This window comes from Anoplophora glabripennis, unplaced genomic scaffold (genome assembly GCF_000390285.2).
Source record: "Anoplophora glabripennis isolate ALB-LARVAE unplaced genomic scaffold, Agla_2.0 scaffold114, whole genome shotgun sequence".
Lineage (NCBI taxonomy): Eukaryota > Metazoa > Arthropoda > Insecta > Coleoptera > Cerambycidae > Anoplophora > Anoplophora glabripennis.
Window position 1 is genome coordinate 1,035,508 of NW_019416319.1, and position 72,089 is coordinate 1,107,596.

Below are 72,089 nucleotides of genomic sequence, written 5' to 3' on the forward strand. Positions count from 1 at the left end.
TCGTAAATACGTCGCGTTAACAGGATCCAAACATCCAAGATCCAAGACGGCTGGACTATGCTATCAATATCGAACAGTGTCAATTACATTTTCTTTTATTTTATTTCACCCACTGTATTAAAGTTCTAATTAAACCATTGTCAGTCAACAAATCAGTAATACACAGTTAACCAGATATAAAAGGTATTTCAACAATTTTTTTTTATATTCCGTTTTTTCAATCCATAAATTATAATAAATATACTAAGTATTTTATTTTATATTTTCTATATAATTAAATTAGTGCCTTATGTTTTTAATTGAAGTATTTATGTCATGAAACTATTACGTAAGATAAAAATGAATAAAACCACTTGCAAAAAACCTAAAAGATTGTGAACACATTTTATAAAGATTATAAGTCAGCAGATTTCCTATTTCCTCTTAACACAACTTTGAAATAATGTATGTCTCACATATTTAAAGTAAGTGCTGTAGAGTTCATTACTTTTCAGGAACGAGGTATTTGATTCTTTTTGGTTGCGGATTACTGATTACCACCTCTCTCTGATACACAAACTTTATTTGAAAAAAAAAAACAGTGGTGAAACTAATGGCGATAATTATAATTATGTATTACCTAATAATAGTAATATAAGTAATAAACTATTATATAAATGTAATAACTATTAAAAACACAGTTAAGGTATTTTGCTCCCATTATTAATTTGTTTGGGCNCCCCCCCCCCCCTCTATATCTCTGAAACTATCCATGGGATCACTTTGTGCCCGTGACAACTTTTCATCAGAATATTATCTAGATAGATAAATAGATTGGCCTTATGAAAGACATTAAAAGGGAAGGTTAAATTTGTAATGTGCTGTCAATTTAATTCGACTTTGTTTGCAAAACTCCGAATACCCCACGTAGCTCGCCTCTACTCGTACATCTGTAAAGTGTTTACAGTGGTGGTCATGGTTACCGTCGCACAGCGGTGAAAGACGGAGTGAAAGTAGTGCATATTTACTATGCAGTTTGGGCTCTGTTTAGTCGTCCGACCGTAACGAAATAATAGCTATTCACCACTTTTTTTCTTAATAAACGGAATTTGTTCAGATGTGGGGTAAAATTGTATTCCTTACATATTGCTTCTTGTTTGTTTTTTTAAATTGTAAATGTTTAAATTGATTGCAGCACTTGGAATGTTGTGAGAAATATGGTGTGAGAAATACCAAACTTTAATGAAAAAGTAATCGAAAAGTTCGTTTCGGACGAAAGTAGGAGAATGGACTTTCACTACAAAAAGTAATGTTGAGTACATTTTCAAAAGAAGCCACTGCATTTTACTTCTTATTATGATCTAGTACTTCTGTTTTCACATGTCTAAAATCTTCTAAAATCAGAGAAGTTTCTTGATGTTACTGTCAAAGAAACCAATCCAGGACTGCTTCAATTAATGTCTCAGTCCACTATTTGTTTGTAACACTCTGTATTGGTTTCCTTTATTTTCTAGGCTACATTGGGTTGTACTTTGATATTCAGTGATAGTATAGTTTAATTGTAAGACATTTTTCCAAAACTGCAGCTCTTCTTCAAATTTTGACAGTGGAAAATAAAACAAGAATTGCAGTAAATATAACAATTTTTTTAAAGTTATATAGCGGATACCCGATTTTCAAGCCGATGTGTTATGAGCAGATATCTCGATTATCTTCAGAAATATAAAGTGTGACAAATAAAGACAAAGTTGCATATTTTAGTCTGGAATAAAATTTTGTCTTGTCTTTCTCATTTTGAAATTGTCCATGAAAAAATTGAAATTTTTCATTGTCGTCTCTATTTATTAATCGAAAATCACAACAGAAACAAACCAACCAAAAATAATTGAGATTGAAAAATAGCGCTTATGGAGACATACAAGAAAATTTTTTTCTTATAGGCGCCATATCACACTTTCGTATTTTTTAAATTTAGTTATTAATTTTCCACAGTGTCTGAGTTCAAAAGGTCCAAATAAAAACTTTAAAATTTCGCAATTTTGACCATATTTGACCGACCTTGTATTCATGTTATTCTACTCTATTTATAATTATTTAGGAACATTACCACTAAAACACCTGTACTTTACAATATTCTAAATTAATTATATTTTAAGTTGTACTAATTCTAACAGCTAATATACTTACATTACTAGCAACAACATTCACAGTGGGTATATTTACCTGAAACAACAAATAAAAGTAAATTCAGTGTTATTCAACCATTAATAGACATAACAATAACAAATGTCAATGATAGTAACAAATTGCAGTTTCATCATCCTGATACCGGATATAATATAAGTAATGTCCCCCACTGGAAAACTTTCGCTTATTACTTTGCAAATAACTTTTTTATGCGCTCAGTGACTGTCGTTGAATGTGCTTTCTAGTAATATAAAATATGTAAATCGGAAGAATGTTGGCAAATACGTCTCCGGAGAGATATTTTCCCTAAGTGGCATTTCATGCACAAAATTTTCAGTTCGCGAATGCTAAGGTTCATTTGTGGGGAATAAAATATTCCGTGGAAAATATTTTACTCACGAAATTAAAATAGTATGTAACTCAAATTATAGTAAAGGTTGTAATTTAAGTAATGCCAACCAAATTATGACAATTTGAGGCAACATTACAATTTCAGTTAACGAACAATGAAGTTCGAGGTTGGCATCAATGAAATTTGTTATTGTATTTGCTATCAAAATAAAAATACTTTTCTTTTTAATTAAATAGTACATTGTGTAACGAGTGGGGAAAAGTTGCCAATAGAGCCACGCGGACGCAGTTGACGCACGAGCGAAGCGAGTGCGGAAAGCGCCCAAGTGGCGCTATGGCAACTTTTCCGAACGAGTTGCACATACTGTTTTCTATCACAAGTGCGAGTCGTTATGGGACCTATAGCATAGGGGATTAGGTGCACGGAAAGTGCTAGATAGTACAACAGCGTGATATTATTTTCATAGCGCAACGCTGGAGCGTTTCGCTATGAAAATAACATCACGCTGTTGTACAATCTAGCACTTTCCATGCACCTAACCCCCTACGCTATAGGTCCCATAGCGAGCGCGCGTGATAGGAAAAAATTAAGGGCTATGTGAATTTGAAATTTACTTTATATAAGATTGATTATTATTTTTTGTTAATAGAAAGCTAGTGGTAGAAGGACAAACAGAAAAAAGGACTATGACATTAGTATTAATGGTCCCTATATACATATTCTCCTGTAATTTTTTTTATCAAAGTAGCATTCTAAAATAAAGAAAGAAGTAGCATAAAAAAAATAAGACTGTTCATATTAATGTTTAAAGTGTCAGGGTTGTGAATACTTTATTTGGAGTTTCTTTGACGGAAGCTATAAATAGCAATAGGACTTTATATGTTCCTTCTTCAGACATATTCATCTTGCAGTTTAGAACATGCATATACAGGGTGATCCATTAATGGTACGGGGCGGCTGTATATAGGAAACTAACTAAGTAAAGAAATTGATTTAAAATATTTTCAAGTTTGTAACTTCACCGCTAGAGGGAGCAACAGCTATAGTATTACAGAAAATTGTCGTTTTTTTTTCAATTTCTCTTATATAACCCAAGTTGAAAATACACTTTTTAGATACAACCCTTCATACGTTTTGTTTGAACCTTTTTTTTTGTTATTACCATAGCAACGCCAGTATAAAGGACGCCATCTTGAAACTTTTAAATTGTAGTAAATTCTAAATGCTTTAATCGATTTCAAGAAACGACGGCTCATTTTAAAGAACTATTAATAACATTTATTTTTATGATATGGAAATAAACATATGAGGAGTTGATTTTCAAAACACAGTTTTTGAAACATAACACATTTTGAGATAATTACGTAATAGTCATATGTGAAAAATTGTTGGTGCTATAAAGATAATAATAAAGTGTATTAATCACTTGACATTAGAAAATATTTTTTGTGGTATTTTGTGTAAAACTTTTTTGAATACGAAAAAAATGCGATTTGAGGATCAAAATCGAAAACTATTATTTTCCTGCGCAATGGTAGACGACGCTAATTAGAAAAGTTTTGTAATTGTCTCCGTTTACTAAAAAAATTAAATGCAACGATATAGGTTTTTTTCATGACTTGATAGACCATTTATTAAGAAAAACAAATACACAAACCGGAGGTAGATATCTTTTTTCGTGATAATTATTGTTAAAATGGTGAAGTTGTGCTAGAACATTCTCCTATATTTAGTTCTCTAAATAACATTGACATAGTCCAAACCAAAAATAAATTGTAAAACTAACTTTAAAAAGGTACTTGCTATATTTAGTTTTTTTTTTATAACTGCAATGTTTCATTTATTTATTAATTCCAAATATCTGAGTAGTTATTAAGATTATTGTTTCCATAACGAGGCAGGCTATGTCCTATGAATATAGACAAATGAAAAATTACGTTAAACGATATGTAACAGCTCTTGCTTCGTACAAAATTAGTATCATTTGTGTGAGAAAAGTATTTGTGTTCCGTATGAAATTTCTAGGTCTCTAAATAATTCCCTAACACTTATTTGGGGATTTACATGGGCACAAGCCAACACATTAATAATAATATTATCTTCCGTTCTTGCACGGCGATGTCTGCTTACAGAATGTAGTGGCATCTGGCTAAACGCTGAAATACTTCTTTGGCGGCGCGTATTCTACGAGGGTAACGCAAAACGTATTTTTTGAAGTTATAACGGCATTTTGCAAACATTGAAAATAAACTGCGAACATATCATATAGTTCCACATTCATAAAAATCATTTTCCTTGTTCACAAATACTTTTCCAATACAAATAACACTAATTTTGCACGTATCGTTAACGGATCACCCTGTATATAAACTATACTGACGATGCAAGTATAGGAAATGTCACTGAACCAAGTCGTAATGGCACTGATGTTAAATTATAATAAATAGCAAAATCTTTTTTTTTTCTTGTTATTGATGGAGAAACATCCCATCTTTAAAATATAAAGACAAGCAAGGTAACTAAATCTCTTAGTTGGCGTCTGCGCATTTATCTACATAAAATCTTGCCTGAACATGTATCTTGTTAAATATATTTAAACCTAACTAAATTTTGGTACTGTTCTCTTTTGTCTTAGGGAAATACACCTGTACGAATATCATTTTTGACACATCTGTTATTTTATCAGAATGTCTCCGTTATTTTTCGCCAAATTTCAGTAAATTATACAAAATACATATCATCTAGCAGTATATTTTGCAAATAGGCGAAATCTTAACATCAACACCTTTATTCTATCCTCTATCTACAAAAATATAACTATTTCATAGTTCCTGAACTGACCGAGATTTGATTAAAACAGTCTGGAGAACATATATGCATGCGTAATATATTTTATAACGTCTGCTACACTCCGTGATACAACTTTATGTGGTTTTCAGAAATTAATTCATTAAAAAGTTTGTAGCGAATATGAACGCATTTTGTAATGTATGTTTTCATAATAGTTCGCCAAATGTTGGTGTAAAATCCATGTTCGCTTCGCGAGAATTATACTAGAAGTTTATTGAAAGCTGTTTTTCGGAAATGCATATACTAATGGTGTAGCTGAGAGCTTCTGCAAAATTACTCTAACAGCGGGATTCATTATGTATTTTATGGATATAAGTGGAATTTCAGAAGATAATTCGAAGCGGAAATATCCCGAAATGCGAGAGATGTATACTCTTATTTTACCCGAAATTATATCCCTAAGATATTTCGCTAAAATGAAAATGCTATGCAAACGATAAAACAAAGACCTAAATGGACAGTTTCTCTCAAGTAGCCTTCGAATTTAAGAAATAATTGTATGGTGACTATACTTCAATTGCGATTAAAAATGTAAAATATTTGGAATTATATGTATAGCTATACTCAGTTTTTGCAAAAAATAAAATTACAAAAATGTTGAGAAACGAATTATGACAAACAATTTTTGACTCTATTCAATATATTCCAAGAATGATTTCTAAGTAATAATTACTCTCTTAAAACAACAAATTAAGAAGATCTTACGATATATTAAATGTGTATTGGAAATGCGAAATTGATAATTAAATTTTCAAAACGTTGTTATATCTTAACTACTCATCAATTTATTATTTTTTTATGAAGCCTAAAATTTCAGCCATCGTTATTGTGAAATTTCAAATTTTATATAAAACAAATATAGGAACGCGAATTAATGAAGCATGGGCAATTCTTTCTGCATTATTAGAAACAACAAAAAGCGACAAATAATGTTATTCGTATTTTGAGCTACGAAAAAAACCGATCTAAACAATGACTCAAAAGTCACTTAATCTTTATTGTTTTTTTTTAGAGTTTTTAACAATGTAAAAATAATTGCGTGTAACGGTATTTAATAAAATAACAGTTTTTGTGTTACTGTTATTTTCACTTATTTGTTCTATTTTTCAAATTTCAGACTGGTTTTACCTATTTTTAGGTGAAAATGCTTAGGGAAACTTAAATTATGCCTCTCTTTTATAAAACATTAAAACAATATTAATTAATGCTAATCCTAGTTACTGATCGGTTTACCTATGAGAAAGAAGCTAAAAATATGTAATCCCAAAATCAAACTAACACGGCCCTGTATCATTTTCCAGTACTACATTGTAAAAAGTAATTCCTGTTCGGATAATTGGAAATTTTGAATTTCAGATAATTTATTAATGGTAAATTTAATTTAGTGCTGAATTTTCTTTAGTAAAATTTTGAAATTAAGTAATTTTAACTAATATACCAACGACGTGATATTTTAGTCACCATACATTTTTTATGTCAATGTGAATGATTCGCCAAACATTAAAAAAATGTTTTTTAATATTTACATGATATATTACATATTAATCAATATTGGTATGTGGATACACTACTAATTGTAAGTAAAATTAATTTTTGTTTTAAAATAATTATTTTTTCTGTTTTAAAAAACTGACAATGAAAAATAAATGAAAATCTGATTAATATGAAAACATTTTTTAATAATTTTAAATTTTTACAAACATTTAAGTGTTACTTTTTTTTAAGCAGCGCATATTTTACTTTTGAATGTCAGTGTCAATGACTTTTTCTTTAAATTATGAAATTTGGCAACAATGCATAGCCCAGTTATCAATTGTGCATGCGCTACGAATACACGCGCCGTTGTTTGAGATCACATCAGCTTGTTCAGAAACGGCGTGGGAAAATTATTAATAAAAGGTTTAAAAAAATTAAGTTTTCACTTTGAAAAAATTAACTATCGATACGTGTTTCTAATGGTCAAATGTAGTTTCTGTGTAAATATGACCCGCACTCAAAGTTACACCCTGTATTGTATAGGCAATATTTAATATCTGTATTCGATATTTCGTTCCGTGTAATAAGTATAGTGTACTAGTGGGTAGAGTTTTATTCAATTGAACTGAAACAACCTGTATGAATATAAATTAGAGTAAGAAATCACAACAATATAACAAATTATGTGGTCAAGTTTTGTCATGAAGCAAGTTTGTCTTTCCTGAGAGTTTGATCACATTAATTTTCATAGTCATGTAAGGACCGAAAATGAAGACACATAATGTGAAATACAACCGATCCCTATGAAAGGAAGTAAAGGTCTTATTAAACGAAACTTACACTGTGTGGGCTTCAGAAGTCATTTACACAATAGGCCCCTACAGTCAACAGCTAACATTCCGTGGCTTTTATTAGCCTGCCTCCTTTGTAATTTACCCTAAGTTCTGCGAAGAGCTGTCCCATAGTAATGGAGCGATATTTTTTATTTTAACTTACCTTTCCTTTGGAGACGTCTTCACCCCTGGTATAATTACCGTTTCCCAAATAGAGGAAAAAATTGGAACGTGTTTCATTCACAGGAAAGTGAAGGGTCATTAAATATTCTCTTTAAAAGGGGTTTTCGGAAATAGTATATAGGGTGTTCCATTTAAAACTTCCCATCCCGTGTAATCTTTTCTTATTATAAAAAATAATAATAATTTTCAAGTTCTTATTGTTGTTAGCAGGAAACGCCACTAATACGACAGTCTACGCAATCGAAAGCGGGGTGGATTCGACTTGTAATTTTATTTTATACCTTTTTACTTCCAGGATCCTGGGCTCTAGTCGTTTCAAATGAAAACGGCAAAATGTGAAGAAAATACATATTATAAGTACAAATAAAAAAATATTTGTTAATAAATTTTAATATAGGTAGCTTATAGTAATGAACAAATCAGATATTGAAAACCCTATTTGTATGAAGTTGATTTGTGTTTCAAATATTACACAAAATTGTAAAAAAATTTAAGAGTAAAAGAAAACCTTATTTAACTAAAAATCTTTTGTGAGTACGAAATTAATTCCTCTAAAGCAAAAAAACTGGAGCGTAAATTCTTAAAATAATTAGCTTAACTAATTATTTTTTACTCTATTTTAAAAGTATATATTAATTCACGCAAATTCAAAAATTATTTTTGTCAAACAATGGTCTTCGATACCAAAAATCTAGGTATGCAATATCAGCAGTTAAGAATCTTCACTGAATGATTAAATATCTTTGCATATACACTGCATATATATGTACATTGAAATATATCTTTTAAGACTGGTCAATAATAATAGTTAGTTATTTTTTAAATATTTAGGTCGTTTAGATTGTGTTAGATTGATAGATTGTTGGTAGAAAGTATGTTTTTTATTCTGCCAATTCTGTTTGTAGTAAAATTGATAAATAAACAAAATTTAAAATTGTAATTGCACCGTTTCCGTTAAATATGTCTTGCTAATAAACCATTGCTCCGAATTTCGTTTATCAATGCGGAAAATAACTTTTAAACAAATTTTTTATGCATTTACAAATTTAAATGCCGTTTTGTTTTAATCAGAAAAGTTGGGGCAAAGATTTTTCCAAACCAAAGTGACATACACACAGTAGCACAAAGAAGTGTTGGCAGTTTAAATGCGTCTAATGATTGTAATTTTTGCAGAAAGTAATAGTAAAACAGTATGTGCATAAGAATGACACTAAATATAATTCAAATATTAAGTCAAATATTGTATCTTCAATGATTTGGGCAACGCTGATAATCTGCCATGACTCTTAAATTTGCTGCCAGTATTCAAAACGATATATCAGTTACTTGTAGATATCTGTTACGTCAGACCCCTGAAGCCTTTGGTAACGTTTACCCACAACAGACTTACTCTGAAACTTCCCTCAGGATATACTTGAACTGAAAATACATCCTCAACTATATACTTAACAATATAATCTCAATCTGGACAATGCTCTTACACGTGGTGTTTCATCGGGTGCCTAAAATATCGGTCTGTCTAACCGTTCTTTAAAACTACATATTATGCAAAGTATAAGAATTATTTAACTATAAGATATTTACCTCAACATACAGGGATGGCCAGAAGTACGGAATAAAATTCATATCTTCTGAATGGGTTAATTTTTTTTAAAACGCCGAAACACGTTAACTGATTTTGATTTTTTCCCATCTTTCGGTTATATAATAGTTAATTTTTCTTCAACCCACTAACCCCCAACTACCCCCACTTTTTTTTCAAATGGAAACATAAGGCATGAGGGGGCTCGTTGAAAAGCTTGTAGAAAACTGAATCCAGCCATACCAAATAAACAAGTTTTATTTTTTCAATAGCAAGTTTTTTTTCATTTAGCAATTGAAATAACTAGATATTTTACAAAAATAAATGTCCTCCATTCGCTATTTGGCATTCTCCAAGATGATAGTAAAAGCTGTCCACAGCATTCTTAATGACCTCAGCTGGTAAATTATGCATCTCCGACCTAATCTTGTTCTTTAAATTCTCAATATTATCCGGTCTGTCCTGGTAGACTCCTTATTTCAAATATCCTCAAAGAAAATAATCCAGGGGTGTTAAGTCGGGGGATCTTGGCGGCCATTCAACTGTACCCCGTCTACCAATCCAGCGATGTGGAAACATTTCATCTAAATATCTTCGAACATCAATACCAAAATGTGGGGGAGCGCCATCTTGTTGGAACCAAATTTTTTCATTCGGTATATCTGGATCAATTTCATGAGGGAAAATCACAGCTAGAGCAGGTATCAGGTCAAATGTTAGGAAATTCAGGTAGCGTGCGGCAGTAAGATTTTCTTCAAAAAAGAATGGGCCCAAGATTCTGTTGTTGATAGTGTCCGAACGAACTTTCGGTTTCGGCCTAGTTTCGGCAAAAAAACGGGTTTCGGTTTAGTTTCAGTTTCGACTGCCATCCAGCCGAAACTACGGCCGAAACCGAAACTGAATTTGAGAGATTTCGCGCTGCGATCGGACATGTTCGATGCACTGAGCTGAGAACGACGAATAGTCATTTTGCCGCGTCCACGCTCATAGTCGTGTCATAATAAACTTGTTTTGTTTGTGTCTGTGCATCGCGAAATTTGCATTTAAAATATCTAATTGTTGTACTTAATAGGTAGGTACTTTTTAATTTTAATTTTATTGTAGTTGATTAACAAGAGTGCCATATAAAATGACCAAAGTTTAGAGGAAGTTATTTTGTTCTTAAGATGAAAGATATTTTTTTGTTTTCTGTAAATACCTAAACATATTAGGTAAAAAGTAATTTTGTTTTGTACCCTTTATTTTATGTTATGCGTAAGTAATATTAAAAATAAATAGTAGGTAGTAGGTTCAAATTATTTATTTTTTATTTATTTCAAAAAGTACAAATAATTTATTTGAAATAAGGTGTGATAATATGTTATATTAATGATTAGTTTAAATATCAGAGATTNAATTCTGTTATTTATACAAAAAATATCCTGTCCTGCGTGCAGCAAGGGGACATTTTTATAGAATATCGAGTTGAATTGATTTTACTGTCTATATTTTCAAAAACTCTCAATAAGTTGCCCTGGTGTTGACTTTGTATCAGTACATTTTTATAAACTTCAATTCATTGTTACAAATTTAACAATAACCATTAAATTGAATTAAGAAATAGAAATAATATACTGCCCCTTCTAGACGTTTTAAATAACGAAAATCAAAATTCTTTTGGAACAAGTATTTATAGCAAAACACAAACGGATATCTAAAAAATTTAAAAAAGATTATTATCAGCTGTTGTATTTTTTATTCTATTATAAAGACATTAATTTTCTCCTGTTCATATTTATTGATTGTTGAAACAATTGTAAGTAAATGTGGAAATAAACAAATCTCTTTGTAGTAGCCGTTTTCTTACGTGATCAAACTTTGACAAGGGTGATAATAGAACAATAAGAATAGAGCATATGTCCTTGATATATTTAAAAATTCCAATATATCAGGTATGTTTTTTTAATTACATTTAAATATATCATTTTTGGTTTTTATTTTTCTTATAATTTAAAAAAAAATACGATTTCTTTTTAAACTTTAACATCCTGTGTCTCGAAACCGGAGAATCTGTTTTGTTTGTTAATTTCTTACGTAGAATATGTCGCTAAAGTTGGGACGAGGATTTTAATACACCCTGTATAAAAGTAATACGTGCGGGCGTTTAATAATATTTTCCTAGCAAACTAATAAAATGCATTTTTCTCGTAAAATCTATTGTTTACTTCCTTGTATGTACAACATTGCTTAACCTACTTCAAAATTTTAAGATGCTACTTGTAAATGTGCTATGGAAATGCTAATAAAAATATAGGGACTATGTGGAACTATATACTAAATATTATTTAAATTTTTTCGCTTATTAATTACTACGAACCTTTTGACAATCACTTTGAACACAATGGTCAAGTCATTGAATTGCTGGATCAGAATTTTTTAATGTTATCTTGAAAAACTTAATTCGATAAGTTTTTTAGAAATAGTTTATAAAAAAATTTCTTAAAAAAAGAAATAAAAAAGTATTTTAAGATTTTTTAATTTGTTTTAATTATCTACCTTTAAAATATATTTTAAAATACTAGAGATGATAATATATGTATTGGGTGTTCCAAAATTCACGCAAGATTAGAATTTTGCGCCATTTTTGCGGTAAAGTGTTGCCAACAAAAATAAAAGACAGCGCTATCTTGAAAACGATTAAGTTTAGGTACATGATGTGCTATATGAATTTTGTTTAGAATTTCGAGAAGAATTGAAATATGAAATAATATACAGGGTATTCCATTAAAGAAACAACAACTTTATTTCGTTATGAGTTTTTAACTGATAATACCTTGAAATGTTTTTGTCTTGTGATTTTTCGATAGCTATCTTATTTTAGGAGATAACACAGCCACACAAAAAATAGACTCAGGCCCACAGGTCAGATCATGTTTATGATACATTTTTAGGGTCGCTGAATCCCAATCCATTTAACCCCATCACCTCAGGATTTTTCATAACCTCAAAAAAAAAAACCGATATTCTGAACAATGAAACCATATAACCTTAAGACTCAAGCTTCCAACGCTATAACCTAAGGGGTTATTTCTTTATTTGACCATCTACCGTTATGACCAGTATCATAACGATATTAGCTTGCAAAAGAGTTTACCATTTACTTCTCGAAAGGAAGTTTATAATGATCATTACACTTTAATTAATACGTGGGAACTTAGAAATGTTGTACGCTCAAAGAATGAATTCCAAACACTTACCATCATATGTCGCTCATGAATAATATAACCCAATGGTTGGTTGTAGAGGGTTTCACTTAAAGTTGGAAGAACATGAAAACACCAAAACTTTCCAGGAACGATTTTAATAACAATAAAAACAAAACAAACAAAACAACGGTAACACAACAGACTTGAACAAACATTATTGATTCATTTACACGCGATAGAGTACCGAGATTCAAGGAATTGGGTTACTGGGGTTTGGGTTCATGGGCTTGTTAGGTTGGGATATCATTGGGTTAAATGTTTATGGGATTTGGTTAATTGGATTTAGCGCTAGAAGCTTGAATCTTAATGTTATATGATTTAATTGTTCAGAATATCGGTTTTTTTGAGGTTACGAAAAATTTTGAGGTGATGGAGTTAAATAGACCTCGGATTCGGATTCAGCGACCCAAAAAACGTATAATACACATGGTCTGACCTCTGGCCCCGAAAGTCAATTTTTTGTGTGGCTGTGATTGGTCCTTCAAAGTACTCCCCTCTCCTATTCACATAATTCTTCCAGCGGTGATTTCTATTTAGCGAAGCAGTATTTGAAATTTAAAATATGTGACGAATTTATTTTGATGTCATAAATAGTCTGAAAATGGCGCTGATTTTAGTTTCGGAAATAAGAAAAAATCGCAAGGAGCCAGATCTGGTGAGTAAGGAGGGTGAGAGAGGATAATAATCTGCTTTTGGCACTGACGTATTGTCAAAGCTGAGTGTACGGGCCCATTGTCATGATCAATGAACCATGAATTGTCTCGCCACAACTCGCTTTTTGCGGATTTTTTGACGTAACCGCTGTAAAATGTATACGGATCACTGTTTCACCTTGATGCAAGAATTCAAAGTTCTTGGGGCATGAAAATCCTTCTCCAATTCACTATGGTGATGATGATTGATTTTTTGTCTCAATGACGTAGCCGTAAACCAGGATTTCGTCACCCGTTATGTTTCATCTTCATTGGATTATTCAAGAAATTGCCGATAAACGTCCACACGATTTTATTTCTGTTGTTAGATCATCAAAAGAGGAATAAATATTGCTGCAACTCGATGCATGTTCAATTTTCAGTCAAAATTTCATGGCATGACCCAATTGAGATGCTAACCTCTTCTGCAATTTCTCTGACAGTCAATCAGCGATTTTCACGTACCATATCTTTGACAATCTGGATCATCTTCAATTGACTGAGGACTTTTAAATCGTGAATACCATTCGTAACATTGCGTACGACCCAGAGCATCATCTCCGTAAGTTTGTTTCAAAAGTTTCTGTGAAAGTTTTCCCGTTTCGCGCAAAATTTTACGTTGCATCGGTGCTCCAAAAAATCACACATAAAAAAAATCGTCACTAACACTTAAACAAATTACAGTCAAATAACGATATCACGGAAACTAAATGAGATATCAACAATCCAAGAACATGTGGTTACAGAGTAGGTTAAGAGCAACGCAATGCTGCATATCACTAAATATCACCATTAGCGCGTAGTTCAAAAAGCTCGGTTATTTTCTGAGCAGACCTCGTATATACGAATATTATTTAAAGTGGGACATTCTAATTAGATACAGAACGTATTGAGAACAGCACTCACGTACAAATCCCGCTAACGCAATAAGGGATAATTTGATGTGGAAAATACAAGATGTAATGATTCTGACAGCCTCTGTTGTGTATTTGTTTAGGCTCAAAACAGATAATCCTGAATTTATCATGTTATTATTCACAATAGATTAAGCATTATCACTTCACCTTCCAAATCAGCAAGTATTGATTAATTTATCAAAACCTGATGACACTACGGCATAATACGTGTTAGTCAATTAAAATGAAAATCACAAACAATTTGACAACAAAAAACACAGAATTATTGGATAACAATAAAATTAAGCATATTTTGATGGTATGAAAATTCTTTCTTATGCTAGGGTCACACTAACGTCTAATGCCGTTAATTATCGCACGATCTTGCATTAAACGTAGGTGTAACCACGACTTAACGTCATAATTTATCATCGGCATTATTAATAACGTTAGATGTTAGGCGATAATGCTGGGGCAAACTAACGCCTAATGCCGTTAATTATCGCACGATCTTGCATTAAACGTAGGTGTAACCACGACTTAGCGCCCAAATTTATCATCGTCATTATTAATGGCGTTAGACGTTAGGCGATAATGCTGGGCCACACTAACGCCTAATGCCGTTAATTATTGCACGATCTTGCATTAAACGTAGGTGTAACCACGACTTAACGTCCTAATTTATCATCGGCATTATTAATAACGTTAGATGTTAGGCGATAATGCTGGGGCAAACTAACGCCTAATGCCGTTAATTATCGCACGATCTTGCATTAAACGTAGTTGTAACCACGACTTAGCGCCCAAATTTATCATCGTCATTATTAATGGCGTTAGACGTTAGGCGATAATGCTGGGCCACACTAACGCCTAATGCCGTTAATTATTGCACGATCTTGCATTAAACGTAGGTGTAACCACGACTTAACGTCCTAATTTATCATCGGCATTATTAATAACGTTAGATGTTAGGCGATAATGCTGGAGCACACTAACGCCTAATGCCGTTAATTATCGCACGATCTTGCATTAAACGTAGGTGTAACCACGACTTAGCGCCCAAATTTATCATCGTCATTATTAAGGGTGTTAGACGTTAGGCGATAATGCTGGGCCACACTAACGCCTAATGCCGTTAATTATCGCACGATCTTGCATTAAACGTAGGTGTAACCACAAATTAACGCCCTAATTTATCATCGGCATTATTAATAACGTTAGACGTTAGGCGATAATGCTGGGGCATACTATCGCCTAATGCCGTTAATTATCGAATGATCTTGCATTAAACGTAGGTGTAACCACGACTTAACGTCCTAATTTATCATCGGCATTATTAATAACGTTAGACGTTAGGCGATGATGCTGGGACACACTAACGCCTAATGCCGTTAATTATCGCACGATCTTGCATTAAACGTAGGTGTAACCACAAATTAACGCCCTAATTTATCATCGGCATTATTAATAACGTTAGACGTTAGGCGATAATGCTGGGGCATACTAACGCCTAATGCCGTTAATTATCGAACGATCTTGCATTAAACGTAGGTGTAACCACGACTTAACGTCCTAATTTATCATCGGCATTATTAATAACGTTAGACGTTAGGCGATGATGCTGGGACACACTAACGCCTAATGCCGTTAATTATCGCACGATCTTGCATTAAACGTAGGTGTAATCATGACTTAGCCGCTAATTTATCATCGTCATTATTAATGGCGTTAGACGTTAGGCGATAATACGAGTGTCGGTCATTTTTGGCATATCAAAGCGACTTGCGCGTCATTTATCGCATTGATGTGGCTACACTAGCACTGTCTATTGCAATGCATTAAAGCTTCGAGCATGGTTGCATAAAAATGGAGTGATCTAACAAAAAAATAATATTGTTTTTAAAAGTGTTTCAAACAGATTCTAGACAAAAAAGCATAAAATAATAATTGCCGATCATATAATACAACTGTAAAGCGGCCTCAATTTCCATGATGAAATTATTTTATCAAACAACGCATTATTTGTTGAATAGACATCAAACACAAGTGTAGCTATTCAGTTTAACCGCGTAATTTAGGTAATATATTATTTTTAACGCAATAATCATCGCGATAATGGACGTTACACGTTAACGTAAGTGTGACCCCAGCTTTAGTAAAAGACATTATAATTTCAATTGATTATATCAGGATCTAATAAATGTATGAAAATTATCTTAACAAAATAATTTTTGATTAGTTAGAAATTGAGATTCCTTGATAACCTGTTTTTCTCTTTTTCTTATGGCAAGAAGATATTTTCAATATATGATATTTAAGTTTGTTTTTGTGTTTTAGAGTTGACATCCTATCCCACCCATTTTGTACTTAGGTATGAGACTTTATACCTTATTTTTACTAACACACTAGGGGATAATTCTCATTCCATGCTAAGCTTGAAGAAAATGTCAATGAAAAAGTGATGGCAATGAATAAAAATAATGTCTTGAAATATTTGTACAAAGGTTGCGATTTCTGAGTAAAATTGGAAAATATGTATATGATGTCCCAAAAATAAGAGCCAATATAATAATAAAACACAGAGTGGGAATTAATTAGTGCCAGTTTTTAGTATTTAATCTAACAAAAAAGCTATAACATTTTGCAACCAATATAATTTTTCACGCTAGATTGTGAAAATTTGCATTTTCCAACAGGCAAAAAAATTTTCACATATTCTTTATGTTTATGTTTCTTCACCTATGAAAAATAATGTTCCTCCCATTTTTTTTCATTTTTAAGTCAATATAAAATGTCTAACGAATAATAAAAAACCTGGACCTAATTTAGGGTAAAAATTTAGTAAACAAATTTTTCCGATGTGTTTCCTAAATGGAAAATATTAGACCATAATACCAATTTTGTTAACACTTAGGACAAAACATCCAAAAATGTTTAATGTTGTCGCTAAATGTCATTAATTTGAGTTTGGTTTCTCTAGAAATGAAATAAATTGAACTGCTTATATAGATTATATATAAATTTCTACAATAGGTTTTCTTATGCATTACTAACAAAAACTTAACTTAAACCTAATCTAACTTTGTGTTATATATTACATAAAAGACTCTTAACCTAACCTAATTGTATACTGAAATCTATTTCTATATGTAAAGTTATGTTAGGTCAGGTTAATCCTCAAAGGTCACACTATTTTGTCAACTTTGAACCTTTCTGTCTTCTTTATTTGTTGACGAAAATATGACGTATTTATATCAAAACTGGAGTAAAATTTTCTGAGAAATCAATTGATGTAATTAGGTTTGAAAAAAATAATAATTTGTTAATATTGAAAATAAAACATTTTTTGAAAAATTACTTTTTTTAAATTCATATTTTCAACGGATTTTGAAGTTCAAAGTCTATATTTATAAGAAAAAATACCCCATATTTATAAAATGATATAAGCGATTTTTTCGCTATCTCGAATATATGCATTTTTTGAAGTCATCATTTTTGCCTCCTATTCTTTAAATGTTAATTTTGCACTTTTTTGTATAAAAATATTAATTTACATGTTTTAATTAAACCATTAATGAAAAAATATATATTTGACAAATTATTAACAATAACTAAATAAAAAATGTTCTGGTTCTAGTCTATTCGAAACATAAAATGAGGTAAAAAAATCGGAAATTTTCATTTCAATTGACTTTATTTATAGATTATAAGATATAAATTCAGCCACACTTTTGCCCACACTAAAGTCACACTAGTGCGAATTCGCACCGATCGGACTTTTCAGACTGTCTAGTTTGATCGGCAATTAACAGACTGAGGCCAGCTGTGATACGGCGCGACTGTTTGGGCTATAGAAGGAATTAACGTTGGTGCGAATTCGCACTAGTGTGATCTTTGAGGGTTAAGAATTCCTTTTATATAAATATAAGGCATTCTAACCTTACTTTATATATGTCTTATATCATACAGACGCCACCCGCCTTTATCTAGAGATTTATGAAGTTCAGTAAAGTTTTTCTTTATACGACTTAAAAACTTAATCTAATCTAACCTAACTTTAAGTAGAAATACACTGAGATAATGTAGGTAAATTATGTTGGTCCTAGGTCTTGAAAATTATTTATTTTCTGTGTTGCTGATCAAAATAAACACTTAGTTTATAAAAGTATTATTCATGTGTACATTATTTATTACGATCGTTTCGGGTTTTATCTCATCTTCAGACAACAGCATGGGATAAAACCCGAAACTATCGTTATAAATAATGTATAAATGAATAATAGTTTTATAAACTAAGTGTTTATTTTGAGCAGAAACCCAGAAAACAAATAATTTTCAAGAATTAATTATATGGTCACTTTATTTAAGTTGATCCTTTTTTTATATAAAACGTGGTATTTTTGTAGCAGACATATTGTAGAATCGTATGTATAGGTTCTCAGTAGGAGAAATCGATCTATTATGAATCAAATAAAATGTTTCAGACAAATCCTAAGTAATTTTACAAAGTTAATTTTGGCACAAATGTTTTTCTCCCGCGGAATTATTAAATTTTGTTTATTGACATTTTTTCCGTAGGGTGCTTATTTCTCGTGATATTTTAAAGTTTCAGGTTAAAAAATGACCCTTTATATCAAGTTAAAGAAATCATTCAAATGGTTTACAAGTTATTTAAGATCCGTTGCCGATAGGTCACCCTCAAGCTGCTATATCTTCGCAGGGGGTCAAAATTGACCTCTAATTTATTCATTATGTTTTGAACAAGAAACATTCTGTATAATAATTGCCTATCTTATTAATCCATGACTTTTTTTATTGAACTTTTCACTTTCTCCCACTAAAAACCAATTAAGTTGACCTCATGACACACCTACAACGTAACTTACTACGTATATGCGTAGAAGAGACATTCTTAACAGGAAAATTTTTCCGATAAAGCAGTCGGTTAATCCTCGATTAATCTTAACCTAGAGGGGGAACTAGAACATAAGATTTAATGATATAATGTGAAAGACGAACTAATTAATGATGAAACAGTCGTGTACCGTGAAGTGACTTGATATAGATAATAATAGTTAATAACGCGAAAACGAATAAAGAAATAGTATCCAGTCATTGTGAAGAAATGATAGGTGGTCTACTATTATTGGAAGGAGTTAATTAAAAATTAGTGGTAATTATTTATTGATTTAAAAATACCCCTTTTTGTATTTGGATAGTTCTATTTAGGTATTTTGTATTTTACTAACTCTGACAATTGTTACAGGATATCCATCAGTTGTAAAGAATTTGAGTAAGATGCCCAACACTCAACAGAAGGCTTTGAGGAAAGTTAGCATCAATGAAGATATAGGTCACGATAACCTGGGCTTTGAAAATCATCATTTTCGGAAAATCTCTTCGATTTCCCATGGTACCCCCGAAGAAAGAATCAGGAAAAAAAATATCATACATGAATCGAACGGTCCGAATAGTTCATCGAATTTAAATGGTAAGTTAAAATTATAATGATAATGAGTTTGTTTGTACATCACACAAAACAGTAGGTAGTGAGTTAATATTATACTAGCATTTGGCCAAATTTTCCTTAGTTTAAAAGATTTGAAATATAAATTAGATATTCAATTCAGGCATCTACATTATCTGTCAAACGCCGATTTATTTGTAAATTTTCTGTCAAATATTATAGCTGTTTTACATTGACAATTTATTCAATAAATTGACGAAGTTCTTCATCAATTAATTCACGAATTTATTGCAAAACAGTGTGGTTTTACACTGCTACAGACTTTGTCAAGTTTTTTGACGTATAAATCAGTTCCACCAATGAATCAAAGAAGCAAATAAATTTCAAAAATGTCACCTTTCCACTCATAATTGTAGTGATACAACAGTGGTACCGTTCTGACACATATTATATAAATATTAGTTTTTGTAAATAACAAATCAGTAAAAACAATGCAAAACTAGTACGACGCCAGACAATTATTTACATATTCCAATAACATAACCTCATTACTGATCTGAGGCTGGAAATCTGTTGGGTTGGTACTTCCGAACTTCACGAAGAAATTGACGAAAATTAGAACATGCTTTAATTCGTCAAGAACTTGATGAATAAATTGATGAAGTTATTTGACAACTGATTTGGTGCATTACACTTGTCCAATTTCTTGATTAAGCGACTTCATCAATTAATTGATCAATAAATTGTCAATGTAAAACAGCTTTTAGACAGGTTTACGTTTTACAATAATTATTATTCACACAAGAATATTTGACGATGTAGTCAAAGTGTCGTCATAAAAAGGTACATTGGTGGCTATTAATACGTCCTTTATATCTAATGATTAATATTTATTCAGTAGTACCAGTTATATTTATATTATTATTTGCCATAGACTTTATAGTTCACTACTAGCAATATAAATTAGATTAATTAATAGATCCCTGACTTTGGAAACCGACATTAAGAAAACGTAGGGGCAAAAAAAAAATTAAATTTGGACCATATCTAGCCTCACTATTACTCTATTGTGTGCTAAAATTTCAGTTAGTTTGGTTATCCCATATTTTAGTTATTAATGAAAATCACGGTTTTTTGCCTATAAAATTGATACTTCTCACTTTAACTCGTCGTAGTTTTGTTGTTAATTTGTAAAAAAATTCCAAATTTTTACTGACGATAAGTAGAACTATTATCTTTAGGTCATTTGTCTCAAGAGCTCCTCTTTTTTTATGTTTATGCAAAACAGAAGGGAGTGCTATCTCCGTAAATATTGCATTTCTAAAAAAAATTAAAAAACTGACTCAAGTAGTAAATAATTGTAAATAACAAACTGAAAAAATTTGTTACAATAATACAGTTATAAAGGCTATACTGTATATCCTGCATCGGACCGTGAACGTAATTGACCATTCCGACCCTGTTTTTAAGAATATCATATTTATAAGGGAACGATAATATCAAAAAATAAGTGGCAAATTTAAGTGTTATTTTACTTTTTTACTGCCAATGAAAATCTAGAAAATTAGTTATTTTATGTTGTAGGTAATTAAATTACCTACAATTTAAAGTATCTAAAGTCATATTTCACCAATTTGTTAACTGTAAAATCAAGATCAAACGCGGCAAAATCAGTTTTCGAAAATTGCGCATTATTATTGCAAAAAGTGATGGATGTTCATGAAATTTATGGAACAGACGATCAATCCAATTACCGACATGTGTGCCAAAGGTCGATTCAATTGACCGTGAAATTGTTGCTCCAGGTATTTGTTAATTAATTAATTGTTAATATAGTAGTTGCAGGTTCTCATTGATCCAAAGAAAAAGAAAAATTTCAGGAAGTTGCCCTTTACAACTAACTAAGTAGGACGTGCAAAACACAGTTATCAACAAATTGTCCCAGGGTCAGGCAAAGGCCGCTCGGGAACTCGCTCTTTTTGCATTAAATTAAGCTTATTTTTACAGTAATTTTAAATAAAAGGAAATCACCTGTGACTCTTTGTTCCCAATATAGCTTTTTTGTAACGTTAATTTATTGTTAATCAACTATTGGACGTATCGAACCGGGATTTTACAGAAAATTAAAGAAAGGGTTAAACTTTTATTCCCAAAAAGTTTTATATTGACAGTTGATGTAATAAACGCGCTAACAGCAGTAGTAAAATTAACGTTAATGGCGGTTTGAACATGGAAGGAGCGCGGGGTTCGCGCATGCACATTAACGTTGCCCTCGTCGCGCGCGAGATTTTTTACTTGAACGTTTCAAATTCGGTTCAAGCACAAAACGGTGAGCAATTATGATATATTCAGTACTTTTAGTTTTGAATGTCATTTGAGGATTTACACAAAAGTAGACACCTGCCTTTTTTTCGCGGGAATTACTTATTAATTCTTTGTATAAATATTTTCCAATCTTCAGTCTGTAGAAGGAACAAAAAAACTAGCACCACTACAAGTAAATACTTTCAAATAATAAGCAAAGTTTTACTAACTTTGTAATCTTGTTACAGACAACAGAGATTCGAAAATTCACAAAGTGTCAGTAACAAATTCAGTATTTTCAAGGACGGATACTATTAAGGAAGAAGATGAAGATGGCGACAAGTAAGTTGAAATTATACCATCATATTAATAGTTACATCATGATGATTTGTACTAGACCTAGCTGACATCATTTTTATTAATATTTTTTTACTTTGCCAGGGGTTGGTTCTACAACTTTTGCCTCAAATGCCACACCAAAGATGACGTACCTTCGTGGGAGCCAAACTTCTGGCCCAAATTATGTCCCCATCCGTACTTCCTCAGATACCGCAAGTTTTCCAGGATCGTTTCTCTAACCCTAATATGCGTACTGGCTTATATCATACTCTACGCCATCGTCGGCGATATTGCTGCACCCCCAGATGGCATGTTGTACCAGCTGATTTTGCTGACAATTTGCTCATATTTTGGGGGTTGGTTGATGAGCCTGACCACTTTTCCTCCGCTGGTCGGGATGTTGTTTACTGGCATGCTTCTTCAAAACGTCAACATAGTGGATATTGACGAAGATTTTGCTGAGATTAAAAGCGAAGTCGGGTATTAATTTGCTTTTTATTATTACTTTAAAGGGATCATTGCAATAAATCAATATTAATATTGGTAGATCATATTATCAAGATTTATTGCAGAGAATAAAAAATCAGACTTGAATATGAGGTGTTAAAGGAATATCTCTTTATCTCTCACAATGCGTTCTAAATGACATGTTATTTAAGTTAATTTAATCCATGTTTCTTCCTTTTTTGTAATGAACCAGAGCTATATCTCATTAGATTATTAGAATTTGGAAGATGTCAGTTTGGTGAACAAAAATAGCAGTGCAATGGTCAGCAGTATACCCAGATTTTAATCCTGTTGAGTTATTTAAAAGTCACTAAAACTTTAACAGAATAATTTTGCTTCTTTTTTCTTTATTAATCATATATCTTGGTAAGATTCCTTTTTTTGGCAAAAACTGATATTAATGTTTTCGATGAGGAACTCCTAATGAAATAAAGATAAATTGATATTTCATTATTTGGGTTAGAAAACTTTGAGTCTATTATTTCCGGAACTGATAAAAGGATTAAACATAGGATTAAAATTATTTAATCTATATCTTAATTATTTGGTACTATAAATTTTTGTACAATACAGCTACTAATATCAAATTAACAGATTGTGGTTACATTACAAGTATAATTATTTCAATTTTTGTATAGAGTGCCCGTATTTTTAGGCTGCACCAACAGGGTCTCGGTTATCTTAAGAGATATAAGATCGGTCATCGGTTATTATGACATTATTAGTATTAGCCTACCACCTTTTTTTATGGGGCCATATAAGATTTCTGCATTTTCCTGATTAAGATATGAAATGTTTTGCCTCTTTTTTTTGTCAAAACATCATAGAAATGCTTTGGAAATAAATCATATAACAATTACTTTTTACAACTCAGTTAAATTTTAATTCACAATATCAAGATTTAGATAACAAAAATGCAATTGACCTTTGACATTGCTGTTGAGAACAGAACTGTCAAAATTTCGTATAACACAGCCACACACAAAAAAAAGTTGGGTATACTTTTTATGCGACATATATTTTTCGTAGTAATTTGGCCTCCTGAACACGAATCTGGGGTCAGAATTGGCCCATCACGTCACAATTTTTTCCTAACCTCAAAAAACTTGTGAAAAATAGTGAAAATTGATGAAAATTTACTGGGAAAATTTGGAAAAAAATTTATTTCCACATCAAATAGTACATTTTTATGTAAAAGACTCTGCTGAATTCAAATCCACTGTCAGAATTGAGCTAGAACGTGTGGTTTTTTTTCTAACCTCAAAAAACCGAGCAGGAATCGCTATTTTCAAATTCTGAGCGGATTTTGACCAGATTTTGTATAAAGGGGTTTTTTGGGTCGCTGATTACGAATATGAATTCACATTGTAAAAATTCAAGATGGCTGATCCAATATGGCGGGTGTACTTTTTTGAAATCCACCGATTTCAGTAAAATTTGGCATCATAAGGATTGCTGGTTGATCTCACCTTCATTAATCACACATCTGGAGCCAGATTTTCATAAATCAAGGTAAAATTTGTAGGCAGAGTCATAATTTTAGGCCGAGTAGGCGGCATTTTTTCGGCAAAGTCACATTTTTAGATTGAAGGCATAAGCAGATGCAGTGATGTGCTGTGTGGCAGTAATGTGTCCTTTTCCTTGAACTTTAAAATTATTAAGAAATAAAAGCATCTAAATGCCATAGGAAAACTGCATAGTAGTTAAAAAAATCTGATTGGAAAACCATAAGCCCATGCACGACTAAATAAATGAAAGAATAAAGTAGAAACTTTTTTGTCTTGTCCCATGGAAACAAGCACATCACACTACACATCATTACATGTGTAGAGTCCTTAAGTCATTTTTTTAAGCGAAGTCACATTTTTAGACGGAGTGGAATCTTTTACCTTGATTTATGAAAATCTGGCTCCAGATGTGTGATTAATGAAGGTGAGATCAACCAGCAATCCTTATGATGCCAAATTTTACTGAAATCGGTGGATTTCAAAAAAGTACACCCGCCATATTGGATCAGCCATCTTGAATTTTAACAATGTGAATTCATATTCGTAATCAGCGACCCAAAAAACACCTTTATACAAAATCTGGTCAAAATCCGCTCAGAATTTGAAAATAGCGATTCCTGCTCGGTTTTTTGAGGTTAGAAAGAAAAACCACACGTTCTAGCTCAATTCTTACAGCGGATTTGAATTCAGTAGAGTCTTTTACATAAAAATGTACTATTTGATGTGGAAATAAAATTTTTTCCAAATTTTCCCAGTAAATTTTCATCAATTTTCACTATTTTTCACAAGTTTTTTGAGGTTAGGAAAAAATTGTGACGTGATGGGCCAATTCTGACCCTAGATTCGTGTTCAGGAGGCCAACTTACTACGAAAAATATATATCGCATAAAAAGTATACCCAACTTTTTTTTTTGTGTGTGGCTATGTAATCATTGGATGTTTTGTTTTCAAAGCACGCTTCGTTAAAATGGATAATTTGTAATTTGGACGTAAATAAAAAATAAATCACATCATGTTATGACATTTCAAAAAGTGTTTCTGGACACATATTGATAGGAATTTTCTTATAGATTTTTTATGTAGACCACTAAAGTTTGACAGAGCATATCATTAACGTCCTATACATTCGATAAAACCGAAAGTTTTTTAGTAAACAAATTAGATGCGTCATCGTTTATTTAAATTACTAAAGGGGTAATTGCGAAAAATTTTAAAAATAAAGTAGGCGGATGTCATAATAAATGAATTGTTAATTAACATATTAATAAATTAACACTTTCTGTCAATCAATAATTAGTACCAATTGATTAATTTATTATCAGAATAATTATAGCAAATAATATTTATACCAATGACGAATATGTCGACATGCTCCAAGTGTCTTTCGAATCCAGAAAAAATAACAACGCTGCAGTAAGATTGTACCACCAAAGATATCCAAACCAACCGATTCCTCATAGACAAACATTGGCTTCGGTGGACAGAAGGCTTCGCGAAACTGGTAAAATTCAGCCCAATGAATATACTTTTCACCGATGAAGCAAATTTTCCTAGAGTAGGTACATTAAACCTTCATAAAGTTCATTCATGGTTGGAAGAAAATACTCATGAAATATTTGTTTCAAGATGTTAACATAATTTCAGTTTAAACGTTTGGATGGGAATTGTAGGAGCGGCCGAGTATCTTAGATTTTTGAACGAAAATCTTCCAACATTACTTGAGGATGTACCCCTCGCTATACGTCAGGTGATGTGGTATATGCACGATGGGGCGCCTGCACATAGTACACTTGCCGTTAGAGAATGGTTAAATTTAACCTAACGCCTATGGATTCCTTTTTATGGGGACACATAAAAAGTATTGTTTATGCCACTCCTGTTGCTTCCTACGCTTAAGAATATTTCAGGCAGCAGATGACCTTCGCAATAACCAAGAATTGTTTGTGCGAGTGCGTTATAACTTCAACAGACGTATTAGGTAGGTTATGCTTGCAGCAAAATGGAAATTATTTCGAGAATATTCTTTAAATTTAATTTTGCATTTCTTGTTTTTCGTTTGTATTAAATTTTATTTCAGATGAATAACTTTACCTAATACATGTCCCATAGTCATATTTTTCATCAACTAATAGCAAATTATTCTTAATGTTATTATTAAATAACGAGCTTATTGTCAGAAAGTGTCAATTTATTAATATGATAAATAACAATTTATTTGTTATGACATTCGCTTAGTTTGTTTTTACAAATTTTCGCAATTACCCCTTTGGTGAACGATGACGCATCTAACTTTTTTACTAGAAAACTATCGGTTTTCTCGAAAAATTACAGGTGGTAAAAAAGTTGCACAATAAATCAGCCCTCCCAATAAATATTTTTAAATAAATAATTTGCTTCATATTAGAAATTTCTAATAAAATATTGCAATGGGGCTGACTGTTTCACTGCTTTATAAAATATGAAAATAATCGAAAAAAAATTGAAAAGTTGTCTCTTTATTAGTAGGATGCTCATACCAAGTTTTGTGTCTCTAGCATTCCCCATGTTAAAAAAAAAAAATAAAATGTGAATTTCAATCCCCTCCTTTAAGAGGATATATCGCCTCAGGAGTGCAACTTTCATATAAGTTATTTTTACTTCAATTCTCTTATTTTTGGCTCTACATTCACTGGTACCATTTTTGCTACTTCATTTAAAAACACCCTGTATAACAAAATTGAAGCTTGTTTTACAATTTTTTATCTTTCACAGCCACCTTGCACTAGTGATTATCCTTACCCGAGCAGGGTTAGATGTAGACCCTGTGGNTGGTACAAGCACAAGACAAGTGTCCAAACAACTGCAAGTGGAATGTAGCTCATGAAAATCTTTTATACCCTTTTTACCATCAATCCGTGCAAGAATTGAATGACCCTGATTTACCTAACCGCGTGGATTTTTGTCAATGGTACATTAATATTTCCAGGCATGACTTAAATTTCCTAATGAATATACTTTTCACCGATAAAGTAAATTTTCCTAGAGTAGGTGCAGTAAACCTTCATAAGGTTCATTCACGGTTGGAAGAAAATAGTCATGAAATATCTGTTTCAAGATGTTAACATAATTTCAGTTTAAACGTTTGGATGGGAATTGTAGGAAATACTGTAGTAGGTTCTTTTATTCTTCCACACGGGCTCGGAGCGGCCGAGTATCTTAGATTTTTTAACGAAAATCTTCCAACATTACTTGAGGATGTACCCCTCGCTACACGTCAGGTGATGTGATATATGCACGATGGGGCACACAGTACACTTGCCGTTAGGGAATGGTTAAATTTAACCTAACGCCTATGGATTTCTTTTTTGGGGACACATAAAAAGTATTGTTTATGCAACTCCTGTTGCTTCCTTAGAAGAACTACGCTTAAGAATATTTCAGGCAGCAGATAACCTTCGTAATAACCAAGAACTGTTTGTGCGAGTGCGTTATAACTTCAACAGACGTATTAGGTTATGCTTGCAGCAAAATGGAAATTATTGTTTTTCGTTTGTATTAAATTTTATTTCAGATGAATAACTTTACCTAATACATGTCCCATAGTCATATTTTTCATTAACTAATGGCAAATTATTCTTAATGTTATTATTAAATTACGAGCTTATTGTCAGAAAGTGTCAATTTATTAATATGATAAATAATAATTTATGTGTTATGACATTGGCTTACTTTGTTTTTACAAATTTTCGCAATTACCCCTTTAGTGAACGATGACGCATCTAACTTTTTTACTAGAAAACTATCGGTTTTCTCAAAAAATTACAGGAGGTAAAAAAGTTGCGCAATAAATCAGCCTTCCCAAAAAATATTTTTAAATAAATAATTTGCTTCATATTAGAAATTTCTAATAAAATATTGCAATGGGGTTGACTGTTTCACTCCTTTATAAAATACGTCAATGATCGAAAAAAATTTGAAAAGTTGTCTCTTTATTAGTAGGATGCTCATACTAAGTTTTGTGTCTCTAGCATTCCTCATGTTAAAGAAAAAAATTAAAATGTGAATTTCAATCCCCTCCTTTAAGAGGATATATCGCCGCAGGAGTGCAACTTTCATATAAGTTATTTTTACTTCAATTCTCTTATTTTTTGGCTCTACATTCACTGGTACCATTTTTGCTACTTCATTTAAAAACACCCTGTATAACAAAATTGAAGCTTGTTTTACAATTTTTTATTTTTTACAGCCACCTTGCACTAGTGATTATCCTTACCCGAGCAGGGTTAGATGTAGACCCTGTGGCTTTAAAAAGACTGACCATCCCTGTGCTTAAGTTGTCCCTGATACCATTTACCGTGGAAATGTGTTCCATAATGGTTTTATCGAAATTTTTCCTAGATCTATCGTGGACCTACGCACTACTTCTAGGTAAGAATTGTTTATTCGATGAACAATTATTATACTTGCATTATTTTTACAATTAGATATTAGATATTAGATATTCCACTAAAATACCAATATATCATTTCTCTCACACAGTCAATTTGTAAAGTTAAAGTAGAATCAACAGATTCTTAAAAAATAATGGAACTTTCCTTATCCCATTTTTCATTTACGTATCTATTTTTCATGATACGGGCCGTCAAAATTACAATTTAAAGAAGATTGCTTGTTCACACCTTTTGTGTAATTTTGGGCAAAATAGTCGTTTAGCGAACGGAGGAAAGGGGAGCAGTAGTTCCCATTGACCCCCAACTCTTTCCAGCGCATGCTTATGAATAATGGTTCATCAGGTACCTAGTGTTGTTTCTTTGGGTATGTTGTTCTTTTGTTTTAGACAATGACCTTTGCATTCTACAAAGAATTCAGTATTTTGAAATATTGACTTTAATGGGGACAAGGTCTTTGTTGAATCGTAATCCCAATTCACTTAATCTACCTTGAGAATATTGAATAGCTTTAAGATTTTAAGTTAACTTAATTCCAGTTCAAACAAGAGAGAAATAATAAATGAATGTTGAAATTAATAATTTATACCAGATATGTTAAACAAATAAAAATGTAAATTAGAAGGATACTATTGATTGATACTATCCGCGAACATTTAGTCCGTTAAGTTTTTAACAACAGAAGGTGGATCAATATCAAAACTTTTACAAAATCTTGTATACCAAAACCTAAATTAAAATTTTGCAAGTGCTAAAAATAGAGTAAGGAAGTTTCTGATTTAAAAATCGAACTTTGAATTACAACCGAGGGATACAATAGGTATTACGACCCCCCCCCCCTTTCCTCTGTTGAGGATTTTTTTACCAAAACTACACAAAAGATGTGTCTTCATAAAGTACAAGTCAGTGTAAAATTTCATCTGAATATTTTTGAAAACAACGGAGTTATTAATAAAAATCTCTTTTTTAATTGCAATTTTGACACTTTTTATATTCGAAATGAAGCACCTAAATAAGAAATGGTATAAGGAAAGTCAAATTTTTTTCTGCCAAACAATTCGTTATTTGTAACACTCTGTATTATTTGTAATGACATTCTTGCCAAGTATGTGTATCTACATCTTTTTTGAAAATATTTTCATTTGATTACAGATTGTGATTTGTTTATATTTAAAGAGATACACACTTCATATTTCATATATTTTCCTTGATAAAATTCTTTAATTCATATCTGACAATTAGCATATCGTTCTTGTAATCCCAGACCAAAGTTCTACAATAAAATGTTACGCATTTTTATTTTTTTATTGGCATTTAACTAGCCAACAAAATCAATCACATCGGCTTCACTATTAATCTCCGCTGTAAGATTAAAAGGTAATTTGCAACCTCAGTATCTAACATCTGATTTGATACACATCTTTTTGGGATTAAGGATAATTTATATTTTCTACGCAATATGTCTCGTCATAAAGCAGTAGTAAATTAATATTTTCTGTCAATATTCATAACTTAAACCATTTACCAATAAACTGTTAACAATAAATTGGGCCATATATTTATCAAATATGGAGATATCAACTTTAGGAATAAAGACACTAATGTAATAATAATAACAATTAGAATATAATAATAAACACATAATTGCAGTACTAAAATTAATACAATTTTATAGATTTAATAATATACAATTTACCTAATCTGTAATATACATAATAATATATGTATCGAAATAAAAACGAAACAGAGCCATTTTCAGGATATGCGTCAAGATTGTAGAAAAACGCTCAGACCCGTCGATTTTAGATTAAAGGGAGACATTCTTTGCTGGTATTTTTGACTCCGCCACTTTCACCCCCAAGCAAGGGTAAGCGTCACTCCAAAATATTTAAATGACATTGGGGGTTGAGTAATATTTCTTTTGAAAGCTCTTACAATTCTCTTTACAACAGACTTTAAATTTTATAATTACAACCAATACTTTGAAAAATATTTACATTTCAAAATTTAAATTATGTTTAGTTGCTTACTTACTACTTATTTGATTAAATGTTCAAACTGATGACCGCCCGCTTCCATACAAGAATAAAGATTTTGTTCGAAACGTTCACGCACATTCCGAAGCATTTCCGAAGTTATTCGACGGCATATACTTTGACGCAAATCTTCCAGCGACGCTGAAAAAGAAATCAAGGGGTGATAAATCCGGTAATCGCGGAATTCCGTAGAAAACGTAGGTCCAAATATTGACGGACAATTAACGCATAATGCAGAGAAGCACCGTCCTGTTGAAAAATCAAATGATCTTCATCATACTCTAGAACATTTTCAATAATATCAGTAATGTCAGGGTCAATAGCATTTTCCAGTAATTGCAAATACATTTGTCCAGTCAAATTACCAGGTAGAAAAAAAGGACCCACCAACCGGTCACCGAAAATTCCAGCCCATACATTTAATTATTCCGGTTGCTGTGGTATGCACCTCGTGAAAAACTCTTGGGTTTGAATCGGACCAATAGCGGCAATTTTGACGATTTACCCTCCCGTTCAAGAAAAAACTACATTCATCAGAAAAACAGATGTTCAAAAGGAACTGTGGATCGTTCCTTGTTCGCTCACTCATTAATCCGCAAAATTGCAAACGGCGATCATAATCATCCTCATGAAGTTCCTGGACTAAATGTATTTTGTATAGATGGAATTTATTCTTCTTCAAAATGGTTTGTATGCTAGATCGATTGATAACAGATACAGATGCTAGCTGCCTCGTACTTAATATAGGATCAAGATGAACTTGCCCCAAAACTGCAACTTCACTAGCCTCATTAACTATAGGTTTTTCAATTTCTCGTTTTTTATTGGATACGTTCCCTGTCTCTTGAAATTATTTTACTAACTCTAGAACATACTTCCTCCTGACATGTCGCTCTTGATATTGTTCATTAAATAGCTGAGCTGTTCTATTCGCACATTTATTGTTCATAAAGTAAAGCGAAATGACATCTACCCTTTCCGGAATGGAATAAACCATAGTGTAATTTTCAAAAACACAATTAAATAAACTACCAAACAACGCTTGCAAATAATACTAGAAAATACTTTGGAATCCACTAATTTTACGATCATTTTGTGTGTATAGTGTATAAGTGATAACAAATCACCAAAAGTCAATGTAACGCAAGAAATACTAAATTTATACCATTGGCGTACTTAACTCGAAAGACTGATATTTTGACCGTAACTAATTGTTTGTACATAAGTTTCACCTTTAAAATCAAAATTCTTAATAAGTATTGGGAGGAATTATAAAATTTAAAGTCTGTTGTAAAGAGAAAAAAGAAATATTACAAATGAAATATTACTCAACCCCCAATGCCATTTAAATATTTTGGGGTGATGCTTACACTTGCTTGGGGGTGAAAGTGTCAGAGTAAAAAATACCAGCAAATAATGTCCCCCTTTAAACTAAAATCGACGGCGACGGGTCTGAGCGTTTTTCTACAATCTTGACGCAGTTCCTGAAAATGGCTCCGTTTCGTTTTCATTTGGCCACCCTGTGTACCTAATAATAGCAATCATATAACTATATTTTATACAATGTTAGAAAGGTCAAATATGCCAATATATTTAGACTAATTTCTTGGTAAGTTTATTGAGTCGAAAGTTGGTAAATGTAAAACAGGATTAAAATATTTAAAATGTATATAAAATTAATACTATACAGGGTTGAAAATTGAGACCTTTCATGTATAAAATTTCTTTCTTTCTCGTGTATCAATAGCTCTTCAAACGGGGAGAGAAAAATTTAGTTTTATTTTTTCTCCTCAAATATTGAGTTAAATTAGGTACACTTTTCCTATATTCGAAAAGGCATTAATTTATTGATCTTTCCTTTCGGTTGCAAGGGGTAGAAGTGACCACCATTATAAGCAATTTCTTGTGTAACTTTTTTATCGCCAATTCGCTCATTCCAAGTTTTGTACAGAGCCTTTATAAATGATTACAAGTCTGCTGACCGTAGCTTAGACAACCAACACTGCAGAATTGGCACTCCCAAATAAATCCCTAAATTTTTAGCTTAATTAATATTAATGATTCGTTTATAGTGAACAACGACAAACCATTGAGCAATAAATTACTTTTAGGCATGAGCGGAGGGAGGTTATTTTAAATGAAAGATTACGTTTAATTTACAAGGTATCCACTTCTTAATTTTTTGTACTTATCTATTTACACCTTGAACAATTGGGTATGTTTCTGGAAAAAATATAATTTATGACGTCATTAGTCGTTTCTATCAAATCCCAAAGATAATACTTTCCATTGAAAATGGAGCTTACCTCATCCCATTTAACACCACGTGTCCCAAATTTTATTTAAATTTTTTGTATCCTCGCAATAGGCCCATACTGTCGAGTATAATAATAACAATAATAATTAAGCTCTTGCAATCAGAAGTCAGTCAAGGATTGATATGAAGTTATTTGTACAACAAAAAAGTCTCTATCTTTACAAAATGTAGATAAAGAAAAAACAAACGACAGCTTTACTGAGGTTTTATTTAAAAAAAAATATCCTATACCTGTACCATTTAGTATTGTCTACGGTCCATGTCAGACTATCAATTTTTCGTCAAATTTATTTGATCAAAATAGTTTGAAAACGTCATCATTGATTATACAGGGTATGAAATATGTACGTTCTTTGAAAAGGATGTTAGAAGGCACGAGAAAATTAATCAACAATATTAACTATAAATGTAAGCCAACTCTGTGCATCTTGTGCACATGCGTTGTGTTTTGCAGTGTTACTTAGTTGGCGTATAAAACAAACAGTACCGTATGACGTGTACTACGGGAACAATTATTACACCCCTATCATGGACAAAGAGTGCAGGCATTAAATCATTTTGTTGTTACAACGGCTTTGATAAAATCGTGAAACTAGCCAAAAATTTTTTGTTAATGTTTCCCTATATTCTAAGTAAATGGAAGGTGGGTACAAAACAAAGTACTCCAGACATAAACTTATAGCTTTTAAGTTCGTTCTTAGAACAACTTTTATGTACAGTTTTTATTTATTTATATTCTTAATGGTTAGTTTTAATATGACATCAAATTCAATCAAATCAACAAATTTGATGGAAATTTAATAATCAAAGTTCATGCACAGCGTTGTATTTACATACTAGACCTCATACATAAACTTTTAGTGTATGGAATCCTTTACCCTATTTATGTTCGGCTGACGAAATGTTCGTTATTCATAATAAAATTAAACCTTCAAATACAAATTAATTAAAATACGGTTGTAATTTAAATTACAATTTAATATTACTGTCGCTTTATTATTTACTCTATATTAACAGGGTTGCTTCTTGTAAAGGTGGAATTTTGCCGGCACATCTCCGTTTATTAATGGAGGAATATTCAAAATATGATTATTTAATAATTTCTTCTTATTACAGGTTCCATAATAGCCGCCGTTTCCCCGGCAGTGGTGGTGCCGTGCCTTATGAGACTTCGCGAAAAGAGCTACGGCGTTGCCAAAGGTATCCCCACCTTAATCATCGCCGTTGCCAGCATAGACGATGCCGCTTCTGTGGCTGTTTTCGGGGTGATTAAGAGCATACTTTTCTCCGATGCTTCATTTGCTACCAACATCATTTTCGGATTGTTGTCAATTGCAGGAGGTAATTCCTTTTTTTAAAGTATATACTATACCTTACATCACTGTATTCATAAGAGAAAGCTTTATCATCACGCTGTATATTCTTACACGACACAGTATTCACAACACCTGCCATACATCTTAATAGATTTTTTTTAATAATAAAAATATCTGAAAATAAGGTTGATCCACCCCATAGGCACAAATCATACCTAAACCTAGACTCGATACACCATAGTATATAGGGTGTTGCTGAAATAAGTGCGTTCCTTGAAAAGGGTATGTGTATTCTAACTCATTATAAGATTTCAGTGAAATAATAACACATAGTAAGAAATATTTCGGGTAATATAGTATCCAATTCATTAGTATATAAAATAAACGGTATCAGGCCCAAAATAGATTCTTGAGGAACTTCTATAAGAACTCCGAGATAAAAATTTTATTTAATCCACCGTGGTTATCACTATGATCAGCTAGAAGGTAAAATACGTTTTACTCGTATTAGAAACAAAGGAGTATCATCAGATCGAGCTATTTTTTAAATTCTTTAATGTTTGTGTATTTTTAATAGTTCTTCTTCGATGAAAGGAATACTATTAACAAGGTATACCTTTTTTAAGAAGAAAACTTGCGGGAAAAGATTTTTCCAAACCAAAGTGACCTACACAGTATCACAAAAAAGTTTAGGCAATTTATATGTGTCTTAATGGTCACTTGTGGTGCTAGCTAGAAGATTGAATGAAATCGTCGATAGACTCGAATTTCTCCCAAAAAAAAAAACCCTGATACGAAATATCACGAAATTATCTCGAAGTAGTCGGAAGATGTTAAAGAAACTGTCACTTGTTTGTTCAACTTTCACACCCTGTAGGTTCATTATTATCAATTTTTGAACTAAGGCAAGTTAAATTGACTATATCTGGTGGAGCGTTGTACAGACTCTTTAGAGACACCTTGTATAATTTTGTTCATTCAAAATGTTATCACTCAACGGTATAATCAAACCGACGAATTTTATTTGTAATACTCATTGGAGCATCTATGAAGTAACTATTAAAAGTTAGCAATAAGATGAATGAAGCAATTAGAATACCTATGACTGAATATGTTTACTTTAATAACTATTAATTATTTCTACAACGTTCTCAATATTTATTTTCGTTAATCTAAGAAATAGAAAAAAAATATGTTACGAAAACTTTTTGACGGTCACTATACAGGGTGATTCAGTCATAATGCCATTAATTGTAAGAGCAGATAGAGAAAAATGAGTATAATACGATGGCGTGATTAAAAAAAAATTTAAATGCATATTTAAGCTGAAAAAAAATATTTTCAAATCATTATTTAACCCCCTTTTCAGGCTGTTACTGACCGGCTGACGTCACAATATTATGCACGGCTACGATATGAACCTATGAACAACGCGCCCTAGATGCAACGTTGCCATATTTATATATTTTCGCTCATATAAAGACAATAAATAAACGGTTTTGCTCACGTCAGCCAATAATAATTTAAAATGCTATAAATTATTTTTTATTTATGCAATCAACATATTAAATTGTTATTGTTGCCCAGCAAGAACCTCGAGGTCTGAGCATGCCTTGCCAAAAATCAGTTTTTATTAGCATCATAATTTTAATATTTTAACAACATTTGCTGTAAGCCCGAAGGGGAAGGTTTTCAAACAATTCTACTAAAAATTAGTAACGCGGCCCATTCAGATGTTCAGGTAGAAAATGCGGCCCAATTAAACGATCGCCATTGACATTGACACCGAATCTCCTCTGAAAGCTATACCACCGACGAGTAGTGTGCGGGTAGTAGTGTGTTTCATCTGACCAAATGTGACTATTATGGCTGCAAAGAAATTAGCTGTTTCACTTTAAATAAGATTTAATATTGAAGTTACAAAACCCCAAAAGTTCAAATAATTTAAATTTCATTTCATAACCATTTCAATTTCGTTACAGAAATAATGTCATAAAAAACCAACACTCACTAGATAAATTATAAAGAGAGGATAAATTGTATGCAGTATTTAAATATTGACTGCAATTAGAAGAGAGACTTGTATATTCCATAAAAAAACAATGGGACGGAGACAAATAAACAACTCGGTACGTCGTGTTTCCGACCTAGGGTAACCTGTGGTTCAGTAACCTTTTAACCCAGTTTTAATTTGCACACGTGCACCATATAGTCCAGGAGCCAGATGTGCAAACAACTTATTCTTAAATATTTGACCTCTTGAATCCAAAGAAACTTGGTCGCAAAGCCTGAAAGTGGTCAGTTTAATTGTTATCAACAAATTAAATGTTTAAATGGCTGTAAAAAGTTTATTTTTATAGCTAGTACAATTTATTCGCTAATAGTTACGTTTTCTCATAACAAATATGTATTTTTTTGGAAATTAAAAAAAATTAACTTTAACCAAAGTTATTGCAAATTTAGTGCAAATTTCTTACATTTTCCGTCTCCGTGCGCACTAATTTTACCATATCTGGTTCTAAGTTCCATTTATTTATTAATTTATTTAATAATTAATGGCATCTTAGAAAGTTGTGAAATTTCAACGAAAATGCCGGTTTTAATTGTTTATAAGGTTTTTTTTATTATTCAACTTCGACGAAAAGCCAAAAAAGTTACCGGATATTGTTCTTTGCATTCTAACAATCAAGCAAGGCATGAAATCATTGTTAGGATGCGAGGAACAATAACCGGTAACTTTTTTGGCTTTTCATAAAAATTGAATAACAAAAAAAGTTTTATAAACCAATAAAGCCAACATTTTCGTTGAAATTCCACAACTTTCTAAGCTGCCATTAATTTTTAAATAAATTAATTAATCAATGGAACTTACCTATCTTGTAAAATAAAGTTTAAGTTTTAAAATGAGATGTGCGTCTCAATCCGTCCAATTGAACCAGAGATATGGTAAAATTGGTGCGCGCAGAGACGGAAAATGTAATATATTTGCACTAAATTTGCAATAACTTTGGTTAAAGTTAATCTTTTTTTAATTTTCAAAAAAATATATGTTTGTTGTGAGAAAACGTAATAATTAACAGATAAAAAATTGTACTAGCTATAAAAATAAACTTTTTACAGCCATTTAAACATTCAATTTGTTAACAACAATTAAACTGACCACTTTCAGGCTTTGCCACCAAGTTTTTTGGTTTCGAGAAGTCAAAATACTTAAAAATAAGTTATTTGCAGCCGTGGAATTCTGTTTGGCTACGGAAACCTATCTGGCCCCTAGCCCCTAGACTAATACGAGTGTAGTAGCAAAAAGTTGTCGGTCTTTTATCAAAGGAAAATCGTATCAACAAATTTAATTTAAAATCTAAAATACCGGCTGTTTTCGTAGTAGCTGTAGTCGCCCAGGTGCATCGAGTGTACGAAGTGGTCGGTTATATGTCAAATACTAACCTGGCGAGCTTGAACCTGAACTTGGCAACGCTGTTCCTTTAGCCGACAACTGTTCGTGACATTACGTTACAAAATTTTCCGAGCATCCGGGCATCGGCAGGGCAGCCCTCGTAGCGGGAGTTATGGGTTGATTTCCTTCATTTTTAAAAGTCGAGTAAAAAATTTTTTTTTCCGATTTTCTGTCTTTATTAAGCCTTCCGAATACGTGGTTAAAATTAATGACATTATGACTGAATCACCCTGTATAACGAGGATCCTCTTTTTCATTTCAGGAATCGCTTTCGGAGTGGCATGGGGCGTGATATGTAACTACTTCCCGGAAAGGCACGATCCCTTCATGGCCCCCTTGAGGATCCTCCTCCTACTAGCCGGCGGAACTGCATCAGTTCTGGGCAGCGAACTCATAGGCTACGGCGGCGCCGGACCCCTCGCTTGCGTCACAGCAGCCTTCGTGGCCATAGCGTTCTGGTCCAGGCAGAACTGGGAGGTGGACGAGAACCCCGCGGCGACGGCCTTTGAAATCTTCTGGCTCGTGATCCAGCCCATCCTGTTCGGCATCACCGGCTCCAGGATCAAGTTCAACGAGCTGGACATGAGTGTGGTGGGAGCGAGTGTGGGTATTATAGTAGCCTCCGTGTGTTTGAAAATTCTGTCTACGGTGTTAGCAGGTTTTGGGTGCAACTTGAACTTGAAAGAGAAGGTGTTCGTTTCCATACCTTGGATGTGTAAAGCTATCGTTCAGGTAAGAAAATAAATACTTCTGTCAACTTCAAAGTAAAGAGTTTGGTATCTAATTTTTGCCTAAATATATTGTTTTCGTAGTATTTTAAGGTATTGAATACGATGTCATTAGTAAAATTTACCTATGATCTCTATATTTCCGTCAGTTCATGAATACTGTAATAAATTGTAAATATACTTTCGTGAGTAGTTCTCTTTTCGTCAAGCTTCTTTTGGTCTTAACTGAGTGTATTCTCAAAGCACCTATTCCTAATATTATGCAGATTAAGACTGCAATTCCAAAACTATATGGGTCTGCTCTTGCTGAATACAGTGAAATTACTATGATCATGACCTCTCTTAAAGTCGTCGGTCCCGTTGCATCGTGGTTCGTTCTGGGCTCAGCTGATCACGGTCTTTTACAAAATCAGTCGAATTTGGCAATTGCACACAATCCTGCTCGCGCTCTCCTTTAAATAGTTGCGGTATTGTTTTAGTAGTTAAAAAAAATAGTTCTATGGAAGAGGAAGCTCGTCTCGATCACATCGCGTTCTCCTAAGATTCTTTGCAAAAGGTCGAAGGAGCAAGCGATGTGAGCGAGACGAGCTCGGGAATGTCTAGTGCGAATGCATCACTACATATTATAAAACAAAGTCCTCCGCCGCGTCTGTCTGTCTGTCTGTTCGCGATAAACTCAAAAACTACTGCACCGATTTTCATGTTGTTTTCACCAATGGATAGAGTGGTTCTCGAGGAAGGTTTTAGTATATAATTTGTTAAGTTTTTGTATACATTAACGATATTTGTTGGAGGTGTCGGAAAAAAATAAGCCGTCTGGGAGCTTTCAACGAAAACGCTGCCTAAACCCTTTGAGATATAACAAAATAATGTATGGTGGAATTGTGTATCTTATATAGGTCTACAGAAAAGTCCGCGATGGCATATGTCTATCTCTTAAGGATAACATACTATATCCATTTTAATACTTTAAAAAATGGGCAATTATAAAGCGGTAATTGGAAAGCTATTTACACAAATACGGTATTAATCCTTATCATTTTAAATACGTTAGTTGGCTTGAGCATTTCATGAAGATTATTTTTTCCCTTTACACCATGCAAATTAAATGAATACCTTAGGAGATATAGCAAAATCAAAATAATGCGCAACGAAATTAATTTCGTGTCGCCGTGATTCGACCGGGCCGCGCGGGCGCCCCGTGACCCCGCGCCTCGCGTCCGAGCCGGGGGGGTCCGAAAGTTTATGTAGTGTATCAATGTATGGTGGAATTGTGTATCTTATATATGCCTACAGAAAAGTCCGCGATGGCATATGTCTATATGTTAAAGATAACATACTACCTATATCCATTTTAATACTTTAAAAAATTGGCAATTATAAAGCGGTAATGTAAAAGCTATTTACACAAATACGGTATTAATCCTTATCATTTTAAATAAGTTAGAGGCTTTAAGCATTTCATGCACATTATTTTACTCTTTTACACCATATAATTTAAATGAATATCTTAGGAGTAATCGCAAAAAAATTACGGACGCGAGAATAAAATTCAAGCGCCTCGCTTCGCTTGATGCGATCGCCGACCCTCCCCCCGCACCGTCTTGCCTACTGTTTAGCTAATAAGCCGAACGATAACGCGCGCGTGATCCTTTAATAAACTGACTTGGAGCGAATGGAGGTGACGACTGACGACTGTGTTTTCTTTCTGGGTGTTGTTGGAAAGTTATAATTGCGTTCGATATTTTAAGGTCACATTTTTGTTTTGTATTTGTTGTCTTTAGGTAGTCGGAACATACATAGATACTTGCAAACATACTTTTATTTCATTGAGTTTTAATAATTTGTTTGTTTTTTTCTTATTGTGAATCATTTAAAACTTCATAGTCGCATTTTTGTTTCGTGTTTGTTTTCTTTAGGTAGTTAGATACCTAACTACTTACTTATTAATTAAAATTGATAGTCCTGAACATAGGTACTTTAATTTAATTCGTTTTGTTTTCACATTGTTGGTAGTTACCTATATTGTTTTAAATTTAAAGGTTTTGCATTTTTTAATTATTTTAAAATTAATATTAGGGTCGCATTAGATGAAAGATGATTGATTTTTTGTTTGTTACGATTTAACTCAAAAACTACTCAACCAATTTTACCGAAAGCTACATCTCCTGGGAGTAACATAGGCTATTTTATATTTGCCCGTGCGAAGCCGCGGCGGGTTGCTAGTACATTATAAAACATTGGAAGGAACTCCACCGCGTGCGATCGAGACTAGCATGGTCCACCATGCGACGGGACTGTGATCTCCTAATGCGTTATCTCCTTTAATCTTGCAAGTAACACTAAGAAATTAAACTTATGAGAGTGCTTATTTCAAACATTATATGCGAAGATGCATCAGATGATACACCTGTATATATAAAATAAATGACATATTCTCATGCAGATGTTACAAATTAGGTTTAGTAAAGACAAAATGGAAGTAAAACGACCAATCAAACATCTCCTGGTCAATATAGGAAAGATTGAAATTTGAGATAGGCTTTACCTCAACATTCAATACATGTCAAGAGATAGACATCTAAATAGCTGAACTGTTTGTCGGTTTTTTCATCAATGTATTTAGAACCACGCTTATACTTTTCATTTTTCATAATTACAAACTGATTTTAATTCCAGTGTAAGATTTTCAAATTCAAGATGTGGATTTTGCGATCCCATTAACATTGTAATATCGGTAGTATTTTTAGTTGCATAAATGATAAAAGCTAATAATAACAGTCACCTGACAACATAACTTTCATTCAAAGGCGAGCTTTCAAAGAATTTGTCTTCTATCAATTTTAGCCGTTTCACCAACATTCATAATAACGTCATAAATTAGGTAGGTATTCGGTATAATCAAACGATTATAAATTGAATATTATACGGCAAATGAGTTTATCAAATTTGCTATTAGTTTGGGCTTACTGCTTCACTAGCTACGTAGGGCCCTTGAACCCAAATCAACTTATCCATTAATTGAATATTGTGTATCAAGAACGTAAAATTATGTTCCTCTCATTAAAAATAAATCTACTAACCTCCTATATAGAATGGAATAAAATGATATTCTACGTTAAAGAAAAAATAATAATTACAAAATAATCACAAAGTCAATCTAGGGAAAAACTATTGATACTCCATAGTCGAATTATATAATAAAAGCTGAAAACTTTAAAAAATTATTAGTAGATATTTTATTGCATTTTATGACGAAAACATAGACGTTATAAAAGCTACAGAAAAATATCTTTAACAGACTTTGAACGTCTATAAACTTAATTGGATCAAAGCTGCTCATCAGAATTCCTATTCTAGAAAGAATATTGAGTAACCAAAACAATATTTTTAAGATTATTGGTGATTCTTTTCAAAATCCGTATAGAATTTCAAAACAAATATTTCAAAAATAATTTTAATCGACAGTTTAAAGACAACAAACATGACTTTTTCATTGATATTACTTTTGGATTTATTTTGTTAAAGTTTAATTTTACGTTACTTTAAACATGTTCAACTACTTCATATTAATTCTAAAAACATTAACAAATTAGATTACTTCCTGACATTTTCTAATGTTTTTCTCTAGGCTACATTACCAGAAAAGACTTCATTTCTTTTAAACTTTTTCAGCAATTACCAATTAGCTTCAAATTCCTTGCTCATACCAAAAGTCTTTTTTCTTTACTGCATTTTTATAATTTTATTACAATGTTTTACAAGCAGTCGTGGTTTTTCAAATAATTTAGTTACTTCCAATTTTTCTCTCCACATAACCACTGCATTTTCTTGTATACTACAAATATTCTTTTAGGAAATGATCCAAAAAAATACCTACTTAGCAGAGATTGTGGTAACATTCAGAAGTTTAACATCTACATATGAAACATTGAATTTTCTTAGTTGCTTGGGCACAAAATTAGTACGAATCACAGGGCAACAAAATTTTACGAAAGGTCACACCCAAAACCAGACCTCACTTGCCCGAAGGTTTTTGGTGCGTAGAATCCGAATCTGGCGTCAGAATTGCTCCTATACATCACGTTTCTGAGATATCCTAACCTAAAAGTGCAAAAAACACGTTTTTCTGCTGTATTTGAGTTTATATCACAAAGTGAAAAATTTTTTTTTCTAAAAACGAATCACGCCCTCTAAAACTACTACTCTTACCCTTCAAAACGCTTTTTTCAGATATGAAAAATCTTTTTTTATTCGCGGAGATATCATTGAATGAAGTTAGGTACTTTAGCGTTTTTATAACAGTGGTACTAAAATCGAAAAAAGTTCTTCAGAAAACGGATATTTACATGTTCTTTGGGTCGCTCAATCCGAATCTGACCTCCAAATTATTACTATTAGGAATCTGAGATTTCCTAACCTAAAACTGCAAAATCAACCTGTCTGGTTCATACCGATAGTTCATCCTAAAATCGTTGATTTTGCACTTTTAGGTTAAGAAATCTCAGAATCATAAACGATAGAATAATTTGGAGATCAGATTTGGATTGGACGATCCAAAAAACATGTAAATAAATTACTTCCGCTTTCCGAAAAACCACTGTTACAAAAACGCTAAAGTACCTAACTTCATTCAATATATCTCGGATACGTGACGTATAGGAGCAATTCTGACGCCAGATTCGGATTCTACGCACCAAAAACCTTCGGCCACGTGAGGTCTGGTTTTTGGGTGTGAAAATTGTTGATGTGATTAGTAAACATTGAAACTTTGCTAACGTGTTCGTAAATATTGTTGACGAACATAGTTAGCAGCTAACTCTGTTCGCGTCAGTGTAAACCCGGCTTAAAACAAAGGTTTAATTATTCATACCAAAGTTTTCTGTAGTATATTTTACATAAGCGAACATACATGATTACATTAAATTAAATAAAACAGGCGTCTTATATTTTTCTTTTAATAACATTATCATAAAACGAAAACCGTTCAATTTTATATTATTTACATGTACCCATCCAGACATTCCACTCTCAGCGGAAGGAATGTATATTACATTTTTCTCCTGACCTTTCCATGTATCATGTACGCAATAAAAGGAAGAAAATATTGGCTTCCAGAGACGACAAGGGCTCTATCTGGCTCCGGACTTATATTTTATTACAGTGTACCCTACCGCGCGCAACATTTAAATTCCGCAATATGTTTCCTTCAAAATGTTGAACCAAATACGGTTACCTCTGTAGCAATGCCGTAAATTACAATCACCACAAGAAAAACTAGAAAAAAAAGCAGTTCAAAATGATTTTTATTTTTGCTGTTCTCATTCATTACATATCATCTCTATCCTTAAAATTGTAAAAACTGTTAATTGATATTAAATCAGGAGACTTCGGTGGCTACTTATCACTTTACTAATCACGAATCTGTTTTTAATGGAATTACAGCGTGAGGAATTGTCGTAACAACAATCAAAATCTGTTATTTATCAACAGCTATTCATGACAACCTATATTTGATTGCTTTACTATTCAAAATACACTCAACTCTTCAACTTTGTTTTTCGTTAAAAAACTGCAAGTGTTGGACAAAAGGTCATATATCACAAGTGAGAGTGAAATGCCAAAGTACGTCGGAACTTGCCACCCCGCCGTCAAACGTTTTACTTGGTTAATAGTTTATTTCACTTGCTTGTAATAATAATTCAGTCACGACAGTTTACAGCGACTCAATTTTTTTTTATTTCAATTTGTTAACGCATCAACAGCGATGGACACATCTACTACGGAGGATGTGAACTCATAAAGATAATAACCCTATTTGTAAGCATTCACAGAATAATATGTCAAAATCTTCCTTTTCTCCAATAACAATGCAGCGTTTCCGTGATGTAATAATTAAAATTGTATGTTCCAAGCCGTAAAATTCTAGACAAACAATTTATAATTCAGCAAAACGGTGTGGATTAGAGGGTTTATGCAACTGTTGGCATTAGTATTAACGCAGCTGCGGTTTTAAATGAGTTGCAGCTTTTTATATTACAACAGATATAAAGTCATATGTCAGTTAATTCTAAAACCGAGTCAGTTTGTTTTATGAACTTGGTTGGAGCAAGTCACGAAGCATTATTTTAATTTCATGCTTGTCATAACAGTAGAAATTTATCATTTTTTTTTGTCGACTTTATCTAATGTTTACCGAGTAAATAAAAAAAAAAGATCTTGTTAGCAATTGGTTGCGTCCTCAAAACATATCCTTCCTATGACTACTTTAGCGACTCAAATAAGAATAGCCACACGGATATAAATCCGGACTACAAAGCGGCTAAGATATTCGATTGCTTCAACTTATGCTTTGTTGTAACAGCTGTAAGAAGTTTGGAGTTGTCTTGTAGGACAAAACATTGGAGACCAGTTGGTAAGCTGTTTCAGGGAATGTAACCATTACTGCTGAGGTTTATTTTCAACAAATCCGTGTTCACGAGGTAGCAATTTCGAAGAAAATACTCGAAATGACTTCTTTGAGTTATAACATCACAAAAGTGGCTATTTAGAAGCTCAGTCGGAAGGTTACTCCACATCTGCCTCATTATGAGCTTGCTCCATTGGGTTTCCATCTTCTTCCTTCATAACTGGATTGGTGACCTTATCACTTCCAAGACATATTTCTTTTGAAAGCTCTTACAATTCTATTTACAACAGACTTTAAATTCTATAATTCCGCCCAATACTTATTAAGAATTTTGATTTTAAAGTTGAAACTTATGTACAAACAATTAGTAACGGTAAAAATGTCAGTCATTCGAGTTAAGTACGTCAATGGTATAAATTTAGTATTTCTTGCGTTACATTGGTTTTTGGCGATTTGTTATCACTTTCGTAAAAAAACACAATTGTAAAAAACAGAAATGAATGCTACACACACAATGAACGTAAAATTAGTGGATTCCAAATTATTTTCTACTATTATTTGGAAGCGTTGGTTGGTAGTTTATTTGTGTTTTTGAAAATTAAACACTATGATTTACTCCACTGCGGAAAGGGTAGATATCATTTCGCTTTACTTTATGAACAATGAATGTGCGAATAGAACAGCTCAGCTATTTAATGAACAACATCAAGATCGACATGTCATGAGGAAGTATGTTCTAGAATTAGTAAAAAAAATTCAAGAGACAGGGAACGTAGCCAATAAAAAACGAGAAATTGAAAAACCTATAGTTAATGAAGCTAGTGCAGTTTTGGGACAAGTTCGTTTTGATCCTACATTAAATACGAGGCAGCTGACATCTGTGTCTGGGATCAACCGAACTGGCATACAAACCAATTTGAAGAAGAATAAATTCCATCCATACCAAATATATTTAGTCCAGGAACTTCATGAAGATGATAATGACCGCCGTTTGCAATTTTGCGAAATAATGAGTGAGCGAGCAAGGAACGATCCGCAGTTCCTTTTTAACTTGTGTTTTCCTGATGAATGCAGTTTTTTCTTGAATGGGACGGTAAATCGTCACAATTGCCACATTCAAGCCCAATAGTGTTTCACGAGGTGCATACACAGCAACCGAAAAAACTAAATGTATGGGCGGGAATTTTCGGTGACCGGCTGGTGGGTCCTTTTATTCTACCTGGTAATTTGACTGGCCAAATGTATTTGCAATTACTGGAAGACGCTACTGGCCCTGCCTTGACTGATATTATTGAAAATGTTCCACAGTATGATGAAGATTATTTGATTTTTCAACAGGACGGTGCTCCTCCGCATTACGCGTTAATTGTCCGTCACTATTTGGACCAACATTTTCTACGAAATTGGATTGGGAGAAGAGGCAGCATTAAGTGGCCTCCACGATCACTGGATTTATCGTCCCTTGATTTCTTTTTGTGGGGATACCTAAAAAGTAAAATCTATAAAACACAGCCAGCGTCGCTGGAAGATTTGCGTCAAAAAATCGTCGAGACGATGCCGTCGAATCGCTCCGGAAATGCTTCGGAATGTGCGCGAACGTTTCGAACAAAATCTTTATTCTTGTATGGAAGCGGGCGGTCATCAGTTTGATCATTTAATTAATAAAGTAGTAAGTAAGCAACTAAACATAATTTAAATTTTAAAATGTATTTTTTTCAATGTATTGGGTGGAATTATAAAATTTAAAGTCGGTTGTAAAGAGAATTGTAAGAGCTTTCAAAAGAAATTTTACTCAATCCCCAATGCCAATTAAATATTTTGGGGTGATGCTTACCCTTACTTGGGGGTGAAAGTGGCGGAGTCAAAAATATCAGCAAAGAATGTCCCCCTTTAATCTAAAGTCGACGGGTCTGAGCGTTTTTCTACAATCTTGACGCAGTTCCTGAAAATGGCTCTGTTTCGTTTTCATTTGGCCACCCTGTATATAAATATACCTATATATATATCCTCACCAAAGGCTTCAGTTCCGATATTAAGAATTATTCTAACGACTTGATCTACTTCTTCGAAATTAAATAATTTTTTCAAAATTTGTCCAAATGTGATTATTTAGGTGAACATTTTAAATTTCCAAATCCCAACCATAAACACCACCATTTACTCTTAGAAACGCTTACTAATTATTATTACTTTCAGGCTGCACTGGGTCCAATTGCTTTGGAGTACGTGGAACCAGGCACCGAAGAATACACCTACGCGGAAAAAATTGTAACCACCTGTATCTTATCCATTGTGGTGACCGCACCTATAGGGGCTCTACTGACGACGTTCCTAGGACCTCACCTACTGACTAAGGCCAAGATGCCTCCTCTAGCAGAAGTGAGAAAGCGAAAGAAGAGTCGCTTGTCTATCAGGGACCTCAGCATTGCCGATGACAGTGAATTTTCTCAGGCCTATGAGCGTCACGTGAACCATGGACTAAATGAATCTAACAAAAATGATATTCATGTTTAATGTCAGTACGTGAGGATGTTAAGTGAAGTTTCGCAGGTTGTGTGATGTTTGGTGAAGCGAATTTGAAGGATGATTTACAATACTTAAAAGTTTTTAGGAAATAAAAGTAAATAAGAATGTGTGTAATATATTTTTAAGCCACAAAGAATGTTTGTCAAGACCTGGAATTATTTAATGTATTGAAAATTTCAATAAATAGATATAAATATAAAAATTTCTCTATTTTACCTTTCAGTTAATCATTTTATTTAATATGGTTATTAGATAATTCAACCAACGGTAAAGGCTATTAAAGGTTAAGACAATATAATGGAGTAAAATGTCACAAAGATAAAAAATGCATCTATACAAGATAACTAAATAGTTGAAATCAGACTTACACTGAAATTCTGAATCGAGCATTGAAGTATCTTAGAAAAACTAAAAAAAAAACAATTTTCTAATACCTTTTTCATTTCATCCTTGTCAAAGATTGGAGATGATTTTCATTAAGATTCAGATAATCTCTGGATAATCTTATTTATTGTCAATAATTATATTGTATTGAAATAATAGAGATTATTTCTTACGACAATCCTCTAAGTTAAGTAATGAAAATCTTCTGAGAAGATTATTTTGAGTTATTCCAATAGAGGGTAACTGCTATCTAGTTTTAATATGCTCAGTAAATGTCAATTTTTGATCAAAGGTCATACCCAGGTCACACAATTCAGGACAAGTAAGAGTAGATCCTATTAGTTTATGGTCATATTCCAAGGGCATGATTATTTCAATGGCTGGACACAATATAACACTTATTCAGCCGATACTCAGCTTAAGCTTGTTTTTGAGATGCCATTCTTGCATTTGAGTCAATTATTCTGAAACAACCATTTCTAGATTCTATAGGCCAATAAAGTTTCATATCATTAGCAACCGCAATGTCATTAACAAAACTTATAAATGAAAGGGGGTTCAGTATGGAGCCCTGTAGAACTCCGGAAGTTGCCGAAATTTCTTTCTTATAGATAAGAAATCAAAATTACAGGAAGGTAGATGATATTTTGAATTGATTTAATTGGTTTAATGATCTAGCTTATTAAACGCCTTTGAAGAATCAGTGTAGTCGACGTCAACCTATAGGTTGACATAATTTATGTCTAGTTAATTTTATATCTCCCCGTTCAGTCTACAGTGGCAATTCGTTATCGACTGTAATAAAATCAGCTTTTTTGATTTATTAAGCATTACTTTTTGCCACTTGCCACACTGATCATTGAAATTTTTGTAACGAGGGCTGATACTTGATTTAAAGAGATTAATACTGAGCTATCAAATATATGCAACGTTGCTTAAATAATAATAAAAAATATATATAAATTAATACGTTTTACAGTGTATTACTTTTTACACCAAGCATATAATAATCTCGTTCCAATAAGAGACATTGTATATAAAATAAAACCTATTCTTTTTTCAAGTTCTCAATAAAATTTTGGCTTGTCAAAATATCGTCTCACCATAGAAAAATTTAGATTTTGATACACAATGTGTTCAAAGTGTAGAAAAATGTAAAACGGTTGATGAACAAAAGCAAAATCAATGACATCACAATCGAGACAGTGTTTATGAAAAACTAATTCCCTTGCGATAAATGTTTCACCACAAAGTTATTCCATTTGAATAGACTTTAATATCTACATCGAATACATATATTGGATGTTTTAACAATATACAGATAACAGAAATCGTGATAAACAATAGGACAGACATTTAATGAGCAAACAGATTAGAGAGATAATTATCATCCTTGTTTGGCTCACAAAATACATTTTCTTCGTTTTTACCGCATCCGTTGTTATTGATTCCGTCTAAAGAAAAAAACCAGATAGTATTGAAACCATCACTTATTTATCAGGCTACTTTAAAATATGAAATTATATTTTTTTAAATGTTTGAAACTTCTAAACAAAAAGGAATGAGACCTATGTTCATATAAGAAAAAATGTTTGAAATTAACCCATCTACCATCTGTCAAAGTTTATCAGAGAGCTTGTCACCCTTATTTGTTTGGGTACATCTGAAAAACAAATTTGGTATTTCTTTTTTCTAAATATGAAAATATTGAAATACAGGGTTCTGCAGTATTGATGATACGCCCAATTAGTCCACCCGGGTGTTCACTCTTTGTACACTTCATTTTTGAACCAGACCCATAAACAGTAATCTAGTGCTTTGAGGTCTGGAGATCTTGGATGCTAACTAATAGGACTACTGTGGCCAATCCAACGCAATGCTCCAGAAACCTCTCGTTGAAATGTAGCTTGACTGGACGGGTGAACTGTGCAGGAGCTCCATCATGCTGGTATTACATTCGCTTTCTCATGTAATACCTACTTGTAATTCATTTTGTAAAAGATTTTAGTAGTGGTCTCTTGTGAGTCGATTCTCTAAAATATAAATAACTGTCGATCATACCACACCACGCGTTTACCGAAAACTATGCTGAAAATTACGAGTATTCAGCGATTTTCTGAAAAATTGAAGGATGATGGAGCAAAACAGACTATGGATTCGTGCTCAGGAGACAAAAATACACAGGAAATCATATGCCGCATGTAAAGTTCACATAACTTTTTTTTTGTTGGCCGGTGTTATTATTGATCCAAAACTCAGCATAACCGGTTGTTATAGGTGTTGTATTCTCTGTACTTGGTATGGATATAAGCCTTGCTCGTGGAGAGTTTTTATTACTATTTTTTGTGGAGTGCCCAATTGAATAGCAATTGTTCGTGAGCTGGTAGGTGCATTATTTTTTGCTAGACCCAGAATATTTCTACTTCTTCCAAACCTTGTCCTTGTGCTCATTCAGATGATTGTACTAGCACTGGGAAGTTTTCCGGTTTCGCACAGTTTGTTGAAAACTCTGAAAAATATATTTTTATCAGTGCATCTGTACTGTGGAAACCGTTGACCATATTTATTTACACACTCTAAATTTGAACAAGTTCTAGGCATTTTGTAACACTTTGATGGTACAAATGTGTGATCCTACTTTTGAATTTGGGACATGTCATACCCTGATTTCAAATTGAGATCAAATGAAAATCACACAACAACACGAGTTTTTCTTATTATTTTGACCATTCATGAAATTTAGTTTGATTCTCCCTACTCACCTAGTATATTTACCGCCTTAATCGCCTTTTAGTAGTGATTTTTTTCTCAAGATGCAGTCCTAAAGCCCATTTCCTCTGTTTTCGGTACTTTTTTCAAAAGCGAATAATTTTGCAGGGAACACATTCCTCAGTTCTGTAGCGGATATGTTAAAGGGAGAGATTTTACAAGAAAACTAAAGATCACAGTGGCTGCCCTTTTGTTAATTTTTTAGTCCAAGCATTATAGAGAAATGCTTACAGAAATTATTACCTGGACAAAAAAATATGACCGTATAGAAAATTTAATTTTAAATTGAATTTCTTGTTCTTTAAACTCAATCCAAAATGGCGAACATGGTTAAAAACGGTTTTTCTAAAATAACTAAAAAAATATAGCACCGATTGAAAAATTTTAAATGAGAAAGTTGTAGGTTTTAAAAAGATCTATCGACTGATTTTTTGTAAGTATCGATGCTTTGTTACTTTTCGAGATATATCGAAAAGACCGTTAAAAATATTCTCTTTTCTCTTCTTCTATAACTTGTTTACATCTACGTTCCCATACTTGCTATTTACTGCAAGCATAGCCCGCGGCAAGCCAAAAAGTACATTTTTGAAAAATTTAAAAATAGTAATTATTTTTCGAGATATATCGATTTTTTGAAAAAAAGGTGCTCTCGAAAATTGGCTAGATCTTCTCAGCGGATAGCCCTACAGTGACGATTTTCGGTTTATTTTCTTCGTAAAGAGTCATATTATCATGCTGTTAAAAAATGTTGAGGATTTTATTAATTTTAAGGATCAAGAAATGACTTTGAAAAAGTTGCAATTTGTTTTTGGTATGTTTTTTTCAAATAACTATTTCAATTTTTATTTTACGAAGAAAATAAACCGAAAATCGTCACTGTAGGATTATCCGCTGAGGAGATCTAGCAAATTTTCGAGAGCGCTTTTTTTTCAAAAAATCGATATATTTCGAAAAATAATTAATATTTTTAAATTTTTCAAAAATTTACTTTTTTGGCTTGCCGTGGGCTATGATTGCAGTAAATAGCAAGTATGGTAGCGTAGATGTAAACGAGTTATAGCAGAAGACAAAAGAGAAGATTTTTAACGGTTTTTTCGATTTATCTCGAAAAGTAACAAAGCAATCGATAACTTTCAAAAAATCTGTACATAGATCTTTTTAAAACCTACAACTTTATCATTTAAATTTTTCAATCGGTGCTATATTTTTTTAGTTATTTTAGAAAAACCGTTTCTTGCAACTGCGATATTTTTTTAACCATGTTCGCCATTTTGGATCGAGTTTAAAGAACAAGAAACTCAATTTAAAATTTTATTTTCTATACGGTCATATTTTTTTTGTCCAGGTAATCATTTCTGCAAATTTAACATTAATCCGTGACAGAATGCTTGGACTATTTTGTATAGTGAAGCATTAGCAGGGTTAAATGTCCACTAATGTTTTATCGATCATTTTATAGATAAGATGTAACAGTGATAAATCTATGAATATTATATGTGTCTACCATTTTATGTCGTTTTTAATTTATGACAATATATTAAAACGTGTACATACGAACGTATTTCCCACAAGGTATTATTCCATTATTTGCAAAAAATGTGTTCAAATCTCAGCTAATACAAAATTATAACGTATATGTCGACGGGATTTATAGTAGTGGTTTTATTTGTTTTAATCAAAGACTAGTTCGGTAAATTCATCATTTTTACTGTCAGTTGGATTTCTGATTAGATATCCCAGTCGCGGAAATTTTTCGAAATAACAAACTAATAATTATTATTAAGATAAACAAATTTGACATTTCTATCGATTTTGAAATGATTCAAGTTAAACCCTTAGTCCCCACTTAGCCAGATTTTTTTCTGATTTGGAATTATAATCGTAAATCATACGAAACGAAATAATTAGTTAATAAATATAATAATAATAAAAAGTATTATAAATATTTTAGGATATATTATAATATTTTGATATAATTTCTCGCGCTCTAAATCTAGTACTGGTTTAAATATTACAAAAACAGGATTTTGGGTATTAACATTAATTTTATTTGAAAATTTATGGTAATTAGTTATTTCAATAAATATACAACAATTTATGTAAATGTCTAAAGTTATTCAATTGTAAAATATGTTAACATGTGACTCTGAACACGTCCATTAATTTTGAATTTTCTTTCAGAATTGTGCGGGGCAATTTACGGAACATTCAACCCCTTTTATCTTTTTACTTTTCTATCTAAGGAAAAATGGTAAAGAATAAATTGTAGGAAATTCTATTGCGATATCAAAGAAAATATTAAAAAAAAAAACAATTGACTATTGGGTTTATTTATTTTAAGTGGGCACCCTGTACACTTATCGCTTATTCCTCACTTCTTTTCTTTTAAACGCAGTTTATTTACTGACCCTCCACAATGGATATGAAATCAAGATTTTCATGGAAACAGTGCATATAAGCAAAAATTTACTAAAGAGATCTTTAATAATTTATTATGAAAATAGTAATATACTGTAAGAGGTGTTTTATAATAACCCCATTGTGTCTAAGACAAAGGACATTTTTTTAAGCAAATCTTTCTTATGAAGGAAACGTATCGCAGTCTTAGTACTAAAGAGGCACAATCCAAAAAATACGGTTTTGAGATAAATGGCAAAAACTGTTGATGAATGGTGAAAGATTCAACATTTTCCTTTTTTATGAAAAGCATTTGTGTGGTATTGTCATATAAATATCTTTTAATCGTGGTTAATGATTGAGATAGGAGATTATTAAGTTTTTTTTGCAATCAAAGTTGTGTTGTAGATTTTATTGCTCTAGAAATTAGAAAAAAGTAATTTGTGCCTGTTTAGGTTTAAATATTTCAAAATAAAAAAGACGTTTTTAGGAATGTGCCTCTTTTCAATTAATTTCAGACTTTTAATGAGATGATTATTTTGAAATGATACTGTTTAACATTAAAAGTTTACGAAGAAGATCTTACATTATTTTTTATTGTGTCTCCGTAGATTTAAATTGTAAAAAGGTGCTGGGTACTATTTACAATACTAAATTATTTTTTTTTATTTAGGAAAACAACAATATAGAAAGAACAGAAATATTATTTAATCTTAAACTATTTTACAGTTTCACGAATGCTACTTTTAAGAAATAGGAAGCGCATTATGCTACTAAATGTAATACAAAAATAAAATTTTATAATAAAAATATAAAAACTAAATTATAATATTGAGTTAAAAAAATCTGCGTAAAATCAAGGTATTAAGTTTTTTGAAATTAGGACTCTTAGGTCTTTTTTCTTATTTTCGCCAAGTTCAATTTTTCTTGGATAAGCTGATACTAATTGTAATTGTTCGATTCCTATCATCTTTCTTCTTTGAGTTCTCACAACTACTTCAACGTAATCAGATGTGTGAGTATAGGATGTCCTATAAAAAAAGCTGTACGGTTTGTCTTTAACGAATTTCAGACTTTTTATTTCGTTCCATGAAACAATGTTGCCTTGTATATCTGTCCTGAAATTATGTCCTATATGCTCTTGAAGTTTTTTGATATCAACGAAACTCTCGTGTGCGAGTTCATGAACAGCGAAAGGCGGTTTTGATTTTCTTGCATTTTTTATAATAGTTACATATTGATGGGGGGTGTATATGGGTCCGGATTTTAAGTTTTTCTTTACTTCTTTTTCTATTAGAGAGTGCACATTGTCTCCCTCGTTTTGTGAGTGACCCTTGATTAGAAATTTGTGCGTTAGACTTTGGATGTTGTAACGATTGATCGCATATAAATATAGACTTGTAATAAATTTATTCTTATTTTGACCACAGCAGTTGTCAGAATAGAATATTATATCTAAGCCAGTCTCGGATAAATCTGCATTACTGCTAAATAGCGCGTCAAAATATTTGAGAATGCATGTACCTATTTCAATAGCCCCGCGTTTACCTTCTGTTTCGTTCCAATAAAAACAATGCACGTCTTTGTAGGCACGGTGTTTTTCGGCACTGTCTTCATTTATTTTTTCTAATTCCACAAGGGTTAAGTTATAGCTGTTTAATTTTGATTTATAATAAAAGGCGGAAGTCTCACCTCTTGGACACTGTAGGACCGCTTGAAGATCGTAAACAACAACTTTTTTATTTGTTGATATCTCAAAACGATCTTTTTTCTTTTCTGTGCGGCATAAATCCTTCTGTATTAAATGATTTCTATATTCCCCTTCCAATTTTTCTTTGGCATTTCCGTCCGCATTGAGATAAGATAGGCATTGATCGCACTGATCCTTTTTAGGTTGGTGAAATCCGATGTTGAAGTCCCTTGTGAAAATGTTATAATAAATCCAATATTTTCCAGCGTTTTTATTCTTTGATTTTTGATCTTCTTCAAAATCTTTGTAGAGTTGAGTAATAGTTTTACTGCCATCTATATATTCACGTTGAGTAGTCGATCTCACATAGTGTGATTCAATCCTCGGTATCGAGTTAATGTGGGTTTTGATGTCCTCTTTGAGGTTTTGATCAAGCTGTGGATGGTTGTTGTGTCTACCTCGTTTGTCGACTTGTATAAATCCATTTTCGGCCATCTTAAGTCTTACAGTCCGAATCATCTTGTCGGATATATCTAAGGTGTTTTTGTAAAATGTTTTGCACACTCGTACTGCTAAACCATTTACCGTGAAATAAAAAGCCTGATTCGCATTTCTCGGTCTTGCGGCATTCGTGTATTTGTATCGAGGTACTATGTTTTTCATGCATGAATATACAAATGCACGTTGCTTATCGATATCACCAAGTTTCCAAAAATTGTTGAAAATTGATTGTCGATTATCTGTATCAATATTATCACCACATTTCAATCGGCAATTCTCAGGACAAGTTGCTTTCATTGTTCTTCCTGAAATTTGCTTTCTAGACTTAGAAACTGACTTATAAGCTTTTCCACAATTTCGAAGTATTTTGGCCTTATTTTGCTTCCATTTTTCGGGATTCCTAGAACGTTTTCTTCCTTTCTGAACGTTCTCTTCATCTGAAGACGACTCTGAAGAATCTTCTGAAGATGAACTTGAAGACGAACTACTTTCAGACGGTGCGCAACTTGTTGATGGTATATCTTTTAAAAAAGTATGCCTACTTTTACAATTATCCTGAGAACAATAAGTCGGATCAGAATCGGTGTGATCAACATCACTTTCATTTGAGTGGATCGGAGAAATGTGGTAATTGTTTGTTACATCTGTGCAGCACTTTCGTTTAATGTGTAATTTTGTGGAATGCTCTTTGTCTATTTCAACAGTAAATTTTTCAGTCGCCTGAAAGGCAAGTAATACCGTGAAATATTTAAATATTTCTAAAATAGTCTGAACTTACCGCATCCAAACCTTCCTTTATAATATTTTCATTGAAATTATCTAAATTGGCATAATCTGATTTTTCTTTATAGTTCTCTTTTTCTACCTCAACATCATAATCATAAGTCTGTTCGATGCCCTGATCCAAAATGACATGTTCTGTTTTTTCTTGAAGAAAACCTTTATCTATTTCCGCAACACTATCATTTTTGGACTACAACAAACACCATCAAATTCTATAATTGTATTTTTTTTTTAATTAATGAAACTCACCAGTACCAAATCTTCACTATTTTTGTATCCTGAAGTAGGATTGTCATTTTTTTCTGCCATACGCTTTTCTGCCTCAACAAAATCGTTTGAGGTCTGAAAAATACAGATTTTGTAAATTTTAAATATGAAACTTCCTGAAAGTAAACGTCGCGTTGATTAAAAATAAAAATGATACAATAAATGGAGGGGGAAATACAGATACAAAACAAAAAGGAATAGGCTTTACCTTCTGCAACGCAGATCTAGCCGCATCTACCATTCTGCGAGCTCTTTCAGACATCCCGGCAGAGTGTTCTAACAGAAAAAGAAACATCAGAACCTAATGTTCAGCATGTTCAAATATTTCGTGGTAAAAATTTCCAAAATTTAAAACTAAAAAGCACTAAGATGTAATAACCCATGAAAATTTGCAGAGCCTACTAAAAAAAAGGCACATTTCCAGATAGTTATACGAACTTATTCGCAATTTCAATAATAAAGGGACAAATTAAGAAATAATTCTTTATAATTCCATCACTATTAAATACAAAAAAGCACTAATTCAAAATAAGCCTCTTTCATGCTAAAAATTAAATATATATTTACCTCACGATTTAGTCAAACAAAGGCACAATCACAAATCAGCCGGCTAAAAAGCAACCTATTCTAGTCAGCGTTGGCACGATACTAAATGATGACGCTTTAGATCTAAAAAAGCGCGCGAATTCGTGCAGAATTAAAAAGGCACATGAAGGTGCCTACACTTCAAATCGGCGGATTTATGCGTAAGTCGGGCTCCACTAGATAGAGGGCACTATTTTAGGCCTTTTTATGTATGAAATTAAAAATGCCTAATTTTTTAGTTATGCCCCTTTAGTACTAAGGGTGCGGTATGTTTTTTAAATCAAATATGTACATCTAGGAAACGGTAAGAGATACAGGTCGGCTTAAATTAGAAAAAAAGTTGTGTTTTTATACCTAACAATATGGCGTTTAGAAAGTTTTAAAATAACGGGTAGTTCCGGAGGCATTCGGAAAAAAACGAAATTTGGCAAAATCGTTTTATTTCTTTTCTGGCATTATTTGAAAACGAATTTTAAAATAAATTGCATATTTATATTGCCACTTTTTTCGTTCTATTCAGTAGCGTCAAAATTTTTGCATTCCGACGTTTCGTTTTCGAGAGACCATCAACAGGTTAATTTTTTTAAATACGCCGATGTTATTTTTATGACAAAATCTAGTCATTTTTATTTCTTAACTAGATGATATTACTATTGTAATAAAATTGTAAAAAGGTTTTTGGCTTGTTTTAGCCATCATTTAAGATTTTTCCTAAGTACGGCCCTGAACGCTTTCAAAATATCTATTGGAGGAAGTCATAACAGTATAAAAGTCAATACAATTTTTTTTAATCAATAATTTAAAAAAGTTGTACCAAATAAAAAATAACCGAATTTATGAAATGTTTTATTATTTCTAATTAGTATTGAATTAGTATTAAACGGCATATTGTTATGTATAAAAATCTTTTTTATAATTTGAGCCACCCCGTTTCCTAAATTCTAATGCTATCCCATTCTTATCTTGGACACACTGTATATCTGTAATTAGAACAAAAAGGCAGATAAATAGGAAAAAACGACAAATATACAGTGTTCCTTTTAAAAAAACAAAAGTTTGTGGAAAATGCAACAGTCAATTGTTTTTTATGGCTATTGCTTTAAAATTACAAGAAATGAATTTGAAAAGTCCAAAATGTCTAAGTACTAACAATTTTTTCAAGTTTTCAGGTTTTATGATCTAATTCGAGTAGAGTATAAAAAGCCATTTTAAAGACAAGCCATAATCATCTCAATATAAAACTTCCCTGTCCAAGTTTTAAACCTTGAAAAAAATTACCAACTTCTATTCTTGTGATCACTTTAAACTTTAGACTTTCTATTTTTCATATAATTTCTGTTGTTTCTTCTTCTCCTTCCTTTACTTCTAACTCTTTTGTGACCTCTTTCTTTTTATGATAGTTTTGCCACTGTTTTAATGATGCCATTGCAGGAATATTTTTTTCTTACATGGTTTTGGAATATTGCACATATTATCTTTATTTGAAAAACTGTCGTTCATTGTAATGATTTCATTTTACTTTAAACCAGTTTTTGTCATATTTTATAAGATATTTACAACTTTTCATAAAAAATAACTCATCAAGACACAAACAAATACATACGTATTAGTTATAAACTAATATTGTTATTGGGTGACTTTAAACAAATTGCTAGAGCTTATTTCATATTAACTTAATAAACACACTAGCATTAGCGAAAATAGTAGTATGCCACCCCTTCTCCCGCACAAGTCGCTCATATCCGGGTTAATCCTTGCGATTTGAGTAAAGAGTACAGATGCTACTATTTTCAGTAAATTTTTCATAAATTTCTTATTTACCTTAAAAAAAAATTGACAGGTCAGAAATGAAGTTTTCTGGAAACTCTAACAGTGTGCAAAATTTGAATAAACCAACTTTCCCGGTTTCTGTTAAACAGGTAAAAATAATTTTTTTGTCCTCAATTTATCACCCTCTTGGAAGCTAGGCTGCTTTGGGCATATACAGGATGTTGGTAAATAAGTGCGAACTAATTTAGGGGATGCCGAAGTTATTTTATGAAAAAAAGTTCATATAAACGTAGGTCGAAATATGCTTCGTTCCAGTGTTTAAAATTTTTAATTTATTTTTATTAATTATTTCAGTTTTGAAGTGAAGTTTTGATTGACTCGAAATTTGAAAAACCCTTTGGAGGGATAAATATGGATTTTTTAGAGTGGTCCGAATATTTCTACTTGCACCTTTAAATAAAAGATTAATAAAATCTACAATAAAATATGTTTTATATTTTTCCTCAAAAACGCTGGATCCTACGAAAAAAATGAAGCGACCAATTTCACTCAAAATTGATGGCCGATTTCTAAAACAATATTAAAACGGGAAAAAGCCAGCGGCGTACCATTTTTTTTTTATTAAAAAAGGCTGTGGCATTCTCGCACGGATACCACTAGTGCAAGTAGAAATATTCGGATCACCCCAAAAAATGCACATTTATCCTTCCAAAGCGTTTTTCAAATTTCGAGGCAATATCTTTAAAAGTTTTTGAAATAATTTAAAAAAATAAATAATTCTGTATCTCAGAAACGAAGCATATTTCAACCTTATATGAACTTTTTTTCACAAAATATCTTCGGCAACTACCCCCTAAACTATTTCGCACTTATTTACAAACACCCATATAGGAACTTTTTCCTTAGAAACAGCTAAAGAATCATATATTTCAGAACGTACTTCAGAACCACCCTGTATATGCGTAGGAAAAAAAATATTTTAATTACGATGAACCATTTTTATTATAATTTTTTACGAACTACTTAACTACGGTGCTGAAAATGAAACGTCCTACAATTACTTTTTGTGTTCACTTTGCAATGTCAGTGGAGACTCCGACATCCCCTTAAATTACCTCAAACCCTTTGAGAAGGCTGGTGTAAAACAAATCCGAGATCCGACAAAGCAGGGTCTTATCTCGCAATAATCTCTATAATCTCGATTAGCCTTGTGAATGCCGCGCAATTTTTGTCTCGTGATTAATGTAACTGTTAATTCACGGATTCGATAATATTATTTACGACTCAGGTCACAATATAACACTATATCCATTTTACATAAATTAAAGAACTGGAAAAATCCAGCTGACTTAATAGGTGGGTACTATAGATACGTACTTAATAGTTTCCACAAGGAAAGTTTGAAGCTACGCGATAAAATTCACGTAAACCAAAAGGTACAAGGTACTTTTGTAAAGATTGTCCAGTATTCAATTTGTTTGTTTTCAATAAAAGGAATTTAATTTCATTATTTAGCTGTTGTACTAGGTGTTGCGAGTATAATTCAAAGCCGGTCGGGGCATATAGCCCGCCAATTAGTTGTTTCTCGCAACACTGGCAATTTAAAACATTTTGTTTTCGTCCACTTGGCGACGGTCGTGCAAATAAGTACCTGGCAAATTTTACTAAGTCGCTTCCTACTAGTGTAGCCATTAGAATGGCGTAGTTATTATCTATATGAATTTTTTAAATCTGTAATTATATCTTCTTAAAGGTAAATTTTTGCTTCGATTTTGGGATTCCGAAAAACTATCATTATTTCGTTTGCAATTTTTTTTCGGCATGTTGTTGATTTTTTTTGTATGTGATAGTTTATTGTTAACAAAATTCGTTCAGCATACAATTTAATAATATGGGGCTCATGAGAAGAAATAAATGGTTTCTCGAAACGTTAAAATTTGGCTCCACAGTGAAGTTCTTCGCAAAAAGGAATAAAATTCCTACAAATTTGGAAATTTCATAAAAATTAAGTTTCCGTTTTTTCAAAATATCTCTAATACTTGAACAGCTACAGCTGATATAAAGCGCTATTAAGTAAGTAACAGACAGTAAACAAATTTTCTATCTCCTATAGTTTCCAAGCGTCACCAAAATGGCCCAAATTATGTACAAGATCCCAAAACTAGCGGCTTCTGTCTATAGATTTATGCATAAAAATCGTTTTGTTTTCTAGATATCTACGAAACGGTTCAAGATTTAACAAATAACACATACAATTATAAGTTGTTGTAAGGTTGCGAATCCAATTGATAAAAAATTATCTGCAAATAATAAATAAAACTAAAAAAAAAATAATAATTAATAGAAAATCATTTATGAATAATAATCAGCGGAATGCTAATCAGGGGACATGTTAATCAGCGGAATAGTAATCAGGGGTTAATTAGGGGAAATGTTAATAAGGGATTATAAAGTATGTTAATCAGGGAAGTCAGAGATATAAATCAGGGGAAATACAGTATGGCTCGCTAAAAACTACGGCAACCCTCCAATTTCTTTTTGAGATACGAGATTTGAATATTTTTTTTTATGTATAGTAAGTTGTTATGAATTGTTTTTCGAATCACTTATTAGGAAAATCACTTAATTTTTTTCCATTTTATTTTATCAATTTATAATACAGAATAATTCGTTTTGATTTTTTTTATGTTGCAGTTTAAATATCTATAAAACGTTGCAAATGCCTGAAAACGAAAATCTATCTAATTACTGACAAGGATAATAATAATTACAGTTGGCAGATAGGTAATACAAATAGCGAAATCTGCTTATGGGCCTCAAATTGCGAAAATATTTAGTCCTGACAATCAGTCAGTAACTGACTAATTTTTCATCTTCAGATATTTCCTTCAAGATATTTATACATTAACGGAAACTATAATTGATGTTGATTAAGACTATAGTCAGATTATGAATAAAAATAATCCCTTCCAAAAAAAACCTCAACAGGCCATGGGTTGGATCGCATCGATCAATTTATTCGAAACGTAACTAGCGGCACCCTAATGCCTGCCCTGTGGCCGTGCCGTGCGGGGAGCAATCCAGGTTTTTTGCTGAGAGTCGTTGGCCGTGCATTTCATTGTCGTTTGTGCGTACATGAGTTTGACACTTTGCTAGGTCGAGTGTATGGACTTGATTTAACCATAGATTTAGTCTCTTTCTGCTACTACAACGCGTATGGCCGTTTACTAGCATAATAATTCAATCATATTGTCGAAAACACCGTAGAATTCAATGAACTACTTTACCTTATCTGAATTTTTGGGCTTCATTTTCAAAATGGTATCCAAAGTTCGTAAAAAACAGTTTTTTTTTTATTTATAAAAAAACTAAAAATTTTAGAAAAAAATGTTTCAAAGAAAAGTTGTAGGAATTTTTAATACTGATCGAATAAGCCAAACCGGTTTTGATGGTGTGCAAAACCATACTTATCGTATCAACTTCGACGTCACCTGTTACATGGGTGTTGCATAATATGAAAACGTAATATTGACAGTTGGTAGAAGGAAGCACAAAAACAAGCGCTTAGGTGGGGAATTCTGGAAGGAAGCCTAAATAGTTGAAGTGAGAACAATGTGGAGATGGGAGCAAAACGATCGGCGGGCAGTGTGGCAAAATAGTGAAAAGTCAAAGTGTTTAACCCGTATTAATTAGCAGGTAATATTCTCTAAGTACTTTGTTGTTAATTATTCTATGTAATCTTATAATTGTGATGATTATAGATGTTTAATGATAATAATTCTTTGTATGTTTAGCCGCCATTGCTTTATGCTCAAGGCCATATATTTTTCTATCGTAAAATTGTTACAATTATTATTAAAGAATGCTCATTATTTATTACATGTTAAAATATGTATATATTGTCGTGACTGCCCGGATATTACAATAACATCTCCTTTGTTTCACATTTAACTTGTTTTATCATGATTACGTTGTTCTTTGATTTCTTGTGCTCACTTTATGTCATACGCATATAAGAGCTTTGTTAAATTTACTAACATTTTCGCCCTTGAGGCTTGAATCTGAAAAAAAAGAATAATTAAAAACAAAAAAAGAATTGCTAAAACAGGTCTTCTGAAATCTCAACTCATAGCTGGATTGCCTCCCGTATGGGACTCCAGTACCTTACTTATTATTATTATTGTTATTATTATTATTATTGTTATTGTTATTATTGTTATTATTGTTGTTGTTATTATTTTTGTTATTATTGTTGTTATTATTACCTTCCGGCCCTGCCGGCTAACTAACACCAAACTTTTAACAGTTTTACTTGGTATGTCTAATTTGAGTGAGATGACATTTAGTGAGAAATTAAATAAGTCAGGTCTTAATTATCATTAGCAAAGGATCTTAATTTATGCCTTTTGTTAGCGGTTGTTTTGTATTTATATTTGGGTAGTTAGAGTAACGATCGTGGGTTTCTCTGCCATGCTCTTTCCCCACAGGAGCTCTAGATGAGCCTGGCACTCTCATTTTGTGTTAAATGGTTGTTAATGTTTTTGTTGTTCTTTCTATTTGTCACATGTTTAATTTGAAGACTGTTGTACGTAAATAATAAAGTTAGGTGTATTTATTCTGCTTTTGTTTTATAAAATTAAACCATACTTCCCCTCTTTAAAGTTAGTAGCCAGTATTCCTTATGACGATCACATATTTTTGGCCACAACTACGTTTACTTTTTCTTTCTTTCGATCGAACCTGGCGTTGTTATACTGCACTGGATAAACAAATTAATTAGTCATTGCAAAAAAACCGCTAAAAATCGCAATTTTTTCAAATAGCTGTATCTCTTTCAAAAATAAATATTTTTATGAAACTTGGTGAAAGATGAGCAAAATAAAATGATTTTTTCAAAATTGAAAAATATTTATAGTTTTTGCAAAAATCGAGTTTTTCGAAGAAAAATCGTTTTTGTAAAATCTCCCATAATTCATAGGCCGCTACATCTTTAGGAATGGGGTTGGTCTTAAAATGTTCTTTAATAATTACACTATTATGTGCAAATATTACGCGAGCCGCAAATCGATTTCAAATATCGCAAAAAACGATCGAAAAATCGGTTTTTATTCGGGGCCATAAAACATTGATTAACTTTTTGAAGAAAAATTCTTGATTTATTAAACATGTAGATGCGAAAGCGGCTATTGAAAAACTAATGCGTGTAGCTGCTGAAAACATGAATTAAAATGCTCTAATTTATGTTTGAAGTGCGAAGATTGCAATTGCTTTAATATCGACGAAAAAACTATAGTATTCACATCGAGGAAGATATGGACGAGCCATGTTTATCAGAAAATTAAATCGAATCAGACGAAGAAAACTTTGACGGTGGCGATGGTGATAACAAGAAATTGTGTTAAAAAAAGTAACGAAGAAGAATGGAGGCCTAAGAAACGTTCAAAACTAAATTAATATAATTTTCATACACTCATAAAAATAACTGATTGTATACTAGTTTTTATACTCTTATTTACATGTTACCTGAAAAAGTTATTTGATTGGACTATAATACAGATAGCTGTTTATTTATTTGATTTTCGCCACAATGTTTTTGATGTGAAATTATAACTTAAGTTTTAGTATACTGACAAAAATACTTTAATCATAGAAATACATATTTTTACGTGTTAAAATAATGCTATTTAAAAAAGCATGTAATAATTACAATTTATTATCGTGTTTTCAATGATTTGAAAGACAGAATGACTAACATTATAAACTTTGATTAAATCTACATGTTAGTCATTTAAATAAATAAAATTTAAAATATTTCAAATGTCAATAAATGTTACCTTCAATCCGCATTTATTCTATAATACCAGCAAGAATCCGTTTATTACAAGATAAATCGCTTTTATTGCAAAATCTTTATCTAAAATCATCCCGCATTAACTGGAATCTATCCTTATTAGTTTATTCGGATTTAATTAATTCTCGCACATATTATTCATGCCTTAAAATTTACCAGTCATTAAACTGACGCTGCAGATAAAACGGTATTGCTTCAAAATATAGCTACTTAATTACTTTTGTTTTAGATTATATACATTTTTTTCAAACAGTTCTATAAAAAAATTTTATTCACACATTCCAGTTCAAAAATTAGTAAATGATTTCAAAAGTTTATGTCACTTTTAAACTGAAAAGGGACTAAACACAATAATGGATACCAAAGGTTATCCTGAAACACGTTTCCAGTTACATGCGGAACTCTTCTTTAGGATTTGCCAAATAATATTAACTTATCCCTAATAAAACTCTATCAGAAACTTTCTCGAATTACTGTAATCGATATCTCTTTCACATCGTACTTTCAGAAGAGGCAAAGATTGTATCATCTGGAGAATTATTATTGATAGAAATGCGATATGAGCCACTAAGAACTAGCTGTAATACTTTTATTATTGATTTTATTATTGAGCAGTGTAGGTGCCGGAATGTAAGGTATTTACCTTAAATAATCAAGTAAAATATAGGTAATAATGTTATTTTTCTTGTATTAAAAAGTGGTATTGTTTTAACATTGTTCAAAATCAGTACATACTACAGTCCGTACGATATTTGTTGAGATAGAATTCCAAGAAGACTCCGGGGTAAAAAGACATTGGCGGCGTGGCGTTCACCGTAGCAACTTGCAGTACAAACTGTACTTGCAGTACCTGCAAACTGTACCTGCAGTTATGAAGGCGTTGTTCTTCGTAAGTTTATCGTCCTGTGCATTTTCAGAATAATTTTTTATTAAAATAAATCAATGGAGGTGAAAAGTAATTTATCCCTACCGATCGGTAGTCAATGAGTGCATTTCTCATTAAATACCCCGCAAGTCCATTGATTATCTTGTGACACACTCCTTGCATAAATAATAAATTTAGAATGTCAGCAATTGAATAAATGTTAAGGTTTTCCATTCTTTAACAATAAATCATGTTCAAATTAACATTCACTGTGTGTGTTAAATTAACAACAATAAACTGGTGACAGATTAGGTGCTTGTTTTGAAATTCCACTAAAAATTTCAAAGCCATCCTCGGAGAAAATTATGCGATATCCGTTGACTGCAGAAAAATAATAAATACCTTAAAAACCAGAAGAGATAGATATAGGAAACCATTAAACCATTTGAAAGACAACAAAATACTTCACCAGGTTGTGCAAAAATATACAGGGTGTTCCATTAAAAAAATAAGTTAAGATGGTTCAAAGATGACTAAATCGGCATTAAATTTCTACCACCCTCTATGAAGTTATGTCATTTTGATATTATGGCTGGGAAGCTTAGAGTTTTAGTTATGTCCCCTATAGATTTTATCGCTCTAACTTTATTATTGTAAAATACACATCTTTTTGAATTAGGCATTGCTTTTTTAATTAAAAAAATAATAATAAATATATCAAAAACGGTTATCTTTAAGAATAGGAAACCTTTATGAATGTTCACCTAAATATTGAGGCAGAATAACCCATATTTTTAATAACTCGCGAAATCACCAGAAGAGCGTAGAGGTTCCAAAGTAGAATTAAATCAAATTGTGAAACTGATAATAATTGAAAAAGGAAAGTAAAATAGCTGGTTTTTTGACGGATTTTCCAAGCTATAAGTATAGATTAAATAAGATCGACTAATCCGTCCCGTATTTGCTACACGGAGTCGCTGGAGGAAGGCTACGGTTACTTGTAAGTCACATAATTATTTATATAAATGTAAATTCTGTCCATTTATTAACATGGCATAGTTATGCCAAAGCATCCCGACATTCAGGGTTCCCGCCCATAAGATAAGAACAGAAACTTCTGGACCCAAGAAATGGGCGTGTCGAAGCGAAGTGTCGAATTCAGGAAAGATCTCGAAAAAGTTCAGTTCTTCCTTATGTGCCACATTGAACAGTCGACTTAATCTTAGAGTCTCGTGCTAGTTAATTAAATTTAATAATGGATAAAGTTTTTTTCCAAATTTTGCTATGAATCGCGCATTCCCTGAATCTCGGTACGCTGTCGCGTGTCAATAAATTAAGTAATAATGTTGTTCGAGCCGTTGTGTTGTTATTTTGTTTGTTTGTCTTGTTTATTGTTATTAAAACCCTCCCTGGAAGTTTTGATGTTTCCTTTTGTTTCTCCAACCTCAGTGTCACCCTGTACAGCCAGTCACTGGATTACATTCTACGTAAGCAATGAATGGTAAGTGCTTGAAATTCATTCTCTGAACATACAACATTTCTAAGTTCCCACGTATTAATTAAAGGATAATGATAATTATAAACTCCCTTTCGAGAATTAAATAGTAAACTCTTTTGAAATCCAGACTCGTTACGATACTGGTCATAATAGATAATTAATTAAAGATAGATAATTAAAGAAATAACCCCTCAGGTTACATCGTTGTTGACCCCCAAATTGAAGACGATTGAAGCCAGTGGTCAATTGTGACATTATTCTCGTTTGTTTGGGTGTTCCCCTAAGACTTTCACTGAAATACAGTCTAGGTGTGTCTAAGCGTTAGGTGACTAACTCAACAAAAATTAGAATCAATTTATTTTCATGATTTTAAAATTTCCTTTTTAAGGACTTTCTAGACTTAGAGCGAATAATGGGAATAAATACCGTAATATCGTAGTACTTTTCATATTTAAGCCGATAAAAGTACATTTAAACTTGGAACAGATTTCTTTTCCAGGCTCCCAAAAAAAAAAAACTTGAAAGATTTAAGAGTAAACCACTAATAAGATAAAGAAATTCACTCGAATTCATTTTATCGTTTTAAAATTTGTCCGGAATGCGTGGAACAGGACGAAATAAAAGATTAATTTGGAAATCTCAATAGTACGGCCCCCGGATAAAATGTTTTATTATCAGTATTCGGAGTTCTGTCCCGGAAATTAATTCTAGCCTTAATACGGGAACGGAGTGGGAAAACAGGATTCGCGATTTTAAATCTACATTCTGCAACTTCCGAAGGGCTATTATTTTTATTAATACGGTCGCATGTACAGCGCCGGTGGTGGTGCAAGCAAAGCGAGGTAAATGCGGAAAAGTTTTTGCTAGCGTAAATTATGACTGTATCAATTTGAATGTGGGGCGTGGGCGGGTAGAGGCGAAACTTCGAAACAAGTTTATTTCCAATTGGCGTAACTTTAGACACGTTCTACTTGTAGGGAAAGTTTCGTCCCGCAGGGATTATTTTTAGGTTTTTGTTAATGTCTCTTAATCCGAAACCGCATAAGTGGCCTACTATTTATATTTTACTGTTATTATGAATGGAACACCTTGTATATTTAAACTAGACACCCTCCCCGCTATAGGCTCCTTAAAATTTTTTAAGATAATTTATGAAACATTAGTTAGTGACTGAAAATAGTTTCACTTCAATGGATTATTCTTTTTGCACAATTACATATAATTTTACGAATAGAATTGCAATTCTTAAAAAAATAATCTAATACGTTTCACTATTGCTTGGTTATTCCTAAACAGGCGTTTTTTAAGTTGTTCTCCATTCAGCTTGACACAGATCTCAACAAAATAAGAACGTTTTTCAAATAATATTGGAAATCCTAAAGATAACAGATAAGCTATTAAAATAATAATTCCTTGTGAAAATAATCATATATTGTTTTTATAATAGTTGAAAGTCATACGAGACATTTAAAAATTAGTTACGTTATCACAGTATTCTGCACCTGTAACAACATTTTTAACCATAAGGCGATGTTTCGCATTGTCCAAATACGGTTAGTACATCTCTATCGGTTTTGAAGGTTCAGTATGTGTGTTTTCAGCCATAGAAATTGAATAATTCCAAACATTTCCAATATTCACCACCTGTAACGGCGGTGACAACATTTTTAACTGTAAGGCGATGTTTCGCATTGTATCAGCTATGTCCTGTTCAAATTTGGTTAATGCATCGCTCTCGGTTTTGAAAATTCAGTATGTATATATGTTTTCAGCCACGAAAATTAAATAATTCCAAATATTTCGAATTTTCACCACCAAGAACAGCGGAGACAACATTTTTAACCACAATGCGATGTTTCGCATTGTATTAGCTATGACGTGTCCAAATTTGGTTAGTGCATCTCTCTTGGTTTTGAAAATTCAATATGTATGTTTTCAGCCACGAAAATTGAATAATATAGAAATTCTGTTTTCTTGTTACCTTTTTGTCTCTAAGTAATTTAAGCATAATGCAACATTTCCATCGATGTTAAAATATATAAGGTACCAAACATAACCAAGCCCGTAAAACTATTTCAAGTATGAGACTCAGGAACGAATTATAAATTTGTCTTAATATTGCAAAGGTTATTCACATTCTATCCTCCTTAGGCTCTCTATTTCGAAAAAATTGTAAAAACCATAGTTTTAATAAATTTTCTTACAATGTCGAACAAATACATAAAAAACATTTGTTTTTTTTTCAAATGGAACACCCTATATATTTCTTGTTTTTAATTACATATATTTGCTTCGTTTAAGCAAATGCATAAAACATGTTCTAAAGAAAGCGTATTCTTTAGGAATTTTTTAGGGGTAGGACTAAGTAAATGAGTCAAAATATTGTGTGTATGTATATGTATTGAAATGAACACACTGTATCTCATGAAACGACACCGAGTAATAGCAGAGAAAATTTCATGAAATTATAATGTAGACTCTAAGAAAGACATAAATTACTTTTAAAGAAAAATTAAAATCTCCTTTCATAGTTATTTCATATAAAAACTAAAACACTATCAGTCAAAATTTAACTAATACATTGTAAACGAGAAGCATGTCAAGAAAATAAAGTTTAAGTTCGAAGTAGAAGCATGAAAGTAAAAGAAAAATGCCACAAGAAGGGCCAATTTAACAATTTTACGAATAACTAAACGTTAAATAATCTAGTACAAAAGAACACATAGGCTAGAAGTTTGTTATAAAAATTTGTCATGCAGAATGTCATATAAAAAATTTATTGTAAAATTAGTTTAAGATGTATAAAATTTACTACGCAGTTATAAAATATAAATTACGCCGTAAGTTAATTAAAATAAAATTCATCGCAATATGTGGGAGAAATTGCGCAGTTAGAAAATAATATCATGGATACGAGTGACCAATTAAAAAGAGACAAATCAGAAGATTTACCTTGTACCGGAAAACAAAAGAGTATCGTTGGGAAGTAAACAAGTGGAAAAGGGTGGTTGGTCCGAGACACTGGTGAGGGGTGCATGTTGTCCTGTGGCTCCCGAAAATAACATCAAAAACACCAGGAAGCAATCCACTCAGACCCAACAGCCATCTCCAAAGAACGAGTACAGATGATAAACCACAACTAATGTGAGGTTAGAGTGACGATCGAAAATTTAGAAGCTGACAGAAATAAACGTAAGTCCAGTTGCATAAGCAGAAGCGTATTCTCCAAACATATAAAGTAAAGTGTTGCGAATTTGATATAAAAACAGTTTGTGAAATAGAAAACTTCAGTTCAAACCATAAACAATTTCAGTGGGTAAAATTAAAAATGACAGTTTTGAACATTTCCTAGTTTAAGAATTAGTTTAGTTTTGATGTTCGTAATATATGTTAATTTGTTTCATAAAACTTTTAAAACATTAATAATTGGTTAACCAAATACATTTCATATCATGTTAGATAGAGTTAAGGAATTTCTCCGATATTTAGTCATGTAAAAGTCTATATAAAAAAACTAGTTTCTGTGTTTATCACCATATTGTTCGGAATTTAAAAATTAATACTTAATAAATGTCATATTGTGAAAATAGTTGAAATTTTGCTTTTATTCAATGCTTCTTACAAAAAAATGAATAGTAAAGGTAAATTTAAAACAACATAGAACCGCTTCTCTGAGGTAAGATCTCATGCTGTTAAATGAACAAGTGTTTTTGAGGGATAGTGTAGAAATTATCAATAAACATTCCTATCTACACTGTTAAAAATGAACCTACACTGTTAACATTATTCATGCAAGGTAAAGCTGCCGGAGGAGAGTTTAGCAAAACGAAGGTAAGGAAGTACAATTCGTCTATATTTGTCATTGTAATTATTAAATTTTATTAACAGAACCAACATTCAATGAAAATTTTGATTTAAATACACACAAATAACATTCTACACAACAAAAGGCGCCCAAACGAATATTCAAAATTACACAAATAATATTTAATCATTACACACACAAAAATACTCACACAAAATAAAAATAATAAAATAAATAAATATTATTATTATTAAAATAGTATATATTTCTGTAATCATATAAAACAGAGGTTATAAAAAATTCAAATATATAGGCTGTCTACTGTAAGAGAGCCACTCCTATGTATCTATACAGGATGCACGTCAAAAATCTTTATATGTTTATTGTTGCATTTTTTGAGACCTTGATGCCTGTAAAAACAAATTTGAGATCCATGGCCAACTATATGAGAAAATATGAGAAAATTTGGGGTCATCTAACTTTTTTATTTTAAGAGATAGAGAAAACTTATTTAAATAATGTTTCATGGCAAAGTTGATATCTTTCACCTGGAGTAAACAAATTTTTGAAGTATTGCTGCATCCTCTACGCGAACAAAAAAAATTGTCATCGAAGCAGGCTGTGGATACAAAGCATTACTTGTTTTTTCCTCTTTCATACGATGTACTACATATTGCCTTTATCTTTTATATTTATTACATTTTTATAATTTTGGTATCAAAGATGTAGATTATTGTATAAAAATTGTTTTAAACAGGCCAACTTCAAAAAATGTTATGAATATAAGATCAGTTTACCATCATAGGTCCTATGATTTTGGTATAAAGAATTCTAAGCCAAACGTTACTGAAAACCTCTGTTGAAATGTAGTTTCTCTTTGCCAATGTAAATTACCATTAGTCCATTTGAAGTAAATGTTCCTATTAAAAAATACATTAAGCACATCTGACCAGATAACTCCTACCTACAGAATCCTAATCTCCTCGGTTTATCTTCCTTGCTCAAGCTCAAGAGGTGCACTTTTTTCACCTTATAACATTTGAAACCATTTTTTCGTAATATCCTTCTTGCACTATCCTTCTCTAAATTGTAGTTCACTTCGATCTCTCACTGTTTTGCTCATTTTTCCTATTTACATAATCTAAAATTCTGTTAACATTACCTATTTTATGAACAATAGCTAATTTTATTAGCGAAGGTTTTCTACATTCCGCAAGTGCTTCAATAATATTGAAATTGCATTGATAGTACAATACAAACATATTACACTTCTCAATATGTGAAAATATCATTATTATTCAAAATATTGGT

General features: G+C 32.0%; 1 protein-coding gene across 1 annotated transcript; it reads left to right on the forward strand.

Moving 5' to 3' along the window:
• The first annotated feature begins 19,317 nt into the window (after positions 1-19,317).
• Positions 19,318-47,809, forward strand: LOC108903211 (sodium/hydrogen exchanger 9B1). The gene is made up of 8 exons (XM_018705310.1): positions 19,318-19,448; positions 19,542-19,766; positions 22,295-22,388; positions 22,488-22,865; positions 28,626-28,807; positions 34,297-34,521; positions 38,213-38,682; positions 47,284-47,809. The coding sequence occupies exons 2-8, from the start codon at positions 19,574-19,576 to the stop codon at positions 47,599-47,601; spliced, it is 1,860 nt and encodes a 619-aa protein (XP_018560826.1). The 5' UTR covers positions 19,318-19,448; positions 19,542-19,573; the 3' UTR covers positions 47,602-47,809.
• Positions 47,810-72,089: the final 24,280 nt, after the last annotated feature.

Coding starts and splice junctions, on each gene's coding strand:
- LOC108903211 (XM_018705310.1), top strand. CDS start 19,574: ATGCCCAACACTCAACAGAAGGCTTTGAGGAAAGTTAGCATCAATGAA. Junction 28,808..34,296: donor GACCTACGCACTACTTCTAG/GTAAGAATTGTT, acceptor TTCTTATTACAG/GTTCCATAATAGCCGCCGTT. Junction 34,522..38,212: donor ATTGTTGTCAATTGCAGGAG/GTAATTCCTTTT, acceptor TTTTCATTTCAG/GAATCGCTTTCGGAGTGGCA.